General features: G+C 37.9%; 3 protein-coding genes across 4 annotated transcripts in view; 2 read left to right on the top strand and 1 right to left on the bottom strand.

Moving 5' to 3' along the window:
- The window catches only part of LOC108677998 (partner of Y14 and mago), a 6584-nt gene extending 756 nt beyond the window's left edge, over positions 1 to 5828 (top strand). Inside the window, exons 2-5 of the mRNA XM_018166323.2 lie at positions 409 to 502; positions 1606 to 1775; positions 2545 to 2658; positions 3072 to 5828. Coding sequence (XP_018021812.1) covers positions 409 to 502; positions 1606 to 1775; positions 2545 to 2658; positions 3072 to 3892 — 1199 coding nt within the window. The 3' untranslated portion in view covers positions 3893 to 5828. The remainder of the gene's footprint in view (positions 1 to 408; positions 503 to 1605; positions 1776 to 2544; positions 2659 to 3071) is intronic.
- A 32930-nt stretch (positions 5829 to 38758) lies between these two features.
- LOC108677995 lies at positions 38759 to 57144 on the top strand. Of its 2 annotated transcripts, none has more exons than XM_018166319.2 (13): positions 38759 to 38813; positions 47914 to 48023; positions 48547 to 48685; positions 49157 to 49282; positions 49568 to 49688; positions 50223 to 50467; positions 50643 to 50894; positions 51147 to 52327; positions 52838 to 52998; positions 53765 to 53989; positions 54424 to 54479; positions 54670 to 55915; positions 56092 to 57144. In XM_018166319.2, exons 2-13 carry the CDS (start codon positions 47941 to 47943, stop codon positions 56154 to 56156), a joined length of 3900 nt encoding a protein of 1299 aa, XP_018021808.1. In that variant the 5' UTR covers positions 38759 to 38813; positions 47914 to 47940; the 3' UTR covers positions 56157 to 57144. The 2 variants fall into 2 exon arrangements, with proteins under 2 accessions (XP_018021808.1, XP_047736412.1); XM_047880456.1 differs by having other exon boundaries at positions 47902 to 48023.
- Positions 57145 to 57235: 91 nt separating this feature from the next.
- Positions 57236 to 66551, bottom strand: LOC108677996 (uncharacterized protein DDB_G0283357). The gene is made up of 9 exons (XM_018166320.1): positions 66289 to 66551; positions 65340 to 65473; positions 64853 to 64942; positions 63119 to 64404; positions 61948 to 62592; positions 61345 to 61585; positions 60557 to 60697; positions 59676 to 59921; positions 57236 to 59247 (listed from the first exon to the last, which is right to left on the bottom strand). Exons 1-9 carry the CDS (start codon positions 66422 to 66424, stop codon positions 59110 to 59112), a joined length of 3057 nt encoding a protein of 1018 aa, XP_018021809.1. The 5' UTR covers positions 66425 to 66551; the 3' UTR covers positions 57236 to 59109.
- Positions 66552 to 72089: the final 5538 nt, after the last annotated feature.

Here is a 72089-nt window from a genome sequence, read left to right as displayed (position 1 = left end):
GCATTTAATTTACAAAATGCTCTTTCATAACGTGTGAAATTTGTAAGAGTGATATCTTAAAAATTCATGTTAATGGTTGTATTTCTATCACTTGAAACTTATTGGTAGTCAGTCATATACTTTCTCTTCATGATAGGCTTAAGGAAGAATTTATGCTGACTTAATAATTTTTTACTACTACTAATTGGTGTCTTTTTTAAGTATTTAGGATGTTATTGTTTCTTCTGCATTGATTGTCTAGAATGGATAAAATTCAGCTTATTGAAGTTTGTTCTTGATGGATATGGCTCATAGTTATCTTTATTGCTGAAAATATCAGTTCAAATCCTGTACCTATCATTTGAAAAGTATCTTTAGTTTGGGCCTATGTATACCGGTACTTCAAATTAATTTTGTATCACTCAACAGAGAACGTGATCCCTTCTTCTCAGCGACCTGACGGCACGTGGAGAAAGCAGCGACGAGTCAAGGAAGGCTACATCCCCCAAGAAGAAGTCCCATTGTGAGTATTGATGCTTGTTCCATGACTACCAATCATGTCAAGCTTAAAAATGACAAAACAGAGGTGATGGTATTTACCTCAAGACCTTCAAATGAAATCACTTTATTTCAACATCACTTGTCTATCAATTTTCCTTTTTATGTTCTCCCTTCAAAAACAGCCTAGTACATATGATTATGTAATTAAAGTTCAGTACTAACAATCATAAGCATATAAATCATGTACGGTATAAAATATTGCTTTCAAGGCTGAAGAAGAAAAAGCTAAATCCTACCCAAAGCCAAGCCCATTAAAGCTAACAAAATTGCTAATCAATTTCTGATTAAAAAAATGTTGAGATTAGCTCTATAGTTCCTAAAATCATTAATAATAAAAAAAATATTGCAAAGTGTTAAAGGAAATTATAAAATTGTTGTTTCCATCTTTTGTGCTTCAGATTGAAGGAAGGAATCTATGCAAATTTTGGAAGGAGAATATTAACACTTATAGTTATTATTCACTTGAAATTGTTATTTAATGCATAGCTTTTTGCGCTGCTTTGATCTTTGCTTATCTATTATGCTTTCTACTAATAATATTTTTATTGATTATTCTTGTACTATTTGAAATTGATGAGGTTGATGAGGCAGCTGGTGACCAAAACATTTTGATTTAAATTATGATAAATTCCCTTTCCATTTAAATTCATGACTCTTAAGTATTTCTGTTCAACTTTTTTTTCAACTTGTTCATTTTTGATCTAACTGAGGCTTCAGCACAGCATTGAATATTTGTAGTAATTTCATTCATGTCAGTTTTCCATTCTGAGGTGCATGCTCTACTTACTTCACTATAAGACATTTATAAATTATTTAAATTTTTAGCATAAAATGATAACTTGAGGTAGAAAATTTCCTAGCATCATTGGAATACAAGTTTGTATTCTAGAGAATTTGGCTTAATAGGCAGAGTACTGTTTAATATATACCACTACTTGCAGCAAAATGAATAAATATTGTATGTACAGGTAACTATATAAATTATACCTCTTCCTTTGACGTGTGTATTGAATTTTCTTTAGCTATTTTCTGCCTTGCAGTCATTGCATTTCATTTGTATACCAGGTATGAGAGTAAAGGCAAACAGATAGCAAAAAGCATCCCTACTCACCCCATCGGCCTACATCCTGAAGACATCGTCAAGCACAAACAACTTGAGAGAATGGAGAAGCAACTTGAGAGCACCAACTCCATCATCCCTGGCCTCCCCACCTCTGCGCTGACATCAACTAAGAGTTTGTATTATAATCTCCCATCTGAACATCCTCGAGTGTTTTGTGAATTATTAAAGCTTGCAATTTAATAAATAATGTATGATAAATTACACGAATTTCATGCTATGTATATCTCGATTTTTTTCTACTGTTAGTTCAAGAATTTGTTAGATTTTAATTAACGTATTCTAGTCTGCATTAGAAAACTAAAAGTTTGCCCTTTTAGGGCTTTTAGCTCTTCATATTAATTTATTTTAGGATATTACATTTGTAAAATCTACAATATTGGTGAATAGCCTCCTTTCAAGGTTATTTTCTGTATTAAAATTTTATGGTGCCTTGATACAACATTTTGTTTTCGTTGTTATAGTAATAGCTATACTGGATCCTGGTAGTGGCAACTAGGTACAGGATGAGTGATGGATCACTTTTTCCGCGCACTAAGGCCACTGGTAGTTTCAGGACCATCACCGAGTAATTGCCAAGTGATGACCCACCATAATCATTTTTACTTTACCCAACACCCTGGACAAGCTAGGTACTCATTTATCAACCAGAGTTGGATGAATGGCTGAGTTGGCCATGAGTTGAGCATGAGCTTCCCAAAAGAACTTGTCCTCAGTGGGACTCGAGCCCAGGAGCTGGGTATCAGAAACTGTGTTTCTCACAACTACACCACCACTGCACTACCACAGCTCCACATTTTTGTTATAAGGCGATATTTGTCAATACTGTTTTAGGATTGTTAAATTTTCTCTTATTCGAGAATCATCTTTATTACTTTCTCTAGGTGGTCCGAAGAAGGAAAAGAAGAAGGCATCGTCTTCTAAGAAGGAAGCCAACCCAAATGGCTTCGAAATCACATTTGAAACGTCCATTGTTGGTGGCCCTAAGACCCAGAAAGGTTAGAGTAGTAAACATAGAAGAGCTAATGACATCTAGGGTGCAGAAGCACTGTGGTTTTTGGCTTGTTGTGGTTTTAACAGAATAAAATAGGAAAATATGGAAGGTTACGTTATGACTTCATTGGCGACATTTCTTGCTTGATGATTTGGACATCATGGTTTATCATTAATATGATCTAAAGTATGATTTTGCTTAAGAGACTGAAGTTTAAACAAGGAAAATTAACCTGAATAATCCACAGGCCTGCATTCGGTAGAGCATTTTTGATTCTCTAAATGCGTGAACTACGCATAAAATTACTGGTTAAGTAGTCTTGTTGAATTGTTGAGATCTTGTCGAATATTGTTGAAACAATGTTCTGTACAATGTTCTGATTATCTGGTGTCTGGGCTAAATAATTTCATTTTTTAGGCAAGTCCAAGAATACCAACAAGAGCTCGAACAACAAGGAGAATACGGGGACGTCTGGCAGTCAGAGATCTAGCAAGACGGCGGCTAAAGACCCCGCTCAGAAGCCCTCCAAGACCTCCGGCAGCGAAGCACAGAAGAGCAAGAAGCCCACGGGGGAGGAGGCAGCTACCGCGGCTGCGCCTGCAAAGCCTCTGAAGGAAGTCACCAAGAACGTTAAGGATAATAACAAAGAGAACAAGGACAATAAGGAGAAGAAAGAAGCTAAGGATAACAAAAATGCCAAGGAAAACAAGACTGAGTCTCCCAAGAAAGCCGCTAAAGATGGATCCAAAGCAACTAAGAATGCAGCTAAACCTGACAAAGAAGATGGTAAAAGCAAGGGAGAAGGCAAAAAGGAATCGGCGAAGGGAGACAAGCCTAAAGCCAATAAGGAAGGTGGCAAAGCCTCTGCCAAGGTCCCTAAAGAAGGAGGTCAGCAGCCTACTAAGGAGAAGACTGCCAAAGCCAAAGATTCAGGCAAGGCAAAAGCCAGCAAAGGCTCTGAAGGGTCAAATAAAGCAGCTGATGGTGCTAACAAGGTTGCTGATAGCTCACCCAATGATCCCGCTCAGGCCGCCAGACGACTAAAAAACGTCACCAAGAAGCTGAAGGAAATCGCCAAGCTAGAAACCATGATTGAGTCCAAAGAAATTGTTACACCATCTCAAGATCAAATTGATAAGATAAACAAGAAAGCTCAGTTCACCAAGGAAGTTCAGGAGTTGGAGAAGATTGTGGGAGTCCAAGAGGGTGACAATGAAGCAGCCAAGGCTAACGAATAGCCTAGAGTCTGAATGACGCGCTCTTCGTAACTTCACAAATCGAAATATTTTCGTACGGCTGAAGATGCCCTTTGGTTTTTTATTGCTATTTATTCTTCCAGACTAACGTGATGTATGGTTCGGAAGCGTGTCTTGATGTTTTCTGTTATTGATGTTAGAATTATGATGAATTAGACTTGGATTAGAACCATAAACCTTAGATTTGTTCAATTGTATTCGTTGGAGAGCGAGCGACTTCTAAATTATTTATACTCAATTTTCATCCTGAAACCACGCCCCAACTTTTAATTCACCTCACGCTCTGTTATTGGCGTTTTTCAAGACCAGATTCGATAGAACTCTTGAACATCTGCAGCAATTGCATTTGCTTCACACTCCGTTCAATATATGATGCTTCAATGCGCGAGTGCTGTTTTGCATTAGTCAATCGTAACTTAACTTCGAACTCAACCGAGCCGTGGAATTTTTTCCCCCCTTCTGCTTCAAGTCAAAAAGCTTGACGTTGTAGCTTCATCACTTGTTAACGTGACGCGTCATAAGCTTCTAGGTCACATGTTAGTGTTACCCGTTTTCACAAGCAGCTGTAGACAGAGCTATTTATGACAATTAACACCTTAACTTAAGAATACTTGCTACTAAAACGAGTCCTAGCATCACTGCTGCGGTACTACTTTATGGCGACAGTGACAATGGTGTCTAGTGTGGATTTATTGGCCTTTAACGCCGAGGTCTTAGCTGTTCCAGGTCTATATTAGGTTTCTGTAGGAGGCTTCTGTAGAAAACTCGGGTTGATATGTGAACAGTAATTGCCAAATACTCTTCTCTTAGAAACTTGTAACGAATCACCTCTTAACGATTAGGTTTAATTTAGTGTGTGTGTATTCTCCCTAGTTGATTGGGCTTCCTCAGTGTTGCTCTCAAACTTTTCAATTAACCGTTCGAGTGATTTTCCTAACATAGTTTGTGGAACTAATCGCGATGTGTTGCTAGTCTTCTTGGCAATTGCTGCTTGATAATAAGCCTCTTTAATGTTCCTCTGTTGTCAGAGCACCTGAGACGTTCTTTGCAATTTTTGTTTTCCTTTGTATCAGACGTTTTGCAGATCTTAGGCAATTTATTTTTCTTGTTTCATCTCATTTCCTCGAAGTTGATGGAAATTTGTTACATGCTTTGACGTTATTCATATTATGTCCGTGTGGGATCTTGATAATTTCAAGCTGTTAACCGAATGCATTGAATCTTTACGTCACGGTTTTGCAGCAACTCTATGTGCTCTAGTATTTACTGGCTGTGAAACGGTGTTTGTATTCTCAAGGTTTTGTAAACCATTTCGGGATTTTTCGTCGGGTATAATTTACGCCACAATGTCACGAGATACTTTTGTACTTTTGATGTGGACAAGAGAATGCAATGTTATCTGGCAAGGCAAATCAACTCTTGTTGAGAATGAGAAAGATATGCATTCGGTACTGGCTTACACCTGCCTTCAATTAAGATCGTTTCTAGACGTTATTGCTAGCGCCTCGTTTAACGTCATACGTTAGCTCAGGGTAGTTTTTAATATTGTCTTGGATGACCTTACGTATTTCATGTCTGTTTACCTGTGTAATTTGTTCTAACTACGGTTATTGCAGCTTGGTTTCTCACGGTTATAGTCATGTTCATTCTACCCGACTTGACGCATGACAAAAATATAATAATGTACGCCTACTTATAAATCTTTCTGTACCTTTATATATTTTCCGTGCTGTTAGCGTACATTGCAGCTGGTCGATAGACAAATTTTACGCAAGCTTTGTGCACCATTTCAACTGAATTGACTATAATGCTCTCGACGGTCGCTGAGCGTTTAAATTGCTTGCTGTCGTGTGTCACTTTCAGAGCAAACCTCTCAATTCGCGTTTCATTTTATCCAAGTAAAGAAGGATGTTTGAAATATCTCGTTGATTATCCTTTCCTTTCGTGCACTGTATGTAGAACATTCCATTATTTCCGCGCGACTAATCGAAACTAATAATTTATTAATTTCTACTATCATCTGATAGCCGTTCAAGCGATAGTAGCGAAACCTAGATTATTTTCTTCTTTAAATACAAAATTAGCACTCTGGAATCGAACTGTTTCCTTACTAGTGGTTTGTTGGAAGGAAATTCGCCACTGAACAACCTGAGTTTCATCCCAGACACCAAATGAAAATGTTAATCTGCGAGTAACATGTTTCAATCTCCTCTAATTAAGATTTTTAGTAAAATCAATTCCTGTTCCGAATCACTTCTTATATTTCCTATCCTCACACTATTTCAAAAAATAAAGTTCAACGCACTGATTATATTTTACTGAAATCGAACACGAATAATTTTTAGCAAAATTATTATTCAGTTCTGAAGGTATAAATATTTTCCATTGCAATTTCAATTCGGTATTCAATTCATATAGTAATTTAATATCAGCGCAATGCAAGCCTTCACAATAAAGAGAGAACAGCATTGGTTGTAACATTTAAATGTTATGAAAAACAATTGATCTAAAAACACTGTTCATTAGCTCTTTAGACTAATTGAAGGTGATGGCATCAACCATTAGATTCTTTAAAAATCCCAATATGATCGTAATTTGTTACATTTGCGCACAGTTTGCAACTTCGTACTAGAAAAGGCGCAAACTATTATTTTCTAACTATTTTTTATCTGGTACTTCTGACGCTCCCAATATAACATCAATGTCATAGTAATATTGTTTCAGTTTCTCGTTTCTGCTGCTTGCAACGTAGAGCTTCTGCTGCGCGTCCGGCTGTCGTTCGCACTCCGCAGTCGAGCTGTTGTCGTCGTTGTTGTTGTTGGTGGTGCGGTCGCTGGAATGTCGGGCGGAGAGGCCTTACGCTCTGAGCCTCCAGGGCAGTGTTGGGGGTTAGAGGGTGACGGTGTAGTAGGGGTGAAAAGGGGGGTGTGACACGTAGTGCATAAGAGGAGGGGAAGGGATGACACGTAGCAGGGTTGTGGTGTTGAGGAGGAACAGTGTGGAAGGTGTGCCACGGTAAATGGCTAAAGAGAGGGGAAGAGTATAGTATAGTAGAAGTTATACATTGATGGCAAGTATGATGGGGGGGAGGGCTCGTCGCTCGAAGAGGGGGATAGTTGGTTGATGAGATCATTCTTTGTAGTATTGGTCATACTATGAGAGGAAATGCTGAAGGGGTTATATTAGGAGTCCTACTTAGAAATATTTTGTAATGGGGGCAAATACTTAAAGGTGAAAGTGTCAAGTACAGATGATCTTTTAGGCAAATGCGCGCACGTGTGATGAGTTGGTAGGAATATAAGGAAACTTTATGACTTTAGAAGAATAGAAGGAAATTGATGCGAGAAAAGTGGTAATATTTTTAGAATTCTCATATGTATCCACATTAAAAATAGGTTTTATATTAGTTATTGTAAAAAATGATGTAAAATAATATCCAAAATACGAAAAAATGTGATAAAAACTATAATGAACCATTCAATACGGTATACCTATGAAATGGTGGCAGAGAAATGCTTACGTAGATTTATTAGTTATATGCTAAATTTACTTGGGACCAATTTTTTAGTTCCATCACAATTTTTGTTGTAAATGCCTACCTGTAGAGTTCTTTCACGTTCCGTAACTAGTCAGTCGTCATGTATCAATTTCGTTACAATGATTAATTTTCTCAAGCGTCTTGACGTCATGAAAACGCAATTCCTGCTCCGCGCCTATGGTATAGTTCCAATCATCCGAGCGTATGACCGACCTACGGACCACGGCCATCGTCGGTTAGTCACATTGTTGCTTTTCGTGTGGAGGGAATTTCTCCTAACGCTGTACTTCGGTGGGAGGTTAGGACGGTGGTGGTTGGGATGGTCGGGGGAATGGAGGTTTCGGCTGAGCACGCACGGGTAAATGGTTAGGACTCTGCAGTCCGCACGCCGTCCTGTGAACCTCTCTTTATGATGTAACAACCCGAAGGATTTCTATGAACAGAATTGAAACTTACACATGCATTATGAACACAGAACTTTTCATATAATTTGTGATTGAATACAAAAGTGGGAGGGTATGGCTGATGTAACATCGACTAATGTATTGTTACGAGTGTAAAAAATCGTTTGCAACAACTTGCATTCCAGGGCAGTCTATTCCATTAACAGGTAGGCTGAGGGCGAGGATGTAGGAATGGTGTCGGAGGTACGATGTTTAGTAGCGTGGCTTCCCAGCTCATATGATGAGGGTTTGATGGGGGTCTCTAAAGTCGGGCTATTTTGGGGGGGTAACTACAATACAAGGGGGTGTGGGAGACGACCCTGGGACCAACGCTCTTTGGGAACCTGCGGTGTTGGGGGATAGGAAGATAATCGCGGGAAGTCAAGACTTGTGACTCGTTGCAACGGTCGAACCGAATGTTCACGCAAGTCGGCACTGCAACAAAACAAGTGTTCATACTGTAGAACCTTTATGCTTCTTCTTAATAACATTGTTTTCAGTAAAACAATATATTATTTCAGGAATATTCCTCATATGATAATGATCGTTATGTAAACTTTACGACTGTGATTCAGATACTGATTTTCATTGAATGTCATCGCTTTTTTTCTGTGCTGTATAGTTTACTTATGTGTATAGATTTTCAGTGACGGCCACCGTGCAAGGAACTGGTTTATAGCTGCTTTATTTTTTCAAGTTTTTTCCGTTTTGATTCCTTGGCTGTCTCTTCCTCTGAACACATTTGCTTGCGAGCTGCAATGTTATTCCTACCAGAATTTTAGTTGACATGCATATTTGAGGCCTAATTCTGTGACTGTTTGGCTTGAGTGGCTGTACGGGGAGTTATAGATTCTCAAACCTGTTTCCAACGACTTGGAAGCTCTCTCTGGGAAACAGTTTGGGAATACCCTAAACTGAGGATTGCTTCGGAGTCGAATATAATATTTGAACTTGATGAATACGTGAACAGAAATGTTATTATTAGGCTGGTTGGTGTAAACGATTATTTTTCTCTACTTTTCTAGTCTTTTGATCATAACTGGATTTAGTATCAAATTTGATTCTACTGTCATTGAAACTGTTGCACTGCTGCTAGGCTAAAAAAAATTAGATCAGTACTCACTGCAGTGAGTGACATGTGCAGAGAGCGCATTTTCTCACGTCCGTCCGGCACGGACGGACGGACATGACGAGCACAATAGAGCCTTTATCCATAAATGAGAAAATGCGCTAAAAACTATACAATATTTGGCATTCCTTTCATCATACTTGATTTATGGACTCCCCGTTACGGAATCCGTCTATGATACTCAAAGTGCAATGAACATTTCTAAAAATAAGGCTTATCTCATTTCAATTGTTATATTGTGTGGATAAACGGCATTATCCAGGTTATGTAATAAATTTTAAACATTTTAGATGCAAGCTGTATTAAAAAAATATAACTCAGTACTCACTGCAGTGAGTGACAGAGAGCGCATTTTCTCGTCGACGAAAACGTGAAATCACGGATGGACAGACAGACAGACGGACGGACATGACGAGCACAATAGGGCTTTTTTTCTACAAATGAGAAAATGCGCTAAATACTAATTTATTTGCCTTCATTCACAGGAAATCTGAAAGCTGCGCAGAACTTCCTTTCGTTCATCAGTGTGAGGTCAGCAAAATCTAATTATTCTTATTTTTTACGTGCATTTATGGGGATCTGCATGTCTATTTATTTATTTCAAGAGAGCACACACAGGTTAAATTTTTCGAATGTTCTTCTGCCTACATTTTTTTCGAATGTTCTTCAGCATTCATGCATGATAACTAAAACGTGTGCTAGCGTAATTTGTATATATAAATCATACCATTACATAATTTTGGTGGCTGATCTATCCCTACACTTGTATTCTTAATTTTTCTAAACTGTTGTTGGAGCTGGTCTCATATTTGAATTAGGAGAAGACATGGTGAATTTACTTAGCCTTTTATTTGCTGTCATTTCTTGTATAAAAAATGTTAAAGCCTTGATTAGTTTGACGACTCCAGTCTCTCCAGTATTGAATTTCGTTAGTAAAAAGTGTTTTTATTATAATTTTACGTCTTTTGGTATAATTAGGTTTGTTATACGGCCTCTAGTGATGGCCGTATCGAGATTACGTTAACTTTACGCTATTTTCTGCCTAGGGGGTTCTTGGTTATGAAGAATGGTCAGGGTTATGGCAGGAGGCTTCATTAAATGTTCGTCACACCGCAGGTTTCGCTTCCACAACTGTCGGATTTAGCGAGAAAATCCTCTAAATTGCTTTCAATTATCTCCCATCTCAACGTGGGAGTCGTCTTTTTATTTGTCAATTCACTTTGCTATTAAATTACAATTTCAAATGCAAAAATCATTATCTGAACTGCTTATTCAAATGACAATAGAGTTGGGCTTGACATTTTTATAGTTTCTGCACTGTTGATAACCTAAGTATTTGAGAGAATTTTTTAATCCATTCGTTGAATGAAACGGCAAAAGTTAATGTGAGACCTCCGTGAAATTTATTACAACATAGGATATTTTTATCAATTGCCGGATCACTTATTAAAGCCAATGCAAGTTACTTGCGCATCTCTGCGCTTTATTTACACGCGAGTTCATTGGAACACGCACGACCGTCTTCAAGGTCTAAAAAGATCGCCCCCTCGCTTCGCTGTCTTCGGTGGCGCTCGCAGCGCGTGACGGCGTAAGTCGATGCGCTTTATAACAGCGGCCTTGAGCTACACCACCTTCCATGTTACAACTCACGGCCTTCGTCTTTTTGCTTATATCTCCTACCAGTGACACGCTTTTTGCTTATATCTCCTACCAGTGACACGCTTTTTGCTTATATCTCCTACCAGTGACACGGGGACACTTTTTTGCTTAAATCTTCTACGAAAGACACTATGACACTTTGCATCAACACGAAGACACTTTTCAGCAGCCTTGAGCTACACTGCCTTTCATTATTCTACTCACGGCCTTCGTCTTTTTACTTCAATATTCTACGAGTGACACGATGACACTTTGCACCAACTGACGTGAGTGAATGATGTTTTTTTTCTGGAGCAGATACTTGTTCTGGTAAACGTTCAGTTGAGAATCGTTCAACCAATCGACGTTAGTAAAGGATTGGTTTGATTTTTTTTTTTTCGTGCCGATACATATACATGGTCTACTGAACGTTGAGTGACAATCGTCCAAGACGAAGCGCGAGATTGTAAACTAAGAATTGATCACGAACTTTTTTATACCAGACATATCATCTATAATTTCTACCAGTCATATCATCTACTATAATTTCTTTCCAGGTGTCATCCTGCAAAATTATTGATCCCTCGGGTAAGCTTGTGGAAAAATTATTAAAATTATCTGGGATTATTCGCTGATACTCAAAGTTTAGAGCTGACCATTTAACCGACAGTTCGTGGCGACAAATTTCATTCAATTCTATTGCATTGGTTGATAACATTAAATTCAATTCGAAAATTCAACCTCTGATAGTGCTTCATGAAGAGAAATTCTAGGCGCTTCGTGTGTTAAAATTATTCATACAGACAATTATTACTTATTGACTAACGCTGCAAACCCTGCACAAGGTTCTCATGTTGAGCCTATTTCGTGCTACTGACAAAGTTCAAGTTTTTTGCTTCGTATAATAAAGGATGAATGTCGAAAATCCCAAGCGTCATTCAAGAATAACCGTTCCGTTACAACGCTTCAAAGGTCATGACGCTAATCCGTCTGTCATTAAGACCAGGAAGACATTATAACGATCTCACAGCTTCGTTCATATCCCCTACACATCTTTCCATTTCACTGTTAAATAAAGTTCACATCTTCGACTGCGCGGTATATTTCATAAATATACTCATTCAGCATAGCATAAACGCCCAGAACGTTTCGTAGAGGACAGTACATTGTAGGTCTCGAAATAGCTATAATTATTACTGCTTGCAGTCCCACACATCAGAGCACGGCAAATAAAGCATTCTCTAATTTAGTTATCCTTTTAAATAGAGGACAGTAACATCGAATGTATAAGAAATAGCCAATGCTTGCAGTCCCATATATCAGCGCGTGGAAAATAATGCATTCTCTAATTCAGTTATCATTTTAAATGCTTACATAATCTGACCTTTGACCTTTGTTTTCATTATGAAATTTAACTAGCATTTTATTTTTATAATGTCATAATAATGATGGAACTTTTATTAGAATTTATTCCACAGTTTGGGAAAAAGTAATAATATAATATTGAACGTATTGGAAGTGCTCCAAAATAATAAGTTACATTATTATTGAACTTAAATATGATAGGCTCGTGAATGCAACATCGTTTGCAAGGCTATTTTAAGAATGGTCTTAGCACGGCTATCACGATAGTAAATTGTTATCACTACCTGCTGATTTTTTTCTGTATCGCGCGTATAAATTCAATTTAAATTTAAATAACTCTAATATAACTATATAACTTCATAATAACTTTAAATAAATAACATTTAAATAAATTTAAATAACTGAGGTAACATCGGCGCTGGTCTACTGCGTCTATGGCATGCGTTAAGGGGACCGGCTACCCTCCGGAAAAACTTCTACAGTTATCATCCGATCCTCATGAAACTTCACATACATACGTAAAATGTAAAAATAAGAACATTTTGCTTCTATGACCTTTTCAAAAAAATTGATAGAAAACGTGAAATTCATAGAAAACGGCTAAAAAGGGGTACTTTAGAAAATCTATCTCCTCCTACAAATATCATCCTACAACATCGAGACACATATCATTCGGTTCGTAAGGACCATACCTAAAAATTTGGTGATCACTTTTCTCATTTTCCCCTTAGTTTTTTTTATGCGCGTTTTATCCCATTTTTCTCATTTTTCCCCCCTCCCCCCCCTTCTCCCCCATATAAAAAACGAACCAGACAGAAATTAAAAAAAATGATCATCAAATTTTTAGGTAATTTCCTTTCAAATCGAATGGTGTATGTCTCATTGCTGTAGCTTGAAAACTGTAGGAGGAGATAGGTTTTCCGTGACAATAAGTTGAACTTTTCAGGACGGCGCGACAAAGTCCCGTGCGCCTCGAAATAGGCACTCAATGTAGTATGGATACCAAACTACAGGCTTCTGTAGCTTAATTCACTCAAGGATGCTAGCAGCAACTTGTAGCGCACCTCTACGTACAATGTTAGGAGGGTAACTGAGCTCAGATGCCAGATACACCAAGATATGTAGTCTTGCCGCTGTAATTTTCCCAGGTCTATTTAGTGAAGGAACTCCACCCCCCCGCCCCCCATTAAAGCCTGGCCATCTGCGTCAATATTGCCGTACATAGATCGCAGTAGTATCGTTGGAAAGCTCAGAATGTCAGCTTTAAGATGAGACTAAGCATGTAACTGCAGCACAACTCAAGTAGAAACTATATTCAAAGATTTCAGCAGCTAATTACTTTATATCTAATTACTTGAAGAACTCTCTCACCCGCTTCCCTTTATAGAGACGACATGAACGAAAATATTGGTGTACAGCGATGGCAGTGGTACCATTGGAAAGAGCAGAATTCCAGCTTTCAGATGAGCACAAAAACCGAAAAACGCCAAAATTGAAAATTTTAGGGTAGCCGGTCCCCTTAACGCCACATGATTTTAAGATTTTTTGGGAAACAAGTTCTGCGTGCTAAATGAACGGGTTTTCTATGCTAAAGTTGGCTTATAAGGGATAAATTAAACATTTATTGTAGGTGAATTGATAAATCTATAGCAATTGAATGGATGACGGACTCATATGAATAGGGTAAGCTTTTACTGAAGGAATTTTCGACGCTTGTGTATTACAATACGTGTCAATTTATTCCTGGATTAAATTCTGTCATTTGCTATAGAATTATAAATTTTTCGTGCAGGGTAAATATGTAGATAAGTAATGTAGATAATTTAATTAGCAAATCTCGATTTGCTTAGCTTTTGTCAGCATATTCATCAATTTTGTCCTGAAATAAGTCACAAAAACCTAAACCAAACCCGATATCCAGTTTACATGAAAATAAGTTTGAAGAAACTAACCGTTCGTGGAAAGTACGGGATTTTAATGCAATTAAACCTCGTGTATTCACACCTCCGTCATGTACAAACTCATCCTTTCTCTACATTCATCCGTTTTTTGGCCATTATATTTTTTAACGCGTGTTTTCCTGAAAAACGAGCCGTATTGTTCTGATCGAGTTGCTGTTTAGCAGATTAATTATTAGATACATTACCTCATCACTGACGCTGGTGAAGCGTTGACTTCCCCAAATTATATTTAGCCATATAAAGTTCTTGAATTGGTATTCGAAATACAATTCTCAGACGTTTAGATAGTCGGTGACAAAATATAACAGTCAATTAAGCACTGCACATTCACAAGCATTAATGTTGCGCCTGTTAAAATGTTTACTTGTTCTCTTATATTGGGAACGAGCAATGAAAGAGAGAATTTTTTTACTGTAAATTTAAATAATTTTTTTTAGATTTGGTTTTGTGATTATCATTATCCTGATTTCATGTCTTCAATCGAAATTCTTATTTCAGTTGAAGTGTAGCTTCTAGCTGACGATTTAATGAATTGTTCTGTTGCTTCAGAGAAAAATTTTTACTTCTTTTGTATGGGCACGTAATGTCATAAAAATATCACGGTGTTTCCCGCCATTTTCATTTCAACGGAGTCAGAAATCCTCTCTTTCTTCCATTTTTCTAAGCAAGACAGCAAGGCGATAAATTTTTTAAAGAAAATTAAATCATCTCCGTCGTTCATCAATTTGTATCTACTAATCCTAACACGCATACAGATGTTTTATTTCCTGTATTATGCTACATATTTTTTCTACTTTGAAACCTACATTTTTTTAAAGAACGCAAAAAACATCGCAATTTAAATATGTCCAAATGTAACTAGTTTTCGCTCCTAGTATATCTGGGCTGAATGTTCGTATGATCTTCAGAAGAATTTCAGTTTCATTCCCACGGTTTGCACGGGAACAAAAACCGAGCCCCTGCCACCTCTCGTACCTGGTCTCACTTTTACGGTTGAGGTCCTGAGATCACCAACACATTAATTATCACCTCTGGAACCTCATTAATGGCTCTTTATTCTTGATAACTAGCCAGTAAATAATGTATATTATTCATTAATTAATATAATGTCTAAATATTAATTATTAATAATGTATATATACCTTGTATATTATAGCGAACTTCAGATTTTGTGGTTGAAATGATTTATATGGCGCCGTGAGGTAATTTATTAATTATATATTTATTTTTTTTATCTTATTTATATGATAGTAAACGTTTCCTGAAAATTCTTTCAGTTGTTATCGCAGATGTTTCTTCGTTGGAGTTACAAGCTCTGGACGTTTTTTTTCAAAGAATGACAATATTCTGCGTGGTTGTCTGTTTATTTCAGCGGATGCTTCCGAGCGTGCGTGTTCCCACCGCTGAACTCCAACACCTGCCGTCCATCCTGTGCCGCTGGCCACATGGACAGACCAACCCTAGACTCTTAAACTTATATTGTCTTTCTTTCTTTGCCGTGTCTTAAAGTATTGGGTCTTCCTTTCTTTGCCTGGTCCTTAATGTTATAATGTCTTCCTTTCTTTGCCTGGTCCTTAATGTTATAGTGTCTTCCTTTCTTTGCCTGGTCTTAAAGTTATAGTGTCTTCCTTTCTTTTCCTGGTCCTTAAAGTTACATTGTATTCCTTCCTTTGTCTGGTCCTTGAAGTTATATTGTCTTCCTTTCTTTGCCTGGTCCTTAAAGTTGTATTGTCTTTCTTTCTTTGCCTGGTCCTTGAAGTTATATTGTCTTCCTTTCTTTGCTATGTCTTATTGTTATATTGTCTTCCTTTCTTTGCCTGGTCCTTAATGTTATAGTGTCTTCCTTTCTTTGCTATGTCTTAAAGTTATTGTGTCTTCCTTTCTTTGCCTGGTCTTAAAGTTATACTGTCTTCCTTTCTTTGTTATGTCTTAAAGTCATTGTGTCTTCGTTTCTTTGCCTAGTCTTAAAGTTATATTGTCTTGATTTCTTTGCTATGTCTTAAAGTTATATTGTCTTCCTTTCTTTGCCTGGTCTTAAATTTATATTGTCTTCCTTTCTTTGCCTGGCTTTAAAGTTATATTGTCTTCCTTTCTTTGCCTGGTCTTAAAGTTATATTGTCTTCCTTTCTTTGCTATGTCTTAAAGTTATATTGTCTTCCTTTCTTTGCTATGTCTTAAAGTTATATTGTCTTCCTTTCTTTGCTATGTCTTAAAGTTATTGTGTCTTCGTTTCTTTGCCTGGTCTTAAAGTTATATTGTCTTCATTTCTTTGCCTGGTCCTTGAAGTTATATTGTCTTCGTTTCTTTGCCTGGTCTTTACAAGACTAACAGACCAGAAGTGCCCATGGTTTTGGTCTGGGATATTTTAGCCTTATATCTAAGTGTGATAAGAGTCTGCATATTTTGGGTTTGGAAATTATCTTTCGTTTCAAGCACAGAATGCGTAAATATAATTCTTGCATTGCCATTCTAAACGTATTCTTTAAACCATTCAAATTTCTCACTTCCTCTTATAAACAAATAATGTGACGTTAGCAAGTCCCCCTTTTAATCATGATAACACTTCTCGTTGATATTCTTCAAATTTCTAAATACTTTTCTTTTCTTGTAGATTCACAATTATTCTTGGTTATTAATGTCTTGTATCCGTACTAGAAAACTTGAGAAATTGGCGACGAAAATTACGAACTTCCGGTTATTCGACGTAGCAGGTTCCAGCGTAGCAGTGAAGCCCCGAGTTCACGACCACCACGTATATTTCCTGGACTCTGACAACCGTGCAGCTCGAACAATTTACGTACTCTGTTTTCTTTAATGTCTCACCACGTTCAATGAATATATTGTTCTACTATATATAGATTGACATGATAATTTATGATTTATAATAGATATATTTTAATATATTGAATAGTTAGTTATAGCTGAGTATGTACCATGAAATCAAGGTATTACGTATGCAATAGCATATTGCACGTGCGCTCACAACTATATTTTGCCTTTGCCTCAATGTCATATATGCGAACACTAAATGCTTTGAAGCAAGTAAAAATGCCACTCGAGATTATTTATAACACACTTTCTTTTTTTGTGAAGCTAAATTGTTTAGTGAATTATGTACGGGTTTTATGTTACATCTTATTTACTCATAAAAAATAATTTCCCTCATATCATAATAGTCGCGTGATAACTACACATAATTTTAATTATAAATTTTGCATCGTGTATTTCAAGTTTCCTGAAATATTTGGTGTGTCAATTTCATGGTTGATGGCATTTGTGACGCCGTCTATTCTCAATATTATTCTCCACTCGTGTTTGTGCGCACTCTATTCTTTATATTATCCTCCTCTCGTACCTCGGTACCTGTGACGCACTCTTCTATATATTATCCTCCACTCGTATTTGTGACGCACTCTATTCTATATAATATCCTCCACACGTATTTGTGACGCACTCTATTCTGTATATTATCCTCCACACGTATTTGTGACGCACTCTATTCTATATATTATCCTCCACACGTATTTGTGACGTATTATATGCACGTCAGCGATGTGTGGTTACGTCACAGCTGCGTGTCGAGCTGATGCTCACAACCCATCGCGCACAAGCCACGTATCTGCATCTATATACGAAGGCGAAGATATTCAGGGATTAAAACTGCATTGGTATTTCTTATCACGAACAATTTACAGTTGAGAACTAAATTCGACAGTTAATGACTCGAAGATGAGAGTAAACCCTACCGCGAACCTCTTAATACAGTAATTGAATTTGGGAAATACTTGAGAAGTTTATTTGATATTTCGATGAAGTTGAAATCCAATCTAATAAATAGATTCGACACGAGAAAAGAAAATTTTTAGGCGAAAAATTTAAACCTTTAACCTATCAAAACAATTTTCGCTGCAATGGTTATTGTTCTGGGATTGATTATTTTTGCTGATCGATTAAAAAACGACCCACGACCGTCATGTATATTGAATACGAATATTCATAGAGGCGCATAATTTAGCCTCAGCCTTGAGAGTCAGAGAGTAAAGGCTTTAGTTCCAAGACTTCCATCAGGGCCTTCAACCTTCAGCAATGAATGACTTGGTTGTTAGCAGCGCCTCTATATGCCGTGCTTTGGCCAGACAAAATGGAGCCCACTTCAATAACGACTTACATTGACGATAAAAACGTTTTGTGAAAATTCCACTTAGACGACACCTACGCCCCAGGCAGGTATAAAAAATATTTAATACATGAATTTAATGTGCAAATAATTCCTAAATTTAAAAGTCTTGGAGGCTAATAATATTACCTCACATATACTCAATGCCTCAGAGTTCAGAAACGTCATAAATTAAGGACCAAAATTAAGAATGCTGAGATTTCGTAATGCCTGAAATGTTTGTGAAAAAAGTAGTGAAAATTTGTTTCATGGAAAAAGTTGCAGAATTTGTCCAACGTTAAAAAAGATTAAAATTAGGTATTAATTCTTCAGGCATAAATGAAAAAAGGTAAAATTTGAAAATTTAGATGAAATGTTATGAAAATGACGCCTTTCATATAACCGCGTATGTTATGGTCACTTTTATGCAAAATCATTTTTTTTTGTCACGCGCAGCGGCGCTACTAAACCCGGGGAGTATTCCAGTGCAATAAGAGGATAGAATTAAATTAAATAAACAGATGGAATTTTACGATTTGAGGTTATTTTATTTTAAAGAAATAGAAGACCCCCAAATAGCAGATAACAAAATGGGTGCAGTTAAATCTTGAAAAAAAAATTACACAGTATACCTGCTACAAAGGAATTAGTTTATAACTTTGGCTTGTAGAGTTCTATATGTACAGCATCGTTGCGTTGAAATGGACCCGCCAACGGACAAATTTGAACCATAAGAAAAATTTATGTTCATAGGTTATATTCTAAAACATACTATGTAGTGCATGGCGACCTTGTGCGTTATATTGCCCAAACTATTTTTAACCGCCTATTTTATAGAGTAAAATATAATAATAATAAAGATTAAAATTATCATTTACATTCTTATTGGTAGTTTTTTTTAGTTCTTTTAGGTGCCATTCGTATGTGCTTCATAGAAAAACGTTGAAGAAATTTAGTCTCTCTTCAGATTTTATTTGATCTATTCGCATGCTAAGATCATTAGCTGCAGGCAGGACATTCGTCGACATTCGACGGTCAACTCGAACATCACGCCTTCAACTGGATCAAAGTCAAACAAAAAATTCAAGGGTTTCTTTCACTCTCTCGTGCTATCAGCTCGCCCACGTCCTCCATCATCGCGGCCAGGGCAGCCCAAAAAAACTGAGATTCAAGTCAGCCGAGGTTTTGGGGCCGGTTTGCGTGCGTATCAATGAACGTGGAAGAATGTTGCTATGCGCTGGACGTCGTGCAAAGCCGATAGTAATTTGCAGAATCTCTGGCGGGATACCAAGCTCCAGGAGTCGCGATCCCTCGAGTCCAACAGCCCGCCATCCGCGTGGAGTCCGAAAGTTTGAGTAAGAAGTGGATCATTGAAGCAACGAATCAAAGAGAGCCTGATCGTACTTTGTCTCTTTATGGGTGTTATTTTTGTATAGTTGTACAAGACGAGTCAATAAAATTTATTTCCGCGCATTAAAGTAAAAATTGACTTTAGTAGCAAGGTTTTCATAAAGTCATAGCATTAAGACAGCTCTCGAGTGCCTCTATACGTACGACCAGAATGTCTTTGTGTGGCGATGTCTGGAAACGGCGCAGGGAGCGAGCACGAACCTTGAGGGAGAGTCAGTGAACCTTGCCTCCCTCCCTTCCTCCCTCTCTCCCTCCCTCCCTCCCTCCCTCTACGTTGTTGGCTTCTTGTGATTGGGTGGCAAGGGATGCGGTGGTTGCTTGTGGTTGTCAGAGCTCCATGAAGGTTTTTGGTTGTCAGAGTGGATGCTTCATGATAGTTTGAGAAGTTTCTTGAAAGACTATATATACAGTGTAATTTTTTCCTAGCGAGGGTTGATGAATCTTGGTTGTCTATACTGTTGGTTATATATTGACTGTCTGTAAGGATAATGGTCTGTTGCTTTCCAGAGTTATGGTTCTTGTCGAGTATTATGGCGTATGGTTGTGTAATATGATACTTCCTGGTTGTCAGAGTCCATGGTTCATATTGGTTGGATAGTTTACTTCATAGTTATCTGAGACGACCGTCCCAGGGGGTAAGATCTTGATTAGCAGAGCCGAATTTTGATGATTTTCATAGCTAATGATGATGATAGTTCCTGTTTGTCAAATATAATGGTTGTTTGCTGTCAGCGATGATAGTTCTTGGTGTTCAATCAATCTACGATTGCCTCAAAGCTGCTATTCTTTTAATTGAGCATCGACAATAGAATTGTCTTTGATATTATTAGAGTTCAGTGAAAATTCCTCAAATGGGTAGATCAGGTTGCCTCCAGCCAAGTGACTATCTTCATGCGAAATATTTTAGTAAGGAAAATGTTTTCCTTTCCTTCAAAATATTATTGGCGTTTGAAAAACGATTCATTTATTCAGGTATAAATATAATGAATGTTAGCATTTTTACAATGTCTGTCGCGGCTCGTGCCAAAGTCGTCATGCCCGCAGAAGATACATAGCGCCGAATGTTAGCAATCTTAGGACGCTTCTTTGTTCTGGCGAGCGTTCAAGAAAAACCGTGGCCACGGACTGCTTGCTTGGAAGCGTGTACACCGGTCAGCTCTAAAGAAAAAGGTCGAGTTATCATATGAGCACATTCATAATTTGAAGTGAGAATATTTTCTTTCCAATTTTAGCTGCTAAATTTGGTTAATTGAGTGTAATCAATTGACAATTTCCTTGTTAAAATAAAATTTAAAGACTACTCTATTGATAATATACATTTGCGCCCCATACATCTTTTACTTAAACATTGCTATTTTTCGAGATAACTTAAATTCTCTTTCATTATAGTACGGGGCTTCATCTTTAAAAGTATTAAATCAGCGCTTGAATATCTATAGCATTGACATCTATGGCCCCATGGGTTTTAGATGTCAGTGCTAGCATCTATGGGACTTGGGTTTGTTTGAAGGTCGTGAACTGTGTTTATACAAAACGACAGTTAAGCCTTCCCATGATCATCACACACTATCGGAAGTGTTGCCCGACACAAGGCATCAATGATTTATTGCATGGTCATGACTTGAACATCGACGGCTCTTAGGCTTGGAACCTGCCAGAGCCTGGCCATGACAATGTTCTTGTTGCGCTAAATGAGAACTGTAGATCATGGATTTCTGAACAATGAAAATGATTTCAGTATACACTTGGTCGTTCTGTTTCATAACAAATTTTACATATGTCAGTACTTGAATAACGATTGCGATGCAGATATACTCCGAAGCAAAAACTTCCACTTCATTAAATCCCCAATTTACACGAACTTATAGTAAGTATTCAAAAATATAAAAACGATTAATTTTCATGATCTACGTAATTACTTAATATATAACTAGGGTCTGCATCTCTATTTCAATATTATCAAAATTTTATACATTACTTGCTCAACAAACGTCCAAACCCAACATCGTCTACAGTCTGAATGTTTGAAAAAAAAGACTGAGATTATCCTTTGGAGCAGCCACAGGTAAACGAAGTGGGGGAGGGTAATGAGAAGGTACAGGTACTGAAGTGCTGGGTGTGTGAGGTTAAGGTGGATAGGGTGGTAGGTGATGGAACTGAGATGGGGGGGGGNAGTTGTAATAGGTGATGATAGTTGGCAGTTGTAATAGGTGATGATAGTTGGCAGTTGTAACAGGTGATGATAGTTGGCAGTTGTAATAGGTGATGATAGTTGGCAGTTGTAATAGGTGATGATAGTTGGCAGTTGTAATAGGTGATGATAGTTGGCAGTTGTAATAGGCGATGATAGTTGGCACTTGTAATAGCGTCCAAGACCCTATTAATATTGAATATACTGAATTGCGCTAATTGATCGAATCACAAAATTGTTGTAATAACGATTCATTAAATTCGACTTAAATTAAGCTAAAGAATAAATACGTTTGATTGACAAGAAACATTTGCTTGATCGAAATTTACTTAATAATACTTGTTCTATCTCATAATTAATTCTCAGACACTAATCATAACAGGTGTCTTGCACATTCTCCACTCTTGTTAACAGGAAATTTACGATAACGTCATTGGAGAATCAAATATTTTCTTACACTTTTGCTTGGTATGATTTACATGCACTCGCTGGGAAATATTCAAAATATACAAGTTTTATCACTTCAACCTACAGTTGTTTGAAAAAAATACCGTATTTCAAGCTGCGATGTAATTTATCCTTTTCAATGCGTTTGCTGTGTTAATTCTTCAATGAAATTTTTGTATACATTTTAATAACAGTTAACTGAATTGAATGCTTAATGTTTTGGCCTCTTCAGTAGTTAATGGCGTATGTATAAAAGTATTCAACTTGTAAATCAGTTGTTTTTTGTCCCTTGACTTTACATAGTACAAAATAGTAAGAATTTCCATTATAAAAACGGTCGGATGTAAAAATTTCCTGTGAATCAACTGTTCCACAAAGTGTCTACTTCATTCCAGTCTTATGATCCGGCCATGGCTGGAACACCTGTCGCAATATCCTGTGCTATTCAGGAATTTCCAAGCTGTCGTTACGGAAATACTCGCACTCTACTTATACAGCAGCGATATTGACTTGCCCACGTATAACGGTTACACTTGGAGTAAAGTTTAATGTCGTGTCTATTGGACAATTTTTTGTTTGCGATGAAATAAGTTACCTTATGATAGAGCTTAAAGAGCCTTTTATTTCTTATTATTCTAATCACGCAAGTTGTTTGGTTACAGAGCTTATTTTTTACCATGCTGAGTGTGACTCACTTGTTACTGTTCTCAACATACTCATTCACCACCATCACACCACAACCTCACCTTCACCACCACGCGAGATCATCCCGGCCAGAATTTGAATCCCAACGGTCGCGTCTGGAAAACCGACGCTCGTTTTCAAATAGAGAGCTGCAACGGCCACTAACCTGGAGTGCGTTTTAGTACTGGTTTTAACCCTACTTTGCGGTTGGTTGTCTTAGCCGAAGGCTTTCATTATAAATCACAATTAATGAAATGAACGAACAGCTGAAATGCTTCGCAAGTTGCGAGGAAATGAGATAAAAATGAGACAAAAAATAATAATAATGAAACTGTGGTGGACGGTCCATAAATTTATTGCGTGCGTATGAATATTTGAAGTTAAAAAACTACAGAATATACCAATAATGCAGAGTTAATATCAATAATGTGTGGCCTCCAGCACCCAGAGTGGCAAAAAATTCCGTCCTGTTAATATCCGAACTGGTGTCTACCCGAGTCGTAGTAAATCAATAAAAAGGCTTAATATTTCGCATACTTTGAAGTCTGCTGCATATACTTGATAGATCCCGTGGCAAAAATCCTAAAAGTTATTAGCTGACAGTTACAAAGTTGCGTAAAATGAATTTAATATTAACCTTAGCGTACATTGAATTCAATATTCGATTGTTTTCAACCGGCTGACAGTACACGAATTTTTAAAAATGCTTTATTTTCCGTTACTTCCACACAGGTACAATAAATCTTCACCTATCATTTCCTTATGAAGGCAAATTGGTTGTAATGCCTTGTGCTTGCAATTCATTTTATTGTTTGATGGATTGAAGGTCCAATACTCACAATGGTTTGTACATTAAACATCTTTCCGTTAATGAAGGCAAGTAACATGTTCTCCTGCAGGTACATGTAATGTAATGCAGCACTTTTTCTGACGTCTACGTTAGAGGTTATGCAAGTCTCCCGTAATGCATTTACGAGTATATGCAATCATGTGACATCCATGCACATCTGGACTCAACCGCTACGCGTGCTGAATTGAACTTTATCCAGATTGCACCGTCCGCGATGGGAATGCCAATTACAACTCGTAAAATGCCTCCACACGGGTCTAGAATATAAATAGAAATAGGTTATTTTAGCACATGACTTATTTATAATTCAACTGCAAATGTTACCTCCACTAAAGCTTGCCATTTTAATGTCATTTATGCTATTAATAAGTCATGCATGGGATATTTGTTGTGTAAATGCTCATCAAATGCAACTCCAGCCTCCACGATAGGCGTATAGGTTTTTTAATTTAGAAAATAATACTTAATACTTTTATATCATCGGCTCGATTGTGTACGTTTCCAATAACTGATCGTATGTTGTATTGATTCAATATGTTGCCATGTCTTGCTACAAAATATTGACCATGAGACTTGGGAAATTCTAGCATTTTTTGATCATTTTTTGCCAGTAGTACCTAAGTACACTTTACGCGCACCAATAAAAACTGAAAATCTCCCACCTTAAAAAAAATGTTGAAAAGATATTTTCCTGACGCACCCTGCACTTGGCTGAATAACTGACACTTTATCTTGAATATTCTTTTTATAAAGTAGAATCAGAAAACAAACTCATACGCATGAAATTGTTCATTCTCCATACGATAACAATTATTCTTGACGTTCTCTGCTAATAAACTTTCGTGGAAAAAGACAACCAAAAATATCGACTCTTGAAGCAGAGTGCTCGCTCCATGATCTTGCGTCTAGAGATACCAACACAATTCCAATTAATGGGCAAGTTTCCACAACCGCCGGAAAAAATATACTCTGGTTCGTTAAGTAATGTTTATGGTCTCTTGTAGCAGACGTTACAAAGGTCGCCACTAAAACCTTTCCGGCTATATACCAATGAAATCTCAGGTAAAACTTTATTTAAGACTAAATTTTATTATTATCATAGCCATACGTTGGTCTTTTCTTTTGATGATCCCACGAAATTATCGTTTAAACAACATCCAAGAAAGAATCTCAGTTTTTTCTACACCACCTCTTTTCAAACTCCGATTCTTTCACTAACTTAATTATTTATCTACTTGTTTATTCTTCCAACCTAACCATCATTATTCCCACCATTATCCACTCTTTGGCTCTCTCTCTCTCCCGCATTCGAGTTATGCGAGCCTCTGCAAGGTTTACTTTTGCGTCTACTTGTTCTTTCACCCTAACCTTCATTATTCCCCCCATTATCCACTCTTTGGCTCTCTCTCTCCCGCATTCGAGTTATGCGAGCCTCTGCAAGGTTTACTTATGCATCTTCTTGTTCTTTCAACCTAACCTTCATTATTCCCCCATTATCCACTCATTGACTCTCTCGCATTCGAGTTATGCGAGCCTCTGCAAGGTCTACTTATGCATCTACTTGCTCTTCCAACCTAACCTTCATCATTCCCACCATTATCCACTCTTTGGCTCTCTCTCCCGCATCCGAGTTATGCGAGCCTCTGCAAGGTGTCATTACCTCTATCCCACCCCCTCTTGCCCGAGGCCACACTCCAGCGTACCCTGGACTGAGTCTTCGGCGTCCGCTCGAGCCTTCCAGGCAGTGATCGTCTTCTGCGCGCCACTGGCTTTGTCTCTTTGCGATAGAATAGAAATTAGTGAAGTCTCATGATAAACTTCGGTATCTCATCAAGTTGGGGACCACTGGCATTGTTTCTTTGCATGTCGAATAGAATTTATTATAATCTTACGTTAAATTTCTGAAACTCACCAAGTTGGTGAACACTGTCTTTGTTTCATCGCGAGTAGAATAAAATTTATTGGAGTCTATTCGGTAACTTATCAAGTTGGTGACCGAAAACTTTTAGCTTTTGGTGCGTTGATTCCAATTCTTTAACGAAATGGCATTCTGAAAACCATTACTTTGAGATTATGATTACTAGTTTTATTTAAGCATTTTTTCTGGTCAAATTCAGCGAAAAAGCTCGACAAAAACTCGTAATTGAGTCTAACTGTTTTGGCGTTCAAACATTCGTAAACATATCGCTCTAAGTTATCTTCTCAGTAATATTTTGCTGATCCACACGTAATAATGATTGCATTTTGAATAAATGCAAATAACGAATAAATTATATTTTAGCTCCTGGTCCAGCAATTCATTGGTATGTATAAAACGCTATTTTGATAATTCATTTCTAGTCTATTCAGAGTTTTCTTACTTTTTAGCTATCATTACGTCGAAGCTGCTAACAGATGTTTTCTTTGAAGAATAATTATTTCCATACTTTATCATGAAAAACTTACTCTGGGTTTACAAAGTATCCGTATATACCCGTAATTATTCGTAAATTTTTAGGTACTTGAATTTTTCAATTAATTTTTTCAATTCAATTTCAATTAATTTTCAATTAACGAATTTTCTATTGTTCCTCGGCTTTTCAACCGTCGCTCATTGTTTGATCTTAGCTTCTCGAATGCATAGTAGCTGTGACAATATTTGAGATAAATGTTTGGCCTTCTGAGTGTCATAACTCAGAAAAAATGTATCCTTCAATTTTCTTTTTGGAAGATGATGGCAACTATAGTCTAAAGCTCCAATGTGACTCCTCAGTTGCCACTAACCTAGCGCTATCTCAGGAGCCCGCCAAATCTGTCAGTTTCCCGCCTTTATGTCTGCCAAGATGAGCGGAGCTGAACTGACTCCCCCTCTAGTGGATGAATGGGCCAACCCTCCAACTTCCTTTCACTACTTCTTCTCTTTGAAATCTTTAAGAGCGTAGTAAATAGTTTCATTAGGATCTGTGGTGTAAAATTGATCGTGCGCGCTTTTTTGAAAACTTACCTGGACTTCAACTACCTGGCTTGACATCAAAATAGTATCGAGGGACCTTGAAACCATCAAAAAAATTCGTAGAATGTCGCCTGAAGCATGTCGCCTTCGTTTTTTTTTGAGAATTTTCTGCTTGCTAATTCATTGTAGGCGCAAAATGAAACCATTTCAAATCCATTGTGTTAGCTCACATATAGTTCATAAATTATTTTATACGGTTATTGAGAACATGATCAAATTCAGTAAAATGTGCGAATGTTTGTGCCAAAACTCAGGCTGTTGTTGACTCTCCGAGTATAAACACGTTCAAGAACAGAAACTCAAACCATAAACATTTTTTTAATCTTCACATTAGACCAAATTGCTCATGCGACCAAACTTTGCCTGTTGCGCTCAAAGGTATCTTCATTCCTGTCGGCAATTCTGTTATAACTTATAGTGACAACTCACTCAAAAACATGGCCAACGTATCAGGTGCTAATTTTTTACACAAAGTTACTGCCATTAGAGTTATAATATATAAAATCACTTATAAAGGTCTCGTTTGAATCCGACACGTGTGGGGAATAATGATTTAGTTATATATGAAATCGTTTTTAATAGGCCAGTGAAAGTTGACATGTTCAGTAGTTCTGGCTTGAATTTCATAATTCCTCTGAAAATCTTGTGATGAGGCAAATGAATCAGTATTATATTTTTGTACCTAAAGCGCGTCTATCGCAGGTTGGGGTAGTAGATGCGCTTAATAGAGCTTAATGAGCGGGTTTCTGCTTTATAATTCCTTTATTGAATGTTAAAAGTATTATTCATTTTTTGTACCTAATCCTGTGTCAATCGCAGGGAGAGATAGAAATCGCGTTCGAAAATTAAGCTGAGTAATGTTTATAGCGCTTGTAAGTTCCATTATTTTGTGTTAAAGTCAGCAGCAGTGCCTCAGAATATGAGGATATGCTGTTATAAATAGACTAAATATTGAATTTATAATGAACGAATTACCATATGACTCGACCTGGATGAACATTTCTTATAGTGCCCAGCTTCTGATAATTGAACTCGCACCAGCACCAAAGTATCACAAATCACGGCCAATAATTCATCGTACCTCTGATATCAACAAGACAGGAGCATATGTTCAGTCTTGAAATGCATAGTACCGTACGAAACAAATAAAAGTCCAGGAATTATTTCAAACCTCCGACTGTTCAAAAGATCTGGTCAAAACCCCAGATTTTAGATCTGCGAACATGTTACGAAAAGTACAAGAATCGGCGGCAGGCCTAACCAGGCCTATTCTTCAACGCTAATGAAAATGATACTATACTACTATACTAAATCTACAAAACTAAAACCCACAAGTTTCATATATCAAGCTTGGCTGATGAACGAATGGAAGACTTGTCATTAATCTTTTCGGGTAGAGAAAGATGAAACGTTTCTCCGTAATTTACTTTATTTTTTCATACATATTCTTCCGAGACGGATTTGGATCCTAGGACCAAATAAATTAATCTTAGGGCCTTTGAAGACGCTCGCCCTACGTTCTCAACACGAGAGCTCGGTATTCATTTACATATCAGGTCTCAAATTGCCTTACCTTCCATTGCGCCGGTGGTTGTAAATTTGCATTGCGGTCCCGACGTTCAAAGAAATCTTAACAATAAGTTTCCTGCACAGAGCAGATGGAGGAGGTTCTCTTACAGAGAAGTATAAAGGCCAGGGAAACTTGAATAGCCAACGTGCGAAAAACGTCTTCAGTTTAGATTTGGCGTAGATCTTTATTACATTTTGTGTCTTTGAAATCCTTCATTTTATGTTTGTATTACTTACAGTAATTTCGAGTTCGTTGATCATTTGACGGCTGACTCAAATTTAGGTTGTGATGATTCAGGTTTTAGAGTGAAGAACAACTTTCTTATCGTCTGATGCTCTCAGTGGTGCGGTGTATTCGTAAATTCTATATTGCCTTCTAAAATCCTTTGAATTTTTAATATGCACGTCAACGAATGAGGCATTATTTTTTATTTCCAACATAGCTCATCAAAAAGATGCACGACAACTTTATTTGCTCGATGTTATTTTCCAATAAATATTAATTTTTAGATGGAAATTCTCGGAAACTGCAACGCTGCTTGTATACCAATCCTGATCGATTTCGAGAGATATATGAGATCCACGGCAGCCACCATTGCGAAGTGGTCTTTATCATGACAAATTGTATGAGAATTTAATCTCTACGTAGAGAATGTTGCGGTTGGAGACGGATATTTGATGTGCTTGATGAATGGCTTCCTGGTCGTGGGAGCCAATATCTCTGGCGTCATATGATTTATATCTGAAATTATAAAATTCAAAATATATTTTAAAAAATATGTTGTTTATATGTATATTTAAACCGGTACACAAACTTTCTTTTTGCGACGGCTAACAATTTTGCTATTAAATATAAAATTATTGTTCCATTTGAGTGGCATAGGAAAGTTAATCCCATACAAACATGAATTCTGACACATATAAAAATGAGTTTTCTCCATATACATTCTACTTGTAGCTAAATCGGCGTAGATATGGATAGATATTCCCTTAGAAATTTGGTAATCCCTCCATCTCGAATCCCTTTCCGAATAAAATTAAACTTTTTTGCCTCTAAATAAAATTTTTTGCCTTCTGCCTTAATGAAATTTCAAAACGATAAGTATTGTCTGTAAGCGTTCGTATAGCCCAACAGTTTTCTGGTGCCAGGCTTGACAATACAAATCAATTATCAGGAATATCTTCGTCGAAGTTTCTCAAAGGAATGTGTTTGTCAAAGATCGTCAAATGAATATGCTTGTCAAAGTTAGTTTTATGTGTTGGAAGCCTAGTGCTGGAAATATATAAAGGCTGTACGAGCACGTATCTTACGATCCTTGTGTCGGGATATAAACTGGAGGAAAGGACTGGACCAAAAAATGCATTCTATTTTTAAATTTAAATTTACAAATGTAATTTTTACAGCAAAAAATAATTTTTCTCACAACTTTTAATGAGTGTAAGATAAAATTCGTCTATGTAAAATGAAATTTTTTACGGGCCTTTCTTTTTCTAGCAGACATATAAGCTTTATTATTATTATTACGGGAGTTCAGGACAAATGACGGGATTCGGGATTCTAAAATAATATGGATTATCGACACCGGCAAAACCGGACTAATTAACATGCTTGTATTATTTATTTCAACACGGGTGGTTAATGGCCGGAGAATGCGTCAATTTAAATTTTCAGGGTCAAACAATATTCTTCAGATGACATTAGTTGATCAAAATTCAGGTTCAAGGGAGTAAAATCAATTTATTAACGACGTTTCGAATGTAACAACATTCATTTTCAAGTTACAGAAAGCATTGAATACATAAATTTTGATGGAAATAAGTACATGATACAAGTAAATAGGATACAACAAGAAAATTTGGAACCGTGAAAATAATTCCAAAACAATCTCAAAGCTTAAAAAATCAGGAAGTTATGAGTTGGATAGATGGAGTCCAATCCGCAGAAAAGGGCTTCAGCTATCGTCGGTCGGATTATGTCGGGCCACCGCAAGATGACGATGCTGGTGGGTTCCTCCTTTATTTATTATAATTTATTATAGATATGTTATGTTTTCGAAGCTTTGAATCTTAATATATGAAAATAGAACTTGGATCTGAAAAGTCACAAGTGTTGGAATCAAAGTAACAACGAGGAGAGAATTTAACGTTTTACATTTATTTTCAAATAAACAAATTAAGGTTTCGTTTGAAAAACTTAGATTTTTAGTGCACCTTTAATTTAAAACAGTATGAAAGTTAAAATCCATTTTGGAATGGGTCATTTTTGAAGCAACTTTCCCATAGTTCGACATTTTTTACGAAATTCTGAATAACATATAGGATTAACAAATGTTAAGAATAATTATCTATCCCTATATAGCTCCTCCATTGGTGTATTTTATTTAATTTAGTTCTTCCATTGGCGTATTTTTTTATTTCCATATAAGTTTTCTCATGAAATTTTCTAGCTATATAAATTTTGTAATACATGCGTTGTGCTAATTATGCAATGGCAAGACCTTTTAATATTCATGAATTTATTTTTGAATTCTCGAAGGTACTTACTTTTATTTGATTACTACGGAAACGTAAACTGTTGTAACTGGCCTCAGACTATTGAAATATGCAAGTGTATTTTATTTCGTTTTTTTTTGTACTTGTATCTTTGTGTTTTTGTATTCATGCGTATTTCGCGTAAGATAAAGTGTGAAATTTCCATTTATAATAAAAATTTAAATGAAAATAATATTTCATATTATGTCAATTTTATTTCCACACAGAACTAACAATCGTATTGCCGACAGCAAGTAGTCTGTACAAATCTCATTCTTTACAGTTGTATTCAGGTGTATGCAGAGAGCGGCGCTCCCACATTCCTTCTTCACTGAATGGGCTCATACTACGTGTTGAGAATGTCGTCCGAGTCGTGTACAAATATCGTAAAAATATTGTGAACTCTAACGCAACTTTGCTATCACAATGAATGAAACCCACTTTACTACCGCAATGAATGAAAATATCTACCAGTTGATAATTTCTCATCATTTCCAAGAATTAATTTGAACCCTCTCAATCACAGAACCTATACATGTTAATACAACTTTTGATTCTAAATTTCTTTGGCATCACATGTATTTAATTTTTGGTACATACCTAAAGGCTAAAAGATTTTTTAACTTTTCCACTGCCTCGTCTCCAAAAATGCATTTTGAAATCAGTAAGCAAAAATATCTTCAATTGAGATTTAAAATAAAAGATATAGAAGCACCCCATCTGCGGAGAGATCTCAAACTTTATGTATTATCTTTAATATTTGGAAGAAAGCTAGATATCAAAACAATGCAATATCTATGTATATCATATGCGTTTGCAAATTGTAGTGTAAGTAGCACAACACGCATCAGCCTAGGTCGTGTCTGCCTAAATAACTCAAAGCTCCGTGTCATAACTAAAATATTTGAAAAATATTTACAATATTTGGAAGAAAGCTAGATATCAATACGATTTAATATCTATGTATAGCATATGAGTTTGTAGTGTATGAAGCACAACACGCGTCGGCCTAGGTCGTGTCTGCCTAAATAACTCGAAGCTCCGTGTAACTAAAGCAGTTGAAAGATATCTACAATATATGGACGAGAGCTATTCATCTATGCGTTCATGATGTATGTATATCACTTTAGTTTGTAGTGTATGAAGCAAAACACGCTCGCCGCGGCGAAGGTCGTCAACCCTGAAGCAGGGTTGGAAGTACCGCAGCTTCCTGCCATTGTTGCTGCTGAAGCTTCTTCGTAAAATTCATTGCGCCGCCCCAACTTGACTATTAACTCTTCACGTCGCAAACCTGTTCTTAATACCTGTGTTTTTGGATTGTTTAATTAATTTTAGCCATGATGAAGATAAATGTTACTTATGATTAAATGAATGTGAAGCGTTCATATGTCTGAATTTATTTTCAACTCTTTCCACTTGATTGCAATGATCTTCGATCGTACCTTAGTTGAGGATCAAACTTGGCGAAATTTCGAACCAAGTTTTCGAAAATTTGCAGGAAGTAAAATAATATTATTATAGACCCGCCAATAAGGTATGATTAAAAAAACATTGTCATATGAGTTTGTTCCGCGTCGTTCAGTTATGGTTATCAGGAGTTTTGCACAAAACAAAAAAGAACGAAAAATTTTGATTGGTTTTGTAAAGATCAAATATAACAAATAACTGAGCATGGTTCTTATACGAACCTTAGGCCTACATTTCACAGTTTGCCGGTAGTTTTGTTAGAGATACTCCTGAAAAAGTCGAAGAATTAACCAATTGATGTTAATAAAAATGACGTTTAAAAACCAACATTTATTTATTTCATCATCAAACTAATTCAAGCTCACCATCACAAGCATCGAAGCCGAAAACAGCAAAACTTTGGAAGTAGCACTACTAAGATTTAATTGTCATAAAATATTTTTAAAACAGATTCACAATATTAGTAAAATTACTTGTTAATATTTCATGAGTGGCCAGGTATAGAAGGTTCAATAATATTATAACCAAAAGGAGTAGCAAATGCAATAGTAGACAAATATTTGCAATGAAATCATTTAAATTCTCCAATAATTCTGATATATTCGTCTGCCAGTTTTTAACAAATCTGATTTAAAAACGGAATTTTTTAATTACTTTCATGTTCATGGATAACATGGTTTCCACTTATAGCTGTTAATGTAAGATTGCAGAATAACTCTGAACTTTATAAAAGTAATGCGCAAAAGTTCACAACAATTCAAGCACATCAACTGAAAATTGATCCAAACATGAAGTGTATAATATAAATCCAAGCAACATTCTAGCAGGAGCATCACTGGTCTTAGGAACACTATAGGCGAAGCCTCCAATAGATGTACAGGATGTGATCAAAAATTAAAGATTTATGATCGTATTAAAGTAATTAATGACTTCTTTTTATTATTTATTTGGTAAACTTATTTATATTTGGGCCTCATTATATTGAAATTTTCGGCTTTTTTTAAAAGCCTAATAATAAGAATTTTAATAAATACACTTGAAATTATAGAGGGAGGCTTTCTAATATTTTAGGAGGCTGAAGCCTTCCTATAGAATAGGCCTAGTGACGCCACTGCAAAATTTGAGTACGTTCCCGGAAAGGAGGAACTTATAATAATCATTCTAAACGGATGTGTTCTCTCCTACGAACAACAGCTGTTGAAGCTGGCCATTATTCACAATATGAAATCATTAATATAATGATTAAATTTATAATAATTCATATTTATCAGTCACACATCCATTATTTGTTTTGTTTTCTTGATTTCTTCGTGATCGCCGATGAATTTCAAGTCACATGGTGGGGAAGTTTCGTCGTTGAAATGCGAACATATTTCGTAACGCAGAGATGAAAGTGTCGAACACGGTGATGCTAGAGACGTGTTCTCACACTTTGCTCTCAGCTTCACCGTGCTGGACATGACGTACATGTTCTTGCAGGTTCAGATGAACTCGTAGCTTTATGCATGTTCAAGTTCTTATACATTCGATGAACGAATTCTTTGCAGTGAAAATCGTAGGCGTTTTTAAAGTGAAAATTAAGTGACTTAAATCTAACACTTTACTTCTTACAATTTACCGTGAACTTTACATTTATGACGCAGTCTGAATCATAGTTTTCGTGTAGCTAAAGCTTACTCATTTTCATCATACAGCTCAGTCATAAACATTAGAGATCATACAAACATGCCAATGTAGCTAAAAATTCTGCAGCCAGAAAATTATATTCAAAAGAGGCAAAAATTATCAAAAAAATTAGGTATAACCTTTGTTATTAATTTCTCGTGACAATTAGTTAATTATAGCCATTAATAATTCACATACTTCTATCAATATAATACTTCAGATGCGCTGAAATAAATAAAAACTAAAAACTTTTAGCATAGCACTTACATAACCGTAAACAGCGATATGCATGGTCTTATTTATCTTCATTCATAAAATGCTATATCATTTCTGGTGTCTTATAGGCACAACAATTATACGCCCTCATGCTGCTGCGTCCATTACACGCTGGGAACAAGAAACTGAGGGTAGAGTGAGGGTATAATTGAGCGAGCTACGGGTGTACTGATGAGCGCTATTGAAGACACCAGTCGAGGGTATAGGGTACGCAGGCTGTCATGAGGGTTGGGACGAAGAACAATTTACGAGCAAACTGCGCAATAAGAGCGAGATAAAGAGCAGGAGTGAACCTGGTTATGGCGGCACCCGCACCGCAAATGAATGTAGGAATAATAGATAATTTTTCACCAGTTGTCAATGGGGATGAGTTTTAGCGCGCCGGTATAATTGATTATTTAGGAAATAAATAATTTATCAACAATTAGCAATTATCCTAATAACTTCTTCAAATAACTCAGCCGTGAGAGGTCAAAATCTGCGCAATTGGCCATAATCAAAACATTATTAGAACGACTTCAAAAATATAGCTTTAGGATAATAAACGATTAAGAGGCGAACAAGAAGCTAATTTCGCAAAGTTTCTAACCTGCGATGCGAGTAAAATTCAACGTAACTGTGAGCACACAACTTCACTCTCATCAAAACTACACAATTTTGGTGTGATTCCAGACAGAATTAATCGTAACTCACCATTGGCAATACCTCAATTAAGATCTTGATGCTTCACACGCTCTCCCTTTCTGCTCAGTTGGAATTTGATTTTTCAACGAAGTCATGGTAATCCATCACTGGTGGACCGGTGCTGCATGGTAGAGGTCGTAGAATGTGGGACCGCTATTGGATAAGTGTGGATCTAGTCATGTATGGTAAGCTCATCACTAGACCCCCACCTACCCAACCACGATCCCATGTCTCCTCATGGTGCGTGTACTGCTTGCAATCTTCAATGCAGAATTGATAGATGGAGCTTAAATTTCAAATAATTGTCGACGTCTTGAATTTACTATAGCTTCTCGTTGCCAATAATTATTTTCTTTATATATGTCAAGTTTCACCATTCATCTTCTAATGTTCCATCGTATGACAAGCAAGGTTATGATAACATCAGCGGCGTTGGGCAATTTCACAATTATTAACATTTCTGAAAGTTGACACAGTCTTTGTTCGGGCGAAAAGATGTAAGTTACATGAGAAATAGAATAGAATAGAAGTGTCGGCGTTGAAGAAATAGGCCCATGGCCTGTTGCCGATACTTGTACTTTTCGTGGCTTGATTCACAAGGGATCCGGACGGCACAAGCTGGTAACGTTCCTTCACTGACGTCACCTTAGGACTGGTAATCCGGGTTAGACATTGGCCATGTATTTAGTGGTATTTGGGTTAATCCCAAAATATTTAGTAGTATTTGGGTTAATCCCAAAATATTTAGTGGTATTTGGGTTAATCCCAAAATATTTAGTGTTATTTGGGTTAATCCCAAAATATTTAGTGTTATTTGGGTTAATCCCATTACATTTAGTGTTATTTTGGTTAATCCCCCCCCAAAAAAAATCAGAAATAATCCTGTTAAAACAGAGGTTGCTCTGAAACTTAAGAATATGTAAAAAATTACATTAAAGCGTAGAAACATCGATATGGCGAAAGAAGGTTTTAGATGTCAAATAGCTGATAACGTCAACCGTAAACCTATGATATATTGTTATGATTGTTAATGAGACAATTCAAGATTACAGTCATTTTGTGCAAAAAAATTGATTTGTAAATTTGGAAGGAAGATTGCGAGTTATTGTATAACCGAAAACCACTGAAATCTTAAACAAATTATTATTTCAATTAGTTAAGTGTCACAAAGGGGAAAGCGCAAGAAGTGCAGAGTAGAAGTTTATGTTTCGATAAATGCAATAATATAGAAATTTATTATAGTTCTCTCATAAGTAATATCATATCCGTTGCATGTCATGAAAGATAGTAATTGTTGTCTACATTTCAATCATTGGAGATCTAATTTTTCGTGAAATATCTTTCGTAGAAAAAATAAACCATAAATACATTTTTATCATGATAGCAAGTAATTTTTTATGATGCGTCATCGGTACTCAAGTATTCAATCAGCTTTGTTCACGTCCTATTCCAAGTCTGCGGCAATACAAAATCAAAGTAAATGGCATAGAAATTCACCGTATCTGCATAAAAGGAAACGTTCAGGAGTCCAGCTCAATCTTCATTCATTTCGACAATTCTAAAAAGTAAGTACAAGAAATTTGTAAACTAAAATTCACATGCATTCTTAGCAGTCTCCGAAATGGATCATTTGGTAATTTGAATCAAGGATGTATGCAATAATAATGGAATATATATGTGAATGTCGTTGCAGTTGATTAAGACTTCGGCATGAGCGCGTCATCAGGGCTTGGTTCCAAGAACGGTCGCGCAGCCTCAGCTTCGCTACCGAGAATCACGCTGCAAGAATTTCCTTTCAGTGCAACAACGTCTTCATTATCAAATAAATTTAGCAATGCTTCAGCGTTAGGTGTGGGAATTGATATCAAGTATCTGCAGCAAGCAAAACTTAGGTGGTTCAAACTTTCAAAAAATCGCCAGTTTTTATACTTGTGAATTTCCTCTGAGTCAGTCAAACATTTATGTTTTCGCCGTTGTCAACCTTTATAGGTACTTGAGTTAAATATTTGATATTAGAAATACACCTATTTATAATTGCGGAAAATACCCAATATCCATCCAATCTAATTTCCATCAGACATAATTTTTTGGCCATGTGATGATCTCGTGGAAACGCACTCCATGTCCGTGAAGAAATAACGTCACAATTCCGCGGATTTTGAAACCCACAATCAATTAACTGCACCTATGAGAATTATAAAATATGTGATTTGTCGCAAAAAATCTATGATTGAGCTTTAACGATAGCTTCAGCAGGCGATGCAGTTATCATACTGTTGGCGAGGATTATCGTGCAGTTAGACTTTCATGCACATAGTTCATGCTGTTTTTAAAGATAAATAATAATTTTAATTGAAAGCAACTCCTATCCTGCGAAAAAAATTAAGAAATTACAAATACGGTGAAGGCATGCAGTCATTCGAAACCCAAGTTATCAACCAGAAATCCTTTCAATTTTAAATAATTACTCTCATAAACTTATTATGAAACAAGCCCAGTTAGCAAGATGTAGCTCCTTACCGATACACCAAACATGCAAAATATTAAAGCGAAGAATTTTCCACTTTTTAGAACAGGTGAAGGTTTAGAAGGATATTTCAAGCTACGGTGTTCATAAAAGATTGTTCAAGTATGCAAATATTTTTTAAGACCAAACCAATCAAGTATGACAATGAAACACGCGATGTGGCGGGTGGAAATCCGCGTTGTTTCTCGAGAACGCACACGCGCTCGGAACAAAGAACTACTACACCTAACCATCGTCAGGCGACGGGGTACCTGTGACCTTGGGGATGTATCAAGGTCTTGCTTGTTTGAGGGTCCCTCCTTAATTCGTACGACAACCAACTACGCAGAAAATACTTTACAAAAAATAATTGAAAAAATACAGGAGCTGCACTCCTTGTGAACTATGGTTTAAATACAATTGCTACCGTTCGAGGGAAGAAATTACGATGCACAATACCATGCAGGTCCGTGATGCGACAGCACCACCTCACACCAACACGAGCGACCGAACAATGAACACTGGATGGCTTGCTGGGCCTGACCCTCCGGCTTCTCCATGTAACCCCCGCAACTCTCCCGCGCTCACGACACCCCCTCCTCCCTCATTTCAAGACACACACCATCCACACTGATGCACAAAGACCCCTCCTCCATTTTAAGACTCAAACGATCTTTGTCATTGGAAGACACATTTCATACAATCTTCTATGACCACGAAAAATAGAATCTTAATGATTACAGAGTTAATTCCAATCTCGATTTTAACATACTTCATCAACCTGACATTTAAACTTCTAAAACAACTCTGAGAACCCTCCCTTTGCTGCGGGTAATGGTGACGCGCGAGTTACGTGGTTGTTGACTTTTCTGTTAACTGGCTTCTTATAAATATCACACCTTTCCGGTCGATTGTACTAAACGATTACTACAGTAGGATTTAAACTCAAATTAACAGTTGTTGAAAGAGAATATTACCTCTCTTACTAGATAGGTACAAATATTTTTTCTCCTTATTCGTTATTTATTGCAACGGATCACGAGGTCGTCTTACATTTATTATTAAATTTATTTCACATGTGTTAGCAGTATGAAATTGAATAAGCAAGAAACATTTTGTAATAAAATGGGATAATGTTTTAACCTATCTACTATATGCGTCTTTCAAAGTTTTGAATATGCTTCAAGTAAACGATGACTTATTGGATCCATTTAAGAGCTCCTATATTAATTTAGCCAATATAAATGATTTTCCATTTTATCAACATAGTATCCGTTGTTTAGATCATTTTATTCATCACCTTATGTGTACCAAATAATGCAGCCTTTCTTCCTTTCCGCAGCGTCGGAGATTTTCGTTGACCCGAGATGTCAGTGACCTCGACGCTCTTGTTCTCGATGGTAATGATCATTTTGCCTAGGTACTCTGAAATTGCCTATGTCTCACAAAATATGTTTCTTCGTTATTGTTACCGTTTGTCATCAAAGTGATTGCAAATTTATCTTTAATTTAGGGAATTTTTCTGTATGCACTTTGAAGTACATACCTAAATTTTCTTACGAGTGATGAGAGCCAGTTGCTAAATATTTAATAAGTAGTAAATGAGAATTGAAATTTGCCTAATCTATCTATGAGTTGTTTTGCTCTTGTTTATTTTCCAGAATGATTTTAAAGTTATATCAATCCTAGTCTAAAGGCGTTCTACAAAATCATTCATTTGAAATTAAGATTTTGCAGTTTTGCCAAATTTGAATTTTTGATTTCCATTACTAATTATTATTACTATTAGTGTCAGTCTAGCCTACCAGACTACCATCAAAGCATAGCAAACTAACTTTCCTTATCATAGTACTATTAGCAGTGATAGCACATAGCTTATATATCAATATATGTTACCAGGCATGCCAGCCAATCCAGACTGGAATAATGGGCAGTAGCCACCTGTAGAACTGGTAGAAGAGCAAAAATCACCCGTGCACGTGGTCCAATTCCACCCGTGGCCATGCATAATTTCACCCGTGGCCAATGGCCATGGATAATTTCACCCCTGGCCATGGATAAATTTAACCGTGCCCATAGAACTACAATTTCAACAGTAATGGCCAAAAGCCCTTAGAAAGCACATCAACAGAAATAATTCATTACATGTAAGCATAGTGACAAACCAGAGATTTTTTAGAATCAGTTCATTTTTAATTTCCTCATTTACTCAAGATTTAAACCAATTTCTTAAGTATGATAATCATAGTGACAAACCAGAGATTTTTTAGAATCAGTTCATTTTTAATTTCCTCATTTACTCAAGATTTAAACCTATTTCTTATATATGATAATGCTGGTATCCATGATACTTTGCTTGTCTACTTATAGGACCATAGTGGCAAACCAGTGATTTTTTAGAATCAGCACATTTTTAATTTCCTCATTTACTCCAGATTTTAACAGATTTCTTATGTATGAAAATTCTGGTATCCAAGATACTTTACTGGTCTACTTATAGGACTCAAAAATGAACTTGAGGAAAGAGTCTAAAAAACTCTCTGCTTTGCCACTATGTATAGGACTCAAAAATGAACTTGAGGGAGAGTCTAAAAAAACTCTCTGCTTTGCCACTATGCATGTAAGGCTATACTGAATTCGTCGTACCTACCTTCTTTCACAGATAAAGTCACTCACTACACTTCACGTCTCTCATGATGCGGATTGCGGACACGCGAGCAGCTACATCAAACCCTTCAGTAGCGAGTTACGAATTTCAAGAAAGCCTAAATCAGAACATTAAAAATCCGTGCTAAGAATTATGTTTTTGAAATTAACCTCATGAAAAACGTGCTAACATTTAACATTGTCTTTGCACGTTTGTTTGGACATCGATCATGTTCAGCTAGTGGTTGCGTCAGAAAACCAGAGAGTGATGGGAAGCCTGCCAAAGACCACCACTGCCCTGGATGTAATGGACTATCATGACTCCTGCCCTCCGGAACGTAGCCTTCAACACTTCTGGAAAATAATATAGACAGCCGAAAGCCACCAGACAGAACGAATCAATTGAATTAGACCAATCAGCCCTCGGGAGAAACAGCCGGCGATCGAATGGCCTAGCATCGTCCGCCGCATCGCGAAAAAATTGTACACCACTCGGACGTAGCGCGCCGGAGCCTTGAAGCGAATGTGATATCCGCCACCAAGCCGTCCGTATCTAGGCAGTGCGTCGAACCAGCCCTCGGTTGAACGCCCGCGGGTCAAACGCTCCAGCCGAGTGCTAACCCAACCTAACCTGACTCAGCCAGTCGCACGGCTCTTTCGACCGACGGCCTGGTGGTGCACGGCAGGTTTAATGCGAGGCCGGAGATGGGCAAATCCAAGTGGTCGCAGGCTGTTGCGCGCATGTTGCAATTCGAGCGGTGGCCAGGGTATGAAGTGATGCTTCGACGCAACGTTCAGTGGTGGACGGCCATTCGACCCTAGGCTATTCGACCTCGTGTCTGGGGGGTGTGGAGCTCAAAATATTCAAAGCAGAAGGATGTCAATGATCGGTTACGGATAGCAGATTCCATTCACGGCTGATTGGTGGATGTCCGGAAAGATCCAAGGCGTTCGATTCAGGGCTTATTGGTGTACAAAATTTGTGGTGCACGGCTGCGTTCCCGAGATATCAATATTCACTTTCAGTTTTATAAGCCAGTAATATACATAAAGCAAATTTATTTGATTCGAAATTTCTATAATTAGTAAAAACGCGTCTTGCTTATCGACTTATCATACAAATTTTGATTAAACACATTGGACAATCCATGTACATATTAGATCCGAATGTCACTCCTTACATAATTTTATATAATTAATACGTACACAATTTACGTTTTAATTGATAAAAATAATACGGTTAACAGAATTAATGCATAACGACTAACGCCTATTTAAATTATTATCATATTAATTACACATGGCGCACAGAGCTGGGATCGAACCCGCACTTCTCTGGCCAAGTACGTCCAGATAATCTGAACTGTAGCCTCTGGGTTACTGTTCATTATTCTCATTTATCTCTCATGAGATTGGCAATTTTTGCTATTCAAATAATAATCTATAAAAATTGTGGTCTATAACACTTTCCTATGCAGTAATTCATACGTGAGTGAAAATCAATGGATATTATTCGGCCCTTCTTTCAGAGTATAGTAACAACAGTCAGACAATAACGCGTTGGCCTTGGAGTGAAGTTATTCATATAGATTTGTCGGGAGCGCAGCCGTGCACCACAAATTTTGTACACCAATAAGCCCTGAATCGAACGCCTTGGATCTTTCCGGACATCCACCAATCAGCCGTGAATGGAATCTGCTATCCGTAACCGATCATTGACATCCTTCTGCTTTGAATATTTTGAGCTCCACACCCCCCAGACACGAGGTCGAATAGCCTAGGGTCAAATGGCCGTCCACCACTGAACGTTGCGCCGAAGCATCACTTCATACCCTGGCCACCGCTCGAATTGCAACTTGCGTGCAACAGCCTGCGACCACTTGGATTTGCCCACCTCCGGCCTCTCATAAAACCTGCCGTGCACCACCAGGCCGTCGGTCGAAAGAGCCGTACGACTGGCTGAGTCAGGTTAGGTTAGGTTAGGTTGGGATAGCACTCGGCTGGAGCATTTGACCCGCGGGCGTTCGACCAAGGGCTGGTTCGACGCACTGCCTAGATACGGACGGCTTGGTGGCGGATATCACATTTGCTGCAAGGCTCCGGCGCGCTACGTCCGAGTGGTGTACAATTTTTTCGCGGTACGGCGGACGATGCTAGGCCATTTGATCGCCGGCTGTTTCTCCTGAGGGCTGATTGGTCTAATTCAATTGATTCGTTCTGTCTGGTGGCTTTCGGCTGCCTATATGATTTTCCAGAAGTGTTGAAGGCTACGTTCCGGAGGGCAGGATTCATGATAGTCCATTACATCCAGGGCAGTGGTGGTCTTCGGCAGGCTTCCCTGACTCCAGTCAAACCGGTCTTGTTCGATTGATGAAGATTAGGGCACATTACATACAAATCACTTAATAAATCAAGTAACGATGCGCAACATTCATAATAACGGAACTATATGCCTATGACTATTGTCAATCTATTCCCTTTAACCTTCCCTGAGTTTTACGGTTGCATGGTTACACACTTTTGGTTAATGAGTTTAGTGCCGGATGTATTAACACATTACATAGCATTAACATGTAACCTTAAAACTTGCAGAGGGCTTATGGAAATATTCATTATACGAGCTGTGCGAGTGGATGCTAAGCGAATAATTGTGCAAGTAAAGGCTAAGCAATTACATAGAGTGTTCACGATTCGACAACTAAGAGTATTATTCATATGAAAAGCATGAGTACCGATTATAATGACGAAACTCATCAAGGGTGAAGAAAAAATGTTTTGTTTGGTATTACATATCATAAGTAAGGTAATAACATAACATAGTGATGTCGGCGCTGAAGTGTAGGCCTGATGTGGCCTGTCGCCGATTCTTTTCCATTTCGTGCCTTGTTCATAGATCTAAACTCGTGTCATTTGACCGGATCTTTTCATGACTGGCGATAGTTTGAAGAAGCTACTAGACTTCCACCGGGTTCGATAAGGAGCTAGGCATTTCAAATCTGAACATATATTTTTCCATAGCTTTATCTAGTCTGTTCTTGAACGCGTTCATACTTGGAGCGCCAACAATAAAAAACAATATTTTGTTTGGTACTCGTTGTTAACAAATGGGGTAATAAAATAAGTTTATTTAATTTGGCGTGCGTTTTAATATATTAGATGCCATTATTTATCTTTAAATCATTTACGAAGCCTTTCATAACACACCTACAATTACTGTGTAAAAGTGAATGCTTCACTGAGAGAAATGGGTGGTCTGGATGACCCACTTTGATGAGTGAACCGCGTCCGAATAGCGATGCACTTTTTCGACTCACTTGCCCCAGTTGTGGATAATTCTGACCTATTTCAGGCCCTTTAAATTTCAGGTATGACTCGCATGTGGTGATAGGTTGCTCTGACGCCCAGATGCTCCCTAGTTATCCCTGCTACGGGTGGCTTCAAAGGCAATTTGATGCCACAAGAGAGTCATGCCTGAAATTTAATGGGTGGATCGACATTCAGACATAATTGACTCATCAAAGTGGGTCATCCAGACCCACCCATTTGTCTTAGTGCTCATGAGTGGAGCGATACATGTCAAAACTGATTTAGTACATTTGTTTGAAAATGAAAATTAATTCAGAAATCCTTTGAAAAACGTATAATTAATATTGACTACTCCATTGTATATATTGTATTCATCAGACGGCAACATATCACAACGTGATGATGCAGGACCTTCCATTGATCATCGTGGGACCACCTTCTTCATGCTGGGTTCCACAGCTGAAAAAAAAATCATCATCAAAATTGTTCTTTAAGGTAATAAGGTAAAGAAAGGAAATGTTCGGCAATAAATTTGAACAATCGAGTTCCAGATGGTTCTAATTCATTACTTTAATTACCGTACGTATTCGCTTTACGTATTACCATACGTATTCGTGTTGATTTCAATTATATTTTTTACACAATTACTGACAAATTCAATAGTTTATTGAATTGGTTGGTAGATAGCTTCCGTAATTGTAGGATAATAGGGAGGTGTACAAGTTCAAGGATTAGATGGTTTTATTATTTCTCCATGTACAAAACATAGGCCTGGGGACAAAGATGAGCATTGGAACATGACATGGGGTTAATTAATTTATCTAGCATCTTCAACGCATAGTAATATTACCTAGCTCCGCTGTGCAATTTCTATGCCTATGAATTTACAATTATATAATAGATAATAATAATAGCAGTGCCAGCGTTTAGTAGGCTGTAGGCCTGTCGCCAATTCTTAACATCGCAGAACATTCGCAGCTTGTTGCGGTCTCGAACGCGCAACTCACTATTGGAATTTAGTTACAAATGGGAATCAAACAATTTCGAAAGCGTTGAAGATTTATTGAAGAGGTTCGTAAAACGAAGAAGTTCACGCAGTGGGAAACGATAAGAGTTGTTGGTCGCACTGCAGGATAATTCACAGGTATCAGAAATGGATCGAAAATTAGGAATCTAAGGATCACAATATTTAAAGCACGGAATAAGTCACTGTTTCACTTTATGAACATCTCTCTCTCTCCCTCACTAGTTCTCACCAAATTGCCGAAGGCAACAAAACGTATTAATGAATCGAGTCATAGGTCAGCAGCCGGACAAAAGGAATTAGCAGCAGGGCTGAAGACCAATCGGAACGAGGAGGTTGTGGGGAGGATTCTTATCTGAACAGACGGATGAGAATAGATCATACCTATAAATGGCTGAACTAAAGTATAATGCAATTAATTTCAGCACAATAATCAAATAAGATTCAAATTCAATCAATGGTGACACGGGCAAAATGAATATAACTAACCTATTTGTTACTGTTGAGGAATCTTAGATAAGAGTTCTCATAGAGAATTACAAGAAGGAAATAGTGAAAATAGTTAGAGGCGTGTTCGTTTGTAACTAATAGTTTAAAGCACGGCATGCAAGCATGCATAGTTAAAGCAGAGCTCTACTGCTGGTAGTCAAAGATTAGCAATGAAGCTCCATGGAGCTACACAAACCCTACCGGGTTCAACTACTGGAGTAAATCCAGTAAAATAAGAATTTAATCGAACGAACACAGAAGTACGAACATGCTGATCAGCTGAACTAAACAAAATGAAAGCACATTCGTACAAACTCAAATTAAGTTAAAGATAAGCAAGGTTTCACCGTATTAAAACGAGTGACTTTTGTATTGTATTTATAATTTATTTGGCTAAAACATTAATTTCTTAAGAATTTCATAGCAACGATCTGGCGACCAGCACTAGAATATTAAGAACAATAGCAATACGATATTAAGAATGCATTGACACTTATATTATTAAGAATATTGGGAATACGATATTAAGAATGTGTGGACACTTATATTATTAAGAATATTATGAATACAATATTAAGAATGTGTGGACACTTATATTCTTAAGAATATTGGGAATACAATATTTAGAATATGTGGACACTTATATTATTAAGAATATCAGGAATACAATATTAAGAATGAGTGGACACTATATTGTTAAGAATATCAGGAATACGACTTATATTATACGTGGACACCTATAGTATTAAGAACATTAGGAATACGATAATTAGAATAAGTGGACACTTATATTATAAGGAATATTAGGAATACGATACTTTAATACCGTACGTGGACACTTATATTATTAAGAATATTAGTAATACGATAATAAGAATGCGGGGACACTCATATTATTAAGAATATTAGGAATACAATATATGGAATACATGTACACTTATATTATTAAAAATATTAGGAATACCTTCAGAACACTTATATTATTAGAACACGATTATAAGAATACGTTGACATGTTTAAGAATACGCGGCCATTTGACCAAGTTGGATACATACGGCCCAGCAAATTGAAGGCGGTATGCTCAGATGTTAACAATAAACAAAAGAAATACGATAATAATAAATATAACAGTTTCAGCATTTATGAGGCCATATGCCTGTCGCCTATTCTTAACAACGCAGAACATTCACAGCTTGTTGCGGTCTCGAACGCGCAACTCACTGCTCCAAGTTTTGCTTGACTGCTCCTCGTCGATTCTGACCAGAAACTGGCGCACGGGTCGCCTGCCGAAGACCACCACTGCCCTGGATGTAATGGACCATCATGATTCCTGCCTTCCAGAACGTAGCCTTCAACAATTCAAGCCGTCCGTCTCTAGGCCGTGAGTCGAACCAGCCCTCGATCGAACAGACACTTGTTGAAGGACGATAAATTTTGGAACAGAACTATACTATCTGAAACCTAACCTCAGATGCGGTGAACGTAAAATTACGTAATTTAACGATGCCCGGAAGTCAGATTCGATCCGCGGCCTGGTGGTGCACGGCAGGTTCTATGCGTGGCCGGAGGAAGACAAAGCCGAGTGGTTCACGGCTGATTGGTGGATGTCCGGAGAGATACAAGGCGTTCGATTCAGGGCTTATTGGTGCACAAAATTGGTGGTGCACGGCTGTGCTCCCCTGGCGCACATTCAGAGCTGTATCGAACACGCGCATGTCTGCTCCAATTTTGGTACTTTGAGCTTTAACAACTGCAGGGCCACCCGGCTTGAAGTATTCTGAAGATTATTTATGTTATACGATTAAAACAAGTGACTTTTGTATCGTATTTATTATCTATTTCACTACTGCATTAATTTCTTAAGAACTCCATAGTAACGACTCGACAACCAGTGTTCTCAACTTAATTGCCTGTAGAACCATCCGACATACGAGTATCATATACATATGCTTGCCGACGATCCAATCCTTCAAGGTGATGGTGTCGGTTGAAAGTTATTGGAGAACGACGTTTCAACCGTTAACTATGTGGAATAGCAGCTTGTGAGCTGAAGCATTGTTGGTTCAAAGTTTGTGAGGTACGATGGGTCAATTGAGTACAGCTGCTTAGGTGCCACTGCCAGGATGACTATATCAATAGCATTTAGAAGGTTGATGTTGGCTCCGGGGCTGATTTGAGGTAATTTGCTGGTCTATGGCGCGGCACCTCTCGTTCGGCAGCTCGGTGTGAGAAGTTGAGAGACGGTAGGTCGCAGCTGTTCACACGCTATTTCGTAAAATTGCCCGAGAACAGTAAATACTCACCCGCGATTTTCGAGAAGCACCCGGGAGGACGAAAATTGCACCCGCGATGTTCCAACTTCACCCTTGAAGAGCCTCTTGTCACCCGCGGTATTCTAAAAAATCTGCCCATTATTCCTGTCTGGCAGCCAATGAATTAGTCTGCCAAGGCAGCCTTCAAAAAACAATCTATTTGATTAACAAAACCAAGGTTACTGAGTCCCAATTTTCCAGTGCAATTGAAAAAATTCATAGTTATGTAGCAATCAAACCCTTCAAATCATTATTCTGATAATAATTTGAAATTCTGTCAGTCTGAATGTCTGATCTGATCTGGATCAGTAATTACTAATTAGCATTTAGGCTTAGCAGTTAGCTCATTAATTTGGCCGTATCAGGACAAACAGTAATATATGTAATGGTTTTTATTGATAAGCAGGTCTTTATATTAAATGCAATACAATATCTGCTGAGACTCTTGACTGTGCTAAGTGGCAAGTGCCATGAATGGTGACTTATAGTTATAAGTTATATGTCATTGATAATAGACTAGATTAGTAGTATTACATAATGCTAGTATTAAGTTAGGTAACTTGAGTTGAAATGAGTTCAGTATAATAAATACTTTGTGTATGACTGTTCATTAGACTTTGAATAACAAATACCGTAGTCAATAATTATGTGAATAATTAATGGTTTTTAATTAAATTTGTATTTTACTTCTATAAATTTGCATTTCTTTATATACTTCAACAGAAAAATTGATGGCAGATAGTGGAGAACATGGCTACCCTCACTGGAGATGTCAGAGTCTGGAGTCTAAGAGAAGATGTTGTTGTGAGAGATGCTGATTTTTCAGCTGTCAGGTACAATTGTATTTTGGATCAAATTTCTACCATGATTGCCAATGATATTGACACCCTATGATGACAAATTAAGGGAACTCAGTATTGTAACCATGCTCAATGCAATTAAATGGCCTGCATGATGCCATGCTCAAAGTGTCAACTCAGATAAAATGAAACTCTAAGAATTAAGATTTCTATTTCAGAAACACAATTCTGCCAGTATTATTGAGAATTTTTTGTACTAGATCTTCTTTAAGCCCTCAACCTTCCCAAAGGTTCATAGCCAAGAATTTGGGTCAAGACACATTGAAATTGAATGATGGTGCATTGGGAAAATTATTTATATGTTTAATATTTTATAATAAAATATATAAAATAGAATTAGTGCTAAATTCTAGTGAAATCACTCAAATTTTAGCAGCTGATGCTTCTAGGTATAAATTATCCATTATTCATGTAAATGTTTTCATTGTGTTCATTTGAACAATTTTGACCATGCATTTTGCCTGAATTGGTAACCAATGGATTTTTACCCATTCAGATATCAAGACAAGACTGCTGTTAGGAAGGAGCGTATCTATTATGAAGAAAAAAAGCGGTACATTGAGGCAAGAGGAGGCTGTGCTGCTCCTAAAAACAGTCGCCCCACTCGTCTCAGAGATGCCATAAAAGAGTTTGAGGTAAATGCATCTATTCACTTGCTACAGAATATAATTTTTGACTTTAATGGGTTCAGTCAAGGGCTTTCTTCCGGCCCAGAAAGTGCTTTTGCTCATTTTTTGTAAAGTTTTTTGCCATCCAATGTTTCTCTTGATGACATCAAATTTTCAGGCAAGTATATGCCTATACCATATTTAATTATTGGATAATGGTTGAGAAAAATACATTAATTTTCCTTTACACAATTGTATTTTATTTTTCTTTATTTTTATTTTAAAGTTTCATCCTTCTTTCTCCCAGGGAAACGGTTAACCATGACATTTCTTGCTTGAGCTCTAAATCAATTCAGTGTAAATTTTGTATGAGCCTAAATGTAAAAATTTTTTCAGCAGATTCCAATCTATTATGTACTGTAACATCAAATTTTCCTGCAAATTCAGCTCTATATTGTTTTTAAGATTCCACTTGAAATTATATTGAATCATGTGCAGGAATTGCTGGGAGCAGAACAGGTGGTGTGGAGTAGCTGGGGTGCTACTAGCACCGAGTTTGCCACACCATCTGATGACGCACATGAAGCTCTGGCTCAGCATCATGAACCTTGCAGAGTTTATTATGTATGCTTTCTTGTTGCTGTTACTACGCTTATTTTGCTGGCAATTGCACAATGTAATATGTTCTGCATCCGGAGACATTTAGATCATATGCTTACAGCTCAGGATTATATTGTTATTCATGATCAGTCTGACAAATGCCATGATTTAGAATATAAATTATTAAGATTAGAAGTTATGTAGAAAAATCATTGATTTTGTGAAATGTGTACAAAAAATGATTTTACGTCATTGATGTAATATATATGCTCTGTGCACATTTCTGTAACACTGGACGACGTGGAACAGATGGTGCTGGCGTCTGGTGTTGTGTGTACAGCTCTGCTCAGTGCCGTGTCAGGCGATCTGCGTGGTCTGACTTCTGACAAGTACATGACTGGCAAGCTGCTCTCTGAACACCCTGCTCATGGTTAGGTTTTACCTTGATTGTGAGATCAATCGTTTAACCCTGAAGCAAATTAGTCATTGCAGTTTATCCTGCTGATATTTATGCTTTATTACTGATGCGACTGGAAAATGAGTGAAGTTCATTGTGAATTTTGAAGTAAAAAAATTGTCACTGTGAGCCATGACATGAACAATGGCTGTAGCTGCACTAAGAAACTGCTTGACATGCACCACAGTTAAATGTTTATTTTCAACAATTTTACTTTTTCAATATTTCTTCTAAATTATTTCTTTTACTGTGTGCTTGAAGCCATACCTAGTGGAGTTGCGCAAAGACTAGTGGAGGACAATATGATCGCGGTCAGAATTTCAATTCATAAAGCCCAGAAATTGAATCCTTGCTAGTAAACCTGCCGAGATAGACAATACAAATGAGATACGATGTAAAAAGCTTAGCTTTCTCAAGAATTAAAATTAAAATTTCTGGACTACCATAACTCATAAAGTTGAAATTAATCTCCCCAAAACTAATTAAGTTGCTGATTTTTTTTTGCAGCTGCTATCACATCAAACCATCTGGTGATCACTTACAATGACTCCCGCGTGTCAGTGCTCCACATGGATGCCTACACTCCTCCATGTGCCTTGCCACTGCCACTCTCCCAGACCGGGGACTCCACGACAGGCTACACGGCGCCTTTATTCTCTTCACGACATCCTGCCCTTTACACTGCGCAGCTCGCTGGCCCTCATGGCCGCCGCTTTCAGAGGAAAATTTCTGCTAACTCTACGGGAGACATGGTGTGTTGATGCTTCAAATGCAATGAAGTTAATATAATTGCAATTGTATTTAATTGCACTGTAGTGATGTATCATGCTTATATTGGATCAGATCATTTGTGCTCCTTTGAAAATTATCTGAAGAAATCTTTTGTTGAAAATTCGCAGTATTCATTTTTTGTACAACCTTATGCAGATTGCTGTGTGGTGGGAGCGATCCGAAGACGAAGTTTATCCTTGGTCTCCTCTGGAGCGTGACTGCAGGGACAGAGCAAACATTCTTATTTATGGTCTTCGTTGCGGTCAGCTGTCTTTGTTCGGGCATGCGCGGTCACACTTGCCGCCCCTCAGTGTTGCGTTCAGCGCGAGAGACGCCAATGTTTTGCTTAGTGTTGAGCAAGGCTTTGACAAGAAGGGTGGCGTCAGTGTTCTCTCTGTGGTTTATAAGGTGAGTTATGTGTGTTATGAAAGGAGCATGTGCAGGATTTAACGTTTGATTAAGGATTGCAAGCTTGAAACGAATTGCCCTCTACTATATTCATTGCATTAGTAATATATGAGAACTATTAGTACCTATTATGTGACCTCAATTAGGATTTTGAATTGTTTATGATAGCATTCATTAGTGGAGATCATAATTCCCAGATTGACTTTGAGCAAACAGACTTTCATTTTATCAAGTCTTTATGTAAATTTTCAGGTTGGAGATAGCAAGGTAGAGCGTGTTTCCGTCACAACCATCCCGTTGGAGGCACCGGTAGCAAGCCACAGCTACAGCCCAAAGGAGGACCGACTGTTTTTGGCATGCAACAACGGCGTCCTTGCGCTGCACTCGCATGCATCCACGCACCTCACGAGAGCCGCTCTCAGCCCCACGCACGTCACCTGGCTGCAGCCTGGGGCTTTACTTGCTGTTGCTAATGACAGAGGACAAGTCCAGTTCTTTGACATGGCTCTGAGTCTTGTCAGGGTGCAACTTGGAGGAGAAGATGGGCTGCCACTTCGTCTGCTCGACTTTGCTGACTATTTTTGCCACCAGCCATCTCTTCGAGATATTTCTTGGGCTCCCGCTCCGGTCGTCTTCAGTTGTAGTGACACAAAACGAAACTACAACGCTAATGTGAAGCGCTACTTGGACGTCCGGGAGCAACATTCTTCCTTATTACTGGTGTTGCAGTACGTGCGAGGTCCGTTGCTTTGCATTCGTTTCAATGCTCCTCACTTTTCACTCACTCATCCCGTGTCCAACCCTCGGCTGGATGACCTCAGCTTCTCGTCTTCACTAAGCCCAAACACCGAGGACTCGGATTCGCACAACACCTCGCAGATATCTTACGGCACAACCACGTCCAATTCTTCGGGCTCTATTGCTACCAAGAGTTCAGTTAATAACCAAAATAGTTCTCAGAATACTACAGGAAATTCATCTGGTCATGCATCAAAGGACGACCAAGGCTTGACTGCTCATTACTGCAGCATTTGTCCGGACGTCCTAGTTGGCGAGTATCTTCGTCACGGCCAAGTAGAAGAAGCCATCAACCTCAGCAGGTCTCTGTGCTGGGAACAAGATGGTGGTGCTGCTCTGAAATGCATCAGCAGTGTCGTCAACTACATCATTAGACGAGGACAAATATCCCGACCTTCAAATAGTGTAACTCCGCATTCTCCAGCACAAGATGACGGGCAAGACAGAACATCCGCTCTCACGGTACCATCACTAAATTCGTCTCCTGGGCTTTGGGAAACTCGTATCTTGAATGCGGCCGCTGTTTTATCCTCGGGCTTTCTCTCACCATCGGCACACCTCACGCCTGCCACTGAAGAGCTCTACGGCCCTCCTGTGCGAGCGCTTGCCCGACGATTGTTCTTCAAGTTACTCAGGTGAATAAAAATAGGTTAGGTATAATTTTATTCGTTCTTTTAAAGCAAGTTAAGAAATATTTTATTCTCAGGAAAGGTATGTCCTTATGCTTGGGAGTTCAATATTCTTGAAACGGATTGCAACGCAAGCAAGTTTCTTCACTGGCTGACCTTGACGTTTGGTAATTCTCAAGAATATAGTTTTTAAAATTCTAGAAATATTTTCAAGGATATTTATCACTAGAAAAACGAGCCTTATTGACCTTATCACATCTCTGACGATTAACGCTATTTTAATTACGCTGGTCAATAATACGTATACACGTATAATTAATTATAATTAGTTAATTGTAATTATAATTGTTATAATTATTAATTGTAATACACGTATAATTAAATGATTCTTGACCAGTTTGAAAATTTAATGTCATCAAGAAGTCTTCTTTGCCTTCTTTCATCTGCCCCAGGTTGTTTTGTATAAATATTTAAATTTTCCAGGGAAGCGACAACCTAATGCTTGTCTGTTCTCAGGAGTGCGTGCCTGCAGTCTGCGTTCTCTCTGGCCCAGGATCTGGGTGACCCCGACTGCTTTGTCAGGCTGCACCGGTCCGCTGAGCGGGCGGGCTTACCGCAGCTCGCAGCGCAGTCTCTGCGACACGCAAACAGCCTCCGCTCCTCATCAACGTCTTCTTGTGAGGATTACATGAGAACTTTCAATAATTTATTAAATTGCAATAAATTTCGAGATGAAATTAATCTAAAATTATTGCTAATTTCAAAGACGGCTAACTATATTTTATGGATTGTTCCTGGAACAATCACGTTATTTTTAAGTCCGGTACGCAACTATAAGATGGCGCCCGTCATGTTTTGCCTGTTTGCCATATATTATAAGTTTACAATCCATGGCTTTTTTTCTTTTTGTAGTTCAAGAAGATTCCATATTTATATGTCATTTTAGTCTCGCTGAAAATAATTAGCTCAATCAGATAGCCTTTTCAAAATTCTGAGTACAATACTGATTAAAAATGAGTTATAAATTTTAAGATAGACGCTGTAATTCTTGCAATCGGAGTTTCCCGAACCGAAAGTCAAATGGAATGTCTAATGCCGCCATTGCCAGACCAGTGGCTTCGGTCCTTCTTCCATTCCTTTAAACATGAATTTCACTCACTCGCACGTTCCCGTCTCACCTGTCTCTTCGCACATTTATTGTGTCATCAATACTTCACATCACAAGCACGTTCCCATCTCACGTGCGACTTCATGCATTTGTTGTATCCACTCTTCATATCACCCACACGTCTCTTCTCGTTTGCCTCCCCACTCACATATTCTACGTCAATACCTCAACATCACTCACACGTCCTTTTCTTTTCATCTCACTCACAGGCGAGTACTCATTTACTTAAACGCACAGTTTATCAGGTTAGGTTGTACAGTAATTCGTTTTCTCAGGCTCTGGCAGCTGCTCGCACAGCGGCAGCTCGTATTCTGGCAGCAGCAGCGGCAGCTCGTGCTGCGATGAGGACTGTTCACATTCCAGCTGTACAGACGGCAGCACCAGCAGCAGTGGCTCTGAGTCTTGCTCCACCTGCTCCGACTCTTCCAGTGACTCAGACTCACATGAAGGGTTGGAGGAGCGTGGAGAACGCCAGGGTGGGGATGGGCGCGAAAGTGAAGGTAAGAAAAACATTATGATTGTTATTGTTGGTGCCATTGTTTGCCCATCAGCAAGCGGCATTGATGCGACGATTGCAAGCAGAATTGATTCAAATCAAATAGTCTCAATTCTGTGGTTGGGTATTGCTGAAATGCATCATTGCCTCTCAGTTTAGGCATATAATCTTCAGAGACGACTGCTGTTACTTGGCCGTTTTATCTATATCGATTTGAGACAGTGAAACTTGTTTCGTGTAGGGAGTTTGTAACTAACCTCAAAATTACTTGCCTATTTACCGTATTAGTTATACAAATCCATTTAAACCAAGACAGTCAATTACATCTCAAAATCTTCGAAATGTTGCAGCCAACAATACCTATACTAACCATACTAATTGAAATAGTGAGATTAAATTGAAGTTGGAAAGTATTTAAACCTATCAATGATATTCCAGGCCCTGGAAGTTCGCAACACGACGGAGTTTCCAGAACCCCTGACGACGCTCGCGCTGTGAGTTGCAAGTCATTCTGTCAGTAGCAGTTACGTATGTGGACACAAAATACAAACCGTATTGCAAGTCTTGGAATTAAGCCAAATAACAAATTCGAAATGTTGGTATTTTAGGGACACTAGCCTCTCAGTAATTTTATTTCCATCTACTCAGTTGGCTGATCTCATTTGTGCGTTCTCATGACCGCAGATTCCCGACCGACCATTGTTCGTCCAGCAGCCCACGAGTGTTCCTCCGCCTGTCCCTGCCCCCATCCTGCCGAGAGACTCGAATATTTCTTCAGTAGAGGCCGTAGCCTCGTCCACTATGACTTACTATGACCCGCCACCCTACACTTCCCATAATTTCACTCGTACCGCTTCTGTAATTAATCCTTCTGGAACCTCAAATGATGTCACGGAATTCACTTCGAACTCTGGCACTTTGAAAGCAGCTAATGTTCCGAAGCCAGAAAATGTGATTCGTGGCCTCAAACCTACGCTTTCCCATACTACGGTTTTGAAAAACTCGACCAAGTCTTCTCAACTTCATGACATGAATTTTAAAATCGATCTAAAAGATGATCTTCAAACCACACGCGCCGTTCCAACCACACAATATAATGACGCTTACGTTCCAAGCTCTGCTCACCAGCTCGTCGCCAACCAGTATAGTAACTCAAGAAATGTTACAGTTCTTAACACCCAATCAAATGCGATGCGTCACTATGGGCCTCTGGAAAATTCTGGGACATCTTCTGATCAAACTGGTGATCCTTACTCGAAATCGTCCGGTAATCCAGTGAGCGCAATAACGTCTATGGACGGTAAAGTAACTATCAACATAACTCAGAACGAGAGCCTCATAAATGTCCATCGCAACACTAAACGGTCGAGCCACCGCAAGAGCAAAACAAACTCTCGCAAACGCAACGAAAGCTCGTCCGTGAGCGAAGAGTTTTTTCTAGAAAACAAGAGCGCCGTGTCTGAGCATCGTCATTCGGGGAAAGAGATAGAAGTATGTCACTTCGAACATAGTCATGTGGCCGCTCCCAAGTCTCGGCATGACAAGAAAAAACAGGAAGTCAATATTCCATTTAAAAATCGTCGGTCCCAACGAAATCTTACGGATGCTATGGATGCCGCCGATTCTGCTATTGCAGCATTACATTCTGTCAGGAAATCCATGGCCAATGAGCCTGACTTAAAAGCTGTTCCAACGACTGTGGGGTCAAATGTTTTTCAAAATTCCGATCCAAAAAACCACACCCTTAGTATTGCTGAGAGTAGTCAAAATACAACAGGGGCTTCCCACAATCTTGCATTAAGAACTCTGCAGTCAGTGCCTAATACCTTTGAAAAATCCTCATTTGTCCCCAAAGAGACTCTTCCTATGGATGTTGGTTATTACAATGAAGATACTATTGACGAAGAAATGAACAGGAGCCTGTATCAAGGTGAGCAATCAATATTTGCTTGTCCACATTCTTGTGAATTGCATGATTTGGCGAGAATATTGTGGCCCGAACAATAATTTCATATAATTGTTTCAGGTTAAAATAGACTATCGCTTTAAAGACATTGTAGACCACTGTGTATAGTTATTAATGTATGTGACTTTTTTTCATTGCAGATCTTTCAACGGAAGAAGAGGAGGGCGGAGGTACCGTTAAAGTTGTTCATTTTGGCGTCGTGTAAACCCCGCACACAGTTCTCACCTCAGCGGAATTTTCGAAACTTTTTGTTGCGCATCGCCTTCATGATTGAGAAAAATTCTCTTCATTTTTAACTTACTTTTTCTTACTAACATTATAAATTTTATTTATTTACATTTTATGTTGTTTTTTAATAAGAATAATAATGATTATACGACTACATTGAAATATACAAACATGCATAGAAGTGTCGTAGGCTTTGTCCTGACAGCAATGTCCCAGCTTTACTCCAAGATTACCCACGAGCAGCTAACTCATATTGAATGCTGAACTCGGACCTTGAGCTGCATTTCAACAGTGCAGCCCCACAATCCGATATTAAATCAACGTTGGAACTGTTATTTTATAGAATCAAGGTGAATTCCACGTGGTTCCAACTTCCTTTGCCTGGTCGGGCAGATCTTCAAACGTGTGTGCGGACTTTACTTCCTAATTTTTATTAGAATTTGTTACGGTAAAGCCGCGGAATATTGAATTCCTTCACGAAATGGCAATTTTTCACGTCTCAACCATGTCCAATTTCAGGTGCAATACTCAATACAAAAAATTCATTTTTCCTTTCAGATTTAAGATTTTCCGAATGTTGCTTATGTTATCTTTGTCTTCTTGCAATTTATACTTCCGTTGTTATAGATCGCATTATTTATTTTTACTTTATTCGTATGTTGAGATTAATTTTAACTTGTTGATTGTTATCTTAACTTCTAACTGTTCTCTAGTTGTTTCTAACACTCATATTTCAGTTGAGACTTCTTCCGTGGAAAATACAATTATTATTCTATTTATTAGTGCATTATTATTCTATATATTTCTGTTGCAACTGTAGTCTACTTCATTTTATTTCGAGCTTCGTAGTGTCCTGTTTAGTTAATTCATCTCTAATTTGATAGACTACTTCATAATTTATTGCTCGAACACGAAAAGTGTAATCCAGATGATGGCGCGAAATAGTATTTTCATAAAATTTTATATCTTGATACTTAATATTACTTCGTTACTTATACTGGAAAATTTTCTTTCTCCCACTCGTAATGATGCGAGGTAGAGAAGTCATAGCAGAAAAACGATTCAAAGCAATTTATTTCAAAGCATCTAAAATCTCAAATTTCTATTGTTAATTCGGAAAGCATTGTAAATTTGAAAAATGACTTTTGTATTCAATGCTGTCAATCACAACATGCTGACACGTCATGGATGCGTCGCTCTAATGTTATTTGTAAAAGATCAAGTTATTTCCTCTCATGCTATTGCTGCGTGATAATTGTTTGATGCATAGGACGGAATCTGGTAACTTATCATACATTCAATAGATTTTACTAAATCTTGCTATTGAAAAAAAAAAACGGTAAATTATGAAGTGGCTATGGATGACAAACTAAAATTCAGAGACGGAAACCAACAACTTAATCTCGTTGATCACGCAATTCAACTGAACGCTAAGGTCGCGATTAACTAAGAGAAAAAATCATTTAACTTCAATCCCTCAAGCTTGTAGCGACACTAGAGTCCCTCTTGCCTTTACACGTAGTAGTAGAAAGCGCGCAACAAGTTCTTGTGCTTTCTGATTATAATGGGCACTAAGCATATCAATACATAGCGATACATTGATATACTTCGCATGAACGACCGAACACTTAAGTTACTTTATTCGTAGTCATGGAACACACTTGCACCAATCCGCTATTCGAGATCGTTAACATTATTAAAGAAGTAAAGGTCACAAGCCGATAAGATATTTATCGCAGCAACAGCTAAAACCATCAACCCGTAAAACATTCAATAGCACAACAACCAATATTAAGAGCTAATGGAATGTATTGCAATTCACCATACAGACAACTATCAGGTAAAATATACACGTCTATCTTAATTCAGATTAGACGGCCAAGTTAATAATTAATAAAAAATTCCACAATTACGGCCAACATTACCACGCGATATTCTCCAAGTATTAATTAAGGAGAATTTAGTATTGTCAAATTAATAACTAGTGCTAAAAAGCGATAAAAACCTACAACACTAGAGTAACTTGCCAAAAGCGTAGATACTCGAAGGATAGTAATTATGCACTAAAAACCCTCATGGAAGTATTTTAACTAAAACATAAGTCGTTACTCAGTTATAGTATGAGAAATATCTGTCGTCAAATATTAGATAATTTGAGGAGGTTGCTGTGCTACCGTTACAGTTATGGCACTAGAAGCTCGGAAAGTTTGGCACAGTTTAAGAAATAGCAACAGAACATGGAAACTGGGCAGTCATTCCTGCTGGTGAATGAACGTAATGGCTAACGGAGCATAAAAATAATTGAGAATTCAAGAATTGATCAATGAAGGAAAAAAAGACGACGGGTGTAGCACAAGGAGCAACAGTAGAAGCCACTACTTTCTTTAGACTTCGCAATTGCAATCCTGTATCGAAGTACTGACCTTCAAAGAAAACAAAAAACAAGTTTAGCATAATATGCGTCGTTTTCATATTTGCGGAAACATGCCTGAAATAACCAGCATGTTTCCTTATATTAAAATTAATCTAAATTCAGCAAGAGTGAGCAACAAATTTTCATTGCATAATTCTCATGAATCGTGTTAATGTTACGCATTGGAATACTCCGATCTTCAGTACGTACAAAAACGGTCGTCAATCACCAGCATTAAAATGCGGTGCTCTCAACTTTATTTGCCAGCACAGTCTCACTAACCACAGATGAAGCACTTTCAGCATTCATATTTCATTTAATTGGAAGTTCGTCATTCACACGAAGAAACTGTGATCATTCATTAAACATAACCGTCATCATTCCTACGAATGTCATCATAATACACATGAAGGTACCTCCAACCTTCACATGGATGTACAGTCAGCATACACACGAAGGTATCGTCAGCATTCACATTACTTTACAGTCAGCGTTCACACGAATGTACAGTCGGCATTCACATGAATGTACTATCGGCCTGATTGTTGGACTGGCCGTTGCCGGGTCTCAGGCTCCTGGCTTGGAAAAGCTCGCGCAGAAGGCGACTCTTGTCTTGTTCCAGCACAGAGATATGTTGATTCTTGAGACTCACCTCCTGCACGCATAATTAACCACTTAAGACAGGAATTTTCTTAAGATATAAGTTGAGAAGAAAGGTTCTAGTGCTAAAATACGAGATAAAAATCTATAAAACTACAATAACTCGCTGCAACCGTAGAAATAATGGAAGTTTAAAGGAGGGATAGAAGGCTCTTCTCCCTCGAGTCCTTCAATTACTTCTCAGAGTTTTGGAAATTTGAAAATCCCCCAAATGATTACCACGATAAATATTACAACTGTTTTATTTATTTAAATTTATCATTGAAACATGCCGTTTGCAAACAATTCAAGTGTCTATTGAATTGTCTATCTAACAATTCAAGCGCACTATTTTAACAACATAGCATTGATGCCGTCACAATTATCACACGAAACGAAATCGTAAAAACCAATAAAACTTCGTGTACATGAAAGGTAGCCCACCTCAGTAAGCTTGTGGTTCTGATCTTTAAGATTCTTGACTTGTCCCTCGATTCTGATTTTCTCTTGGCTTGTGTTGGCCTCAAGGGGAGCAGTGGGAGCTCCTTGGGCAGAAGACGTCGACGACGCCAGAGCCAAATGATGGGGCATGTCTGAGGCGCTCATGAGGGCGTTCAGTTGGCTGTTGATTTCAGTGATGCGTGCGAGCTGATAATGAAGCTTCTGTTGCTGGGCTTCGCTGTCATATGGCTGTTGAGGGCACAAAAAATAAAGGAATTTTTGAGCCTCTCAATACTGATTGGGTTGAGGTTCTTGAGCATCAGTTTATTACCACAGCCAACAAAACAATTGCAGACTCTATTTTCACGATTTGGAAAGTTATTTACAGTATCAAATTCTAATCAAACCCACGCTGCAGCCAAATTCACGAGTTTTGCATTTTTAATCACAAGGAAGGTTATATTTACCAGACAAATCTATCCGCCCATTGAGCTAATTTTCGATTTAAAAATCAACTATGAATCTTCTCCGAATTTTCTAACATCGGCGTTTACCAACTTTCATCCCAATAAAGTATTTTGAAACTCGTAGGGTACTTACAAAGATCGTTCAATTAGTTACAATACATGTAATAAGTCAAATATCGTAGTTACAAGAAAAACTGGAGGTACCTCCACCGATGGTCTACCATGATTCCTTGACACTATCTCCATTCAGTATTGGTAATTAATATTCTCATTTTTAAATTTAGTACCAGCTTCATGATCGAGCGCGGTACCTGGACGGCGTTGGTGTTATGGTGGAGGTTGTAGAGCAAGTATTGGCAATCAATACTCTCATAACTAAATACTGTATTAGTTTCATAACATGATCAAGCGTTGTACCTGGACGACGTTGGTGTTGTGGTGGAGGTTGTAGAGGAGGTTGTGGAGTGCCGTCCTGTACCACTGGCGTGCCTGCTCGACCACCTGCAGGCCCTGGTGCAGCATGTCACGCTCCGCCTCCAGCTGTCCTGCTCGCCGCACCTGCAGCATAAAATAAACTTAAAGATCCCCACGTACCCAATGTTCGTTTAGGGACGATAACCCTTGGTCATGCTGCAAGCAACACTATCGGCGGCTACCAAGTGCAGCCCACCATTGATGCCGATAAATTAACGGAGATTCCCAAGGTTCGGACCCACGGCTAGCTCCTCTAATCTCAGTGATGCCAACACTGCACAAATAGTGGCGCTAACCACTGTGTTACAGTGGCGCTAACCACTGTGTTGCAGTGGCGCTAACCACTGTTACAGTGACGCTAACCACTGTGTTACAGTGACGAAAAGAACAAGCAAAGAAATACAAAATGGGGCGGATGTCATCTCAGAATTACAACTAGTTAAGACAATAGTTCGAGTGAAACAACAGTAATATAAAGTAAAATACGGTAGATAAGATGGGAATGAACAGAAAAATTAACAGAAAACTGAATTTCGAAGAGACAAAAAAGATAAATAAATGAATTCAATATTTTTGACTAGGCCCACAGAGAAGCAAACATAAAAGCATAAAACGCTGTGATATATTCGTCAATTTTCGACTGGCATACATGACCAACTTATGAGTGTACCGAGTCTGCATTAGAGCGCGTAGTACTTATAGTCTGCAGAGCGCAGTTTATTACCACTTACCGTGGCGTGATCAAGTCCATTCTGGAGTGTATGTCTACGCGCATCCCTTCGGCGGCTCTTCTTATGCCCGCGGCTGCTGCTTCCAGCAGTGCCTCCTTCGTCAGTGTCAGCTACAGGAGCGGCACTAGGTGCTGGAGGTCCCACAGGAGGGCCTGGGTTAGAGGAAAAGTAACCTCCATCGCCGCTGTTGCTGCTCGTGTCCTCGCCACCTCTGATCCATGCGTAGCTGCTCATCGTCAGTCTGAAATTTGCAACGAATAAGTCACTTAACTTGAACCAAAATTTAAGATATTGAAATTCATATCAGTGATTATTGCGTGTGTCAATGACTTGAGAGTTAAGATGTACACAATTACATGGTATAGCAACAATAGTTGCGAAAAGTTTTTCACAACAATAGTTGCGAAAAACCGCATGTCAAACTCTTCATAGGCCATTATTAAGCACTGGTAGAAGCGTTCTGGTCAAAAGTCTTTAGATAGATGACTCATGTGGTCAAAGTCCTTAGTAATTAATGAAGCATTAGAAGTATTCCATTTAATATGAAATACTCCCATAAATTGAGGCAAGTTAACCCGAGTCAATTTATATCCAATTACGTACCTATTGTCAACAGCGCCAGCAGTAGTGGTCAGAGGCTGGGCTATCATATTTCCTCCACTAGTAGACCCTCCTGAAGCGAGTTTATTAGAGACAGGAGGTGAACAGAGAATATCAGTGGACGGTCGTCTAGATGACACCTCAACACTGCCCCCAGAGTTGCCAGTGACAACGCTGTACTTGACAGCAGTTGAAGATTTATGGGACGTATTCGGGGCGAGATTGGCCACGAACGGAGCCGCGCTGCCCCTCTCGCGAGGGTTAGGTTTGCGTGCGGTTTGAGGAGGATACTGGGGAAGCCTTTGAGGTTGGTTGTACGTATTCCCTGATTGCTGGAAGCGCTGATTGAAAGTCTCTCCGTTCGAAGTCTGGTTCTTGCTTGGCATGACGACCTGAGGAGGAGCGTCATAAGCTGATTTGGAAGTCGAGTTCCAGTTTTGGTTGGTGGATGGGGAGCTCCAGTCGGCACTGGAGTGATACGGGTGAAGAGGCGCGGTAGAAGAGGTGTCATTACTGGACTCCCTGCTGTGGTAGTGACGAGACGGACCGTGTGGGTGGTGGTGATGGTAAGGTTGCAGTAGCTGGTTGTGGTTGTTGTGACTGTGGTGATCATCTAGCAATCGTTCCAGACTGCCTCCTCGTTGAGTACTGCACAGAATAAGATATTAAACCTAGCCTTTGGAACACTCGTATACCTTAATGGCCAAAGATCAACTACATTAATTCTTTTTCAAACGGTTCATGTGGTTTTCATAGCCCATTTTTAATATATGATGTTGAATTATTGCCAGTCCATGAATGATGCAGATTACTGATAAACAACGAGAACGTCTGTTTCATTTCAAATGAAATGGCCATTGTACTGATTTATAAATCTTTCTGACTCATCCCTGGATCTTTGTTGCGAAAGTCCTTTGGAATACATCATGAACAATACAAGTCTACTAACCAGTGATTACTTTTATTAGAATGAACAAAACATGCAAAATAATAGCTAAGCATTAAATCACAAGAACATTTTCTGCATTAACTGGCACAAAGGAAAAAGCCAAAAAACAAAAACACTGCAAGAATTTTAACAAATTCAACAATTCATGAGTATAAGTAAGAAACTCAAGACAGTTCTTCTATGGAGTAACTCTGCAAAACTGGTTCTCACAGTGCCATAACTTACCGCATTCTCTGCCCTGAGGAAGTTTCTTGAGATACTCTCCATGTATCAGCTCTGGAGTCTCTCTCTAAACTGCATGTCGTGATGTGGGAATGTGTTTGTGAGCGCTGCAGACTGTAACCATTCAGAACGGCTGACAGAGGGAGAGCTGCCGGCGCACGGCCACCACCACTACTTGATGCCATTGCTGAAGGCTTTGAATTTCCTCGCTTCATTCGTTCAGAGCTTAGGTGATCATAGTTGGTGGTCTCATGACCATTCCGTCCTTCGTATGAATGCACCTGATTAGATGAGCTTGAGGATTTGTTACTCGTTACTTGGTAACCATTTATGGTAGTGGAAATCCCACGCCTGTTCTTACTAGCAACCATGTCATAAATTTTTTCTTTATGCAAATTATTATTGTTAGTGTTGGTGCTGGTTGCGTAGGTACTAAGAGCTTCCATTTTATTTATGATACTGTCTACCCTATGTCCAGAATAAGCTTGCCGTGAATGACTTGATGAACCATTCGTTTTTCCATTGAATTTATCAGTAGTAATGAGATTACTTTCAGAGTTTGGAGCTTCTAAAGATCTTGGAGGCTTTGGTGGCCCCTGAGAAGATCCAGGCATATGAGACTTTACATTGGAGTTGCCTGATGAAGAACCTTTATTGCCATACATGCTCATCATTCCTCCTGTACCCATCCTTATATCTGTTTTCTGTACCTGTCCAAAACCAGATCTCGAGGTGGAATGAACTTCATTGTTTGAATGACCATTATTGTTACTAGCAGAGTTCTTTTGGGGAGAGGTGGGTATTGAATTGCTGCTAGTCCCATGGTTTGTAGAGTGAGAATTTCTGAATTGAGATGATCCAGTAATATTACTGCCCTTGGCTTGCCCATTATCCACAGGGTTGGAGTAGCCATTTGTGTGATATTTTCCAATAGACATTGAAGATGGATTCTGCTGATAAATTGGTCCGTCTTTAGATTTCTTCACATCATACAAATTATTGGTACCGCTGTAAAGTCCCGTTGTAGCTGAATTAGGTTTTGGTTGCTGAGAAGACCATCCTGACATTGCATTACTTGAATTATTGGCAGTATGAGGAACGCAGCGTTTCATGTCAACATTGGTACTGGAGTGATTAGTAGAACTGCCGGCGTGTGAATGGTAAGGCAGGGAAGGAGGGGAAGGGTAAGCCTGTTGAGAGGGAGGTGGAGGGACAGGAGGGGGGAGCTCATCACGATTTGCCAGGCAGTTTCCAGGAGTCCGATGGCTGTCATTTGAACGCAAGTTTTCCTAGGATAACATAATATATGTGATAGTCACAGACTCACAGGCAACTTAGAAACCATGCAAGCAAACAAAACTGAAGCAAAATAATAAAAGCATGAAAAATATCAATCATAATGAAAACTAGAAAACAAATAATAAAAACAATCTTGCAAGAACAAAGAAAAACAAGCAAATTAATGTAATGCCTCTGTGGGCACTAATAGAAGCAGATCAACACAACACACATACAAAGCAAGATAGCAGGAACTAATTACAACACAAGACCATGGCATCATCACAATCCATGAATAATTCATATAGAATTACATAACTTGCATATTGCAGGAGCATGAACTGCTCCAAGTGTTTAAATTGAATGCATTGTATTACTCAAGCTATTTGTTAACTAGGGAATTATGCCCAAGCCAAGTTGTTTCATGCATACAAAAAATCATCTGTAGCAAGAGCTCACCCCTCCACTGCTGGGAGAAGACTGTGCAGAGGAAGCAAGAGATGTGGGAGTGAAACATGGATTGCCTGATTTACTTCTCAACAGACATATCTGAAGAAAAAGACATGCTCAAAAATTATATGAAATAAAACATTCTATTTAATTTAAGCACATTTTTTTAACTTTTAGATTTACCTTTTTTTTACCACAAAACTTTTAACTTTTAGATTTATCACAAAAAAAAATGCAGTAACAATAGATAGGTATATAATCTAGATAGATGATAACATACTATCAATTATTGGAGACTGGCATGAATAATATACTTGATAAAAATGTTTAAAAAGTACTAATTAGAAAAATAGGCAATAAAATGGCATTTAATTTCAACTAAACTTTTTCCATATTTATTCAAGTACTCCAAGTCATTATAGCCAATAAAACATTTTTATTGATAACCAAGGACTATATAATACCCATCAAAATATATACATATATGGTAATTTACCTGCAATCCTTTACAGAATCTAGAGAATGACAGATATCCATCTTGAGGAGTTACAACTCGTAGACTTTCCAGGACTCCGGCTGGTAGACCTGAGGTACTGCAATCCTCATCTTCATGCCACCTTTGCTCAATGTCTGCAAAATGGGAAAAATTTTAGTGCATCCTCTGAAGGATTCGCAATTTGTGGAATAAGGTGAACTGGAAAAAGCATTTAAAGTGAAGACAAAATACATGAAGAAATCAAAATCACCTGTCTCTTTACCCAAAGTATACATACCTATTCAATTGATTTTTGTTTTAAAAAAGTTACTCATTAGCCAGGATGGTCAAACCACCCTAGATACAGATAGACAAAATCAAACTAGCCAAATTGACTGAAGTACATGCCATCAACCAGTTGCTATCAGACTTGCCACTCATTATGCTCAATACAATAATCCCATCAGGAAAAAATCTCCATAATGTACAAGGAACCACAATAAAAATTACAAGCAAATTGACAACTGTTCGTTACATAAATCTTCTACATCAGGAATTAAAAAAAAAAAAAAAAAACACTTTTTAATAACTTTTAAATTCCATTAAAATTTCAATTCACCAAATAAAAAAAAAAAAAAAAAACACTTGCAGGGAATAAATCATTTAGACTAGAATGAACTAGATTGTTTCAAAACATAACACCATTATTGTTTCAATCAATTTTTTCCAATTTGATTTAATGTATAATCTTAGCTTCCACTTAGATCATTTGAAAACCACTATTATAGTTTCATACAATTTTTTTAAAATATAAATTATCAGATTCTGCTTCAAACTAAAGCTTTGATGCAAATCTTTGGAATGTGTACAAGACAATAAGAAAAATTACAATCAAATTAAATTTAAGTTGGAAGATTTCTTTAAAATTCATGGACCAGATACATACTATTTGTATAAAAATAACACTCACCTGAAAACCTAACTTGTCCTGTATGCTGATCATCAAGAATGTCAAATAGTGTCCTCATGGACTCAACAAAAGGTTGTGGAAGGCCATTCTCAAGCAACCCTTCATCCTCACCAGATCTATCTGGATTATTCTTCATTTTGCTCAATTTATGAGATATAATTAATGTAAATGGTGATTAGGAAACAAATAATATGAAGGCTGATTTAAAACCCTGTAGGTAACAAATAAGTACAAAAGTGCTAAACATATACTTTAAGGTTATCTGAAAATAAAGCCAGTAAATAATAACATTGTGTCAGCTGATATGTAACTTCTATAACTTTTAAAAATCACTTATTCTGTAACTTTCAATATTTACTAGCAGCTTAACCCTGAGTTAAGCTGTCCCTAAGTAGCAGCATTCCCTACATAAATTTATAATTCCAAGATTTGAAAATTTTGATAACCTGAATCCTACCAAAATTACCAATTTTCAAAATAAAATCTTCTTTAGATGAGAAAGATCAAATACTAATCCTATCCAAAAATTCTCTCTTGAAACCCATCATGAAATTCTCTCACAAATCCCATTGCTAACCCTATCATAAAATTCTCTCATGTATCCCATTGCTAATCCTATCATAAAATTCTCTCATGAATCCCATTACTAATCCTATCCTGAAATTCTTTCATGAATCCCATTACTAATCCTATCATAAAATTCTCTCATAAATCCCATTCTCAAATTCAAAAGAAATTTTGGATTTGCAAATAGAATGTTAATGCAAAATCTCAATAAAAATCTAAAATTATACGTATCATATTGATAGCCCATTACATTACTGCATTAGCCCTCTTTGGGGCTTGGGCTTTGAGCCCTTCCTCCTTTTTGCAAGAGAAATACCTTCCTTCTAGTATATCACATATATCATATATGATAACTAAAAATATAATTTCAGATACCAGTAATTATGAGTAGGTACTAATACTAATATGATAATATGTCAAGGCAAATTAATTGCACATACTGACATACCGTAGTGACAATAGTACCGTGACTACCGTCGAGCGTTGAGTGTTCAAGATAATCCATTTAGATTTTAGTCCATTAAATTTCTCCTTGTAATATATACAGGCCTAACAGGGCCAGGCAGGCATAAGACAAATAATAAAATTCAAAGAAAGCATGCAAAAATAATATTATATGAAATATATAATTTAATAATAGCTTACCTAAATACAATATTTTACTTTTAGGCACTAAAATCTGGCACTCCCTACTCCCTAGTCCCTAGGGCTAGGCTAAGGCCTAAACCAATTTCAGGACGTGGAAAGTGGCAATTTTTTACACGGGAAGATTTATCAAATCAACTAACACTACTAATACTAATAGTTTGTACCTACGATGCTAGATTAGAAAGCGATCGTAGCGAAGTTTACTCTCATTCAAGTCAATTAAAATAAAAAAATTATCTACGCTACGTTACCTGGCCACATTTCATTACAAACACTTTTTTTATCATTCGCGTTACAAAACCAGTAAACCTGAAGCACATAGTTAATAAAATACATGACTAAAACGTGTTTTCAAATCCAGATTGACATAGGCAAATGTAAAAACTTGACGCTCTCCGCCCCGCGCACATGTAGGCATCACTGCGGGAGAAAGTGCTTCCAGCACGAACTCTTCGTCTCATGTCACGATCTGAAACTCGTAAAAACAATACGCTTTAAGGAATCGTAGAGAAAACGTGTAAAACACTCTCAAAGAAAAGTAAACAGCACCGTCTGTTCAAAAATAATTCGTAAGACTCTTGCTCCGACTTGAGAAGACAACTGCAGTGCACATTCCAGAGCTTCCATCACACATCCTCACTTCGCACCTGTTCATTCACAACTGTTGTTGTTGACCACTAAACGCTTACCCAAGGAATGCGCAGATTTAAAATTGGTGACTGTGGCAAGGTAGGATGTTCTTATGGCTTAGAACCTTGAAAGTGTGCCCTATGGCATTCAATAATCTCACAAGAGAATGTTTGGAATGCATTGGTATGGTATCAGGGATCGTTCAGTTGATTTATGCATCCTACATATATTGTGTCCTAGAATACATTTAATCAGGAACGATTGAAGCAGTCTCTTTTCATTCACGACATAATTGCAGCAATACGTCGCTTTCATTTTCCTTTCTAGTCACTAATATCCCACGGAAGTAATAAGTGTTTGTTCGCACAGATTTCAATAATAATAGCCCGTACTTTATTCAACTTTACTGATATTAACTCCATTGTCACTTCAATAGGAATGGTAGTACTGAATGTTTACGAGGTATTTTGATAAGTCGGTTGAGATCATTGAAAAATAATGTATATTATATTAAAATATACGATTTATTACTAGATTTCTTCGTTTGCTACATGAAATTTTTTTTCGTAATAGCCATAACTTGCGTAGACAATTTCATTAATTTATACATTACGATTCAGTAACCAAACGAAGTATTTTTAGGTAACATTTTATTTGGTTTAGCTCACATTTTTTCGAGTATTTTTTAATATTATTATCTGAACTAGCTTCTATAAAATATGACTACAATGATTCAAAAGAACGTTGAGATTGAAGCGGAGCGTTGTGTAGTGGATCATTCATTTATAAATGTTTCGGATACCTCAGTGTAGTGTGGTGTTGTTGTAGTTCCGATCCCTCAGTGTGGTGTGGTGCAGTACGGTGTGGTGTGGTGTTATTGCAGTTCCGATCCCTCAGTGTGGTGTGGTGCAGTACGGTGGGGTGTGGTGTTGCTGTAGTTCCGATCCCTCAGTGTGGTGCGGTGCAGTACAGTGTTGTGTGGTATTGTTGTAGTTCCGATCCCCCAGTGTGGCGTGGTGCAGTACGGTGTGGTGTGGTGTTGTTGCAGTTCGGATCAGTTCAGAGATATGCAGTTCTATCCCTCAGTGTGGTGGTGCAGTACGGTGTGGTGTGGTGTTGTTGCAGTTCGGATCAGTTCAGAGATCTGCAGTTCTATCCCTCAGTGTGGTGGTGCAGTACGGTGTGGTGTGGTGTTGCTGTAGTTCCGATCCCTCAGTATGCTGTGGTGCAGTACGGTGAGGTGTGGTGTTGTTGCAGTTCTGATCCCTCAGTGTGGCGTGGTGCGGTACGGTGTGGTGCAGTACGGTGAGGTGTGGTGTTGTTGCAGTACTGATCCCTCAGTGTGGTGGTGCAGTACGGTGTGGTGTTGTTTTGTTGTAGTTCCGATCCCTCAGTGTGGTGTGGTGCAGTACGGTGTGGTGTGGTGTTGCCGTGTTGCTGTAGTTCCGATCCCTCAGGACGGTGCGGTACGGTGCAGTGATGTGCGATACTTTATGGTGTGATGCAGCGCTTTTGGTGTGTAATTTGGCATCGCGGTGAGGTGTTGCGTGGTACGAAACCATGTGGTGATAATCATGCAGCCATTTCAACCTCGGCCTGGGTTGAACGATGAGTTTTTCCTTAGCTATATAGCATCGTAATTTAAAGCGGAGAACATGTAAAACAGCATTCACTAAAAAATATGAATAAACGTTCAAACCTTCTATCGTAGTTTTTAACATAACCGTTGCCTAATTTACGCAAAAAAATGTATGAAAGAAAGAATACTCTTAATTTGAATATGAATGTTATTGCGTAACACATTGAACCTCAGTAACCGATTTTACTTAAATCTGATTATTTAAGCCGTAAAGCCTGTATTACGTGGTTTCCCAGGATATGCTCAAGCCTAAAATTAGAGCGTAGTTTGTGAAATGTTATCCTCGGAGCGGAAAAGATCATCGCAAAAGAAGCTATGGTTCCCACAGAAAGCGTAGGAGGATTTTTATCCTTAACCCCAAACGCCGCTCAATTCATAAAAACTGTGATATTACTACTAGGCGGAAAAGGATGAATGACAAAATAGATGATATACGAAAGAAATGACGACCACAAAATGATTAATATTTTTGGAAAACTTGGATGCAATGAATTAAATAATTTGCTCCAATAGCTTCCCTGGAGTTTTCTTTGTTTTTAAATTCGTGATTAATTTGATATTTTTGTACACTTCTTAACAATCCAGTGTCTTGGATGTTACACATGTACAATGAATTTCTAATTTTATTTTCAAATATTGAAAAAAAAAATATTTTTCAACATATTTTTAAGAGATCAAAGTTGTGTAAATTTTCAAAATTATTTATTCTGTCAATTGATTCATGCATTGTCTCTGACTTTATGCAAATGTGCAAAATTTCAGATCAATTGGACAGGTCAAATTGCGTCGTATATGGATTATAAGATTTGTAGCAGACGAAATTATTTTTCAATTTCTTTTATAATGAAAAAAAAATTATTTATAAAGTTATTTATTCTGTCAAATGATTCATGCATTGTCTCCAACTTTACGCAAGTCTGCCAAATTTCAGATCGATTGGACAGGTAGAAGTGGTTTAAATATCGATTATAAGATTTGTAGCAGACAGACAGACAAACAAGAAGTGAAGTTAAAGAGAAGTGTTGTAATAAAATGGTCCAATAATTGCATTACACTATGTTACCACAGAAGTAACGTACTTTTTCCTCGTATCTAAAATAGGGTGACGGAAAACGGAAATCTAAGCTATAATATCTATAGCGTCGATCACTTACTGACGTTGACTGACGACATTGGTATTGCAATACAGCAAATAATAACATCTTAAATGACATTTACCATCTATTTTTAGAGATTTCTCTGCGAATTTCTGTAGGTTCCAGAACGAAGTGTGTTATCTTGGTACGTATCCTTGGCGTGTGACAGCATCCTACTATCCGGTCGCAAAGGATATGTCTTGTCCTGAGCTTGATTATAAAGACGGTGTTCACTCCTACGAGCTATCCTGTTGAGTTCAGCCGTTGGTAAAGTGAGAGTGCAGCTTGGAGAACTTCTGAATAAAATACAAAATATGTTTTTCTATTACAATTAAAGTCATCTGAATAACATACGAAATATGGTTGCATGTATATTGCAATAAAAGTCATCAAAATTATTTTCTAAGTTGTGAACATGGCTCAAGTTCCATCTGAGAATCTTTCACAGAATCAAGTGTCGTATATCTAATGACTCTGTTTTCCTCAGAAATTATCGCCTTTGATAAAATAACATTGAATTTACTTGAAATTTGTGAAAAATTTTTGCTGAACACTTGAAAAATAACCTACTAAAACTTTACATCAAACTTTATCTACAAGTTTGATTCTCTACCAAATTACGATCCCTACCAAATTACGATCCCTACCAAATTACGATCCCTACCAAATTACGATCTCTACCAAATTACGCTCTCTACCAAATTACGATTTCTACCAAATTGCGATCTCTACCAAATTACTATCACTACTAAATTAAGATCTCTCCAAAATAAGAATAATACTTTATTTCCTACTTTGCAGTTGCGTCACGCTGTTCTTAATGAACACTTGACGAAAATCAAATATTAGTTACGCAGCGGACACTATATAGGCATTAATTTATCAGTAAATGTTCTTCGCATGTTGTCTGTCAGCGAGCTGTGCGAGTGTGGCAAGTTTAAGAGAAAGTTCAGGACGAGTCGCGCCAAAGAGAGACTGAGGCAGATGCTGGTAGAGCTTTTTGCTAGGGCAGCGCCTGAGTGGCGGCAACTTACGTTGACGCTGCGGCGAGAAAGTGAAGTGATTGAGAGTGGGACCCTTGCCATATAGCTGTGATACAGCGTTATACTTCGTGCAGGTGTAGCCATGTATTCCGTAGCTGTGATACAGCGTTATACTTCGTGCAGGTGTAGCCATGTATT

Source organism: Hyalella azteca, unplaced genomic scaffold, assembly GCF_000764305.2.
Source record: "Hyalella azteca isolate HAZT.00-mixed unplaced genomic scaffold, Hazt_2.0.2 contig5416, whole genome shotgun sequence".
In the NCBI taxonomy this organism is placed as follows: domain Eukaryota; kingdom Metazoa; phylum Arthropoda; class Malacostraca; order Amphipoda; family Hyalellidae; genus Hyalella; species Hyalella azteca.
The sequence above is the reverse complement of the archived record's forward strand: the minus strand, read 5'-3'. Positions and strand labels throughout refer to the sequence as shown.

What these genes read in the sequence shown, in the direction of transcription:
- LOC108677995 (XM_018166319.2), top strand. Translation starts at nt 47,941, where the DNA reads ATGGCTACCCTCACTGGAGATGTCAGAGTCTGGAGTCTAAGAGAAGAT. An exon ending in CTCCTCATCAACGTCTTCTT is followed by an intron (nt 52,999 to 53,764) that starts GTGAGGATTACA and finishes TCGTTTTCTCAG; the next exon opens with GCTCTGGCAGCTGCTCGCAC. An exon ending in GAACAGGAGCCTGTATCAAG is followed by an intron (nt 55,916 to 56,091) that starts GTGAGCAATCAA and finishes TTTTCATTGCAG; the next exon opens with ATCTTTCAACGGAAGAAGAG.
- LOC108677996 (XM_018166320.1), bottom strand. Translation starts at nt 66,424, where the DNA reads ATGAAGAATAATCCAGATAGATCTGGTGAGGATGAAGGGTTGCTTGAG. An exon ending in TCCTCAGGGCAGAGAATGCG is followed by an intron (nt 62,593 to 63,118) that starts GTAAGTTATGGC and finishes TATTCTGTGCAG; the next exon opens with TACTCAACGAGGAGGCAGTC. An exon ending in ATGGACTTGATCACGCCACG is followed by an intron (nt 60,698 to 61,344) that starts GTAAGTGGTAAT and finishes TTTATGCTGCAG; the next exon opens with GTGCGGCGAGCAGGACAGCT.